Genomic DNA, 72,089 nt, shown 5'->3' on the forward strand with positions numbered 1-72,089 from the left:
CTATTGTTCAGCCTCTGTCTGCTGCTACCTGCTGGGAGTTGGCCTAGCTGTTCAGGAGTCTACATCTGATCCTACAGGTGGTCAACTGCAACTGGGCTCCAAGGATGATTTGGCAGGAATGGGCTTCCCCTCTCCTTTATACAGCGTGGAGTGCAAGCTTGTACAACCACTCTGGAAATCAGTCTGGCGGTTCCTCTGAAAACTGGACATAGTACTACCGGAGGATCCCGCAATACCTCTCCTGGGCATATATACAGTAGATGTCCCAACCGGTAAGAAGGACACATGCTCCACTATGTTTATAGCAGACTTATTTATAATAGCCAGAAGCTGGAAAGAACCCAGATGCCCCTCAACAGAGGAATGGATACAAAAAAATGTGGTACATTTACACAATGGAGTACTACTCAGCTATTGAAAAGAATGAATTTATGAAATTCCTAGGCAAATGGATGGACCTGGAGGGCATCATCCTGAGTGAGGTAACACAATCACAAAGGAACTCTTACAATATGTACTCACTGATAAGTGGATATTAGCCCAGAAACTTAGTATACCCGAGATATAAGATACAAATTTGAAAACACATGAAACTGAAGAAGAACGAAGACCACAGTGTGGACACTTTGCCCCTTCTTAGAATTGGGAACAAAACACCCATGGAAGGAGTTACAGAGACAAAGTTTGGAGCTGAGACAAAAGGGTGGACCATCTAGAGACTGCCATATCCAGGGATCCATCTCATAATTAGCCTCCAAACGATGACACTATTGCATACACTAGCAAGCAGTGGCTGAAAGGACCCTGATATAGCTGTCTCTTGTGAGACTAGGCCAGGACCTATTAAACACATAAGTGGTTGCTCACAGTCAGCTATTGGATGGAGCACAGGGCCCCCAATGGAGGAGCTAGAGAACATTTCCAAGGAGGTAAAGAGATCTGCAACCCTGTAGGTGCAACAACATTTTGAACTAACCAGTACCCCGGAGCTCTTGACTCTAGCAGCATATGTATCAAAAGATGGCCTAGTCGGCCATCACTGGAAAGAGAGGCCCATTGGACACGCAAACTTTATATGTCCCAGTACAGGGGAATGCCAGGGCCAAAAAATGGGAATGGGTGGGAAGGGAAGTGGGGGGGGATGGTATGGGGGACTTTTGGGATAGCATTCTAAATGTAATTGAGGATAATACATAATAATAAAAAATATTTAAAAAAACTTTAAAAAGGAAAAAAAATAAAATGTAAATTAAGGGAAAAAATTGGACATTGTACTACCGGAGATATAAGATACAAAAAAAAAAAAAAAATTGAACATTGATTAGAACACTGTCTTGGTTTCATCTCTCTCTCATCACGTAGCTTCCCTCTCTTTCAGCACCAAACTGTCATTCAGGTGGACCCATCCTTGTGAGCTGCTGGACGGCTTGCAACACTAGAGGACTTCAGATCTGGAACTACAACAGGGCAGGAACATGGAGGCAGAAACTGATGCAGAGGCCTTGAAAGGTGCTGCTTACTGGCTTGCTATACTCAATGCTGCTATTGTTCTTGGGGATATCACATGATAGTGGCAGCTCCAAAACACAGGAGTCTTCTGCTGTGACAAGATTGCACTCTTAGCAATAGGACTTCATAGGCTCTCCTCATGGTCCAAGCTTCATCTTCTCTCCATCAAGCCTACAAACATGTGCCTTCAACTGTCACTGAGGCTTTACCTTCACCAATGTCCTCTCCTGGCTTCTCACAGGGCCAAACTTCAGATGCTCTCCTTTACCCTTCATGCCTTCTAAACCAGTATAGCCTTGATGACTCTTAAACAACAAAGACTGGCTGCCAGTGCAGGAGGTTTAGGCCATGTTTGTGACCTACTACATGGTGATTCTAAGATTACCTAAGATTTGAAATTTATGCCATGTACTTGATGCCCCTTAGTGTGTTCATGAAGACTTCAGAAAACAGGAGTGGTAACACTGGAAACATGCTGAATGCTAACACTTCCCTGGCAGAGTTTCATTTACTTGACACAGATGTGGCTAGTGTTATCTGGGAAGCAGTCTCTATTGAGAAAACGTCTTCCTCAGATTACATGTAGGCAATGCGTCTATGGGGGCATTTTCAGGACTTGGACCTGAAGGCTGTAAGAGGAAAGAATCCTGACTCCTCAAGTTGCTTTTGGTCAGAATGTTTTGTCACACAGCAGAAAACTGGTTAAGACAGCATGTCCCAAAGTTTTCATGTGGGTGATGGGAAATGAGCCCAGTAGTCTGAAAGAGCAGCCTCTTAACCATTGTGTGGTCTCTCCAAAACACCCCCATTTTTAAAAAATTCAAACCCATCCCTAGTGGCAAATATCCCCCAGCAGGATCATAGCTACTGAGACTTCCCAAACAATGCCACCAACTTGAGAGCACGTATTCAGATACCCCTCGGACTAGAAACAGCATCATATACAAACCACCAGAGATTGTTCATTCACAAAACTCAGCATCAGCTCATATTTCATTTTCTTGGATGTTAATTATTGCAAAAAGGAGGGAATAAGGCACTCAGTTGTTGAGTAAAGTCTTTAATAAAATGTAGACTTTCCTAAGAACAAATGAACTAAATAAAGACAGAATATTAAAAGCAGTAAGGGAAAAAAGGTCAAGTAACATATAAAGGCAGGCCTATTAGAATTACTCCAGACTTCTCACCAGAGACTATGAAAGCCTGGAGAGATGTTATACAGATCCTAAGAGAACACAAATGCCAGCCCAGGCTACTACACCCAGCAAAATTCTCAATTACCATAGATGGAAAAACCAAAGTATTCCATGACAAAACCAGATTCACACAGTACATTTAGATAAATCCAGCCCTTCAGAGGATAATAATGGGAAAACACCAACACAAGGATGGAAACTACACCCTAGAAAAAGCAAGAAAGCAATCCTTCTTCTAACCTAAAAGAAGACAGCAGCAAGAACAGAATCCCAACTCTAACAACAAAAATAAAAGGAAGCAACAATTACTTTTCCTTAATATCTCTTAATATCAATGGACTCAATTCCCCAACAAAAAGACATAGAGTAACAGACGGGCTGCACAAATAGGACCCAATTTTTGCTGCTTAGAGGAAACCCACCTCAGGGACAAAGACAGACACTACCTCAGACTAAAAGGCTGAAAAACAATTTTCCAAGCAAATGGTCTGAAGAAAAAAGCTGGAGTAGCCTTTCTAATAAGGAATAAAATTGACGTCCAACCCAAAGATATCAAAAAAGACAAGGAGGGGCACTCCATACACATCAAAGGTAAAGTCTACCAAGATGAGCTCTGAATTCTAAATATCTATGCTCCAACTGCAAGGGCAGCCATTCATTAAAGAAACTTTAGTAAAGCTCAAAGCACACATTGCACCTCACATAATAATAGTGGGAGACTTCAACAATCCATCCCACCAATGAACAGATCCTGGAAATAGATACTAAACAGAGACACACAGATATTAACAGAAGTTATGAAACAAATGGATTTAACAGACATTTATAGAACATTTTATCCTAAAACAAAAGGATATACCTTCTTCTCAGCACCTTATGGTACCTCCTCCAAAACTGACCATATAATCAGAAACAAAACAGGCCTTAACAGATACAAGCATATTAAAATTATCCCATGCATCCTATCAGATCACCATGGACTAAGGATGATCTTCAGTAACAGCATAAATAATAGAAAGCCAACATTCACATGGAAACTGAGCAAAACTCTACTCAATGAAACCTTGGTCAAGGAAGGAATGAAAAAAGAAATTAAAGACTTTTTAGACTTTAATGAAAATGAAGCCACAATATACCCAAACTTATGGGACACAATGAAAGCAGTCCTCAGAGGAAAACTCATAGCCCTGAGTGCCTCCAAAAAGAAACTGGAGAGACCATACTCTAGCAGTCTGACAGCACACACAGAAACTCTAGAACGAAAGGAATCAAATTCACCCAAGAGGAGTAGACAGCAGGAAATAATCAAATTTAGGGCTGAAATCAACCAAGTGGAAACAAAAAGAACTATTCAAAGAATCAACCAAACCATGACCTAGTTCTTTAAGAAAATCAACAAGATAGATAAACCCTTACCCAGACTAACTAGAGGGCACAGGGACAGTATCCTTCTTAACAAAATAAAAAATGAAGAGGAGACATAATAACAGATCCTGAGGAAATCCCAAATATCATCAGATCCTACTACAAAAGGCTATACTCAACAAAACTGGAGAACCTGGATGAAATGAACTACTTCCTAGACAGATATCAGGTACCAAAGTTAAATCAGGATCAGATTCACAATCTTAACAGTTCCATTTTTCCTAAGGAAATAGAAGCAGTCATTAATAGTCTCCCAACCAAAAACAGCCCAGGACCAGATGGGTTTAGTGCAGAGTTCTATCAGACATTCAAAGAAGACCTAATTCCAACTCTCCTCAAACTATTCCACAAAATAGAAATAGAAGGTTCTCTACCCAATTCATTCTATGAAGCCACAATTACTCTGATACCTAAACCACACAAAGATCCAACAAAGAACAAGTACTTCAGACCAATTTCCCTTAGGAATATCGATTCAAAAATATTAAAATCCTCGCAAATGGAATCCCAGAACACATTAAAACAATCATCTATCCTGAACAAGTAGGTTTCATCCCAGGGATGCAGGGATGGTTTAATATATGGAAATCCATCAACATAATCCACTACATAAACAAACTCAAAGACAAAAACCACATGATCATCTTGTTAGATGTTGAGAAAGCATTTGAAAAAATCAAACACCCCTTCATGGTAAAAGTTATAGAAAGATCAGGAATTCAAGTCCCATACCTAAACATAATAAAAGCAATCTGCAGGAAAACAGTAGCCAACATCAAAGTAAATGGTGAGAAGCTAGAAGCAATCCACTAAAATCAGGGTCTAGACAAGGCTACCCACTTTCTCCCTACCTATTCAAGATTGTACTTGAAGTCCTAGCCAGAGCAATTCGACAACAAATGGAGATCAAGGGGATACAAATTGGAAAGGAAGAAGTTAAAATATCACTATTTGCAGATGATATGATAGTATATATAAGTGACCCTAAAGTGATTCCACCAGAGAACTCCTAATCCTGATAAACAGCTTCAGTGCAGTAGATGGATATAAAATTAACTCAAACAAATCAGTGGCCTTTCTCTACACAAAGGATAAATAGGATGAGAAAGAAGTTAGGGAAACAACACCCTTCTCAATAGTCACAAATAATATAAAATACCTTGCTGTGACTCTAACTAAGGAAGTGAAAGATCTGTAGACAAGAACTTCAAGTCTCTGAAGAAATAAATTAAAGAAGATCTCAGAAGATGGAAAGATCTCCTATGCTCATGGATTGGCAGGGGTAATATAGCGAAAATGGGCTATCCTGCTGAAAGAAATCTTCAGATACAATGCAATCCCCATCAAAATTCCAACTCAATTCTTCACGGAGTTAGAAAGGTAAATTTGCAAATTCAAATGGAATAAAAAAAAACCTGGAAGAGCAAAAACTATTCTCAACAATAAAAGAACCTCTGGGGGAATCACCATGCCTGACCTCAAGCTGTATAACAGAGCAATTGTGATATAGCAACAGACTGGTAGATCAATGGAATAGAATTGAAGGCCCAGAAATGAATCCACACACCTACGGATACTTGAACTTTAACAAGGGAGCTAAAACCATCCAGTGGGTAAAAGACAGCATTTTCAACAAATGGTGCTGGTACAACTGGTGGTTATCATGTAGAAGAATGCAAATTGATCTTTCTTATCTCCTTGTACAAAGCTCAAGTCTAAGTGGATCAAAGAACTCCACATAAAACAAGACACAGTAAAATTTATAGAGGAGACTATGCCGGGGCCCAGCAAACACAGAAGTGGATGCTCACAGTCAGCTAATGGATGGATCATAGGGCTCCCAATGGAGGAGCTAGAGAAAGTAGCCAAGGAGCTAAAGGGATCTGCAACCCTATAGGTGGAACAACATTATGAGCTAACCAGTACCCCGGAGCTCTTGACTCTAGCTGCATATATATCAAAAGATGGCCTAGTCGGCCATCACTGGAAAGAGAGGCCCATTGGACTTGCAAACTTTATATGCCCCAGTACAGGGGAATACCAGGGCCAAAAAGGGGGAGTGGGTGGGCAGGGGAGTGGGGGTGGGTATAGCATTGGAAATGTAAATGAGTTAAATACCTAATAAAAAATGGAAAAAAAAAATTTATAGAGGAGAAATTGGAGAAAAGCCAAGAAGATATGGGCACAGGGGAAAAAAATTCTAAACAGAAAAACAATGGCCTGTGCTTTAAGATCAAGAATTGACAAATGGGACCTCATGAAATTGCAAGGCTACTGTAAGGCAAAAGACACTGTCAATAAGACAAAAAGGCCACCAACAGATTGGGAAAGGATTTTTACCAATCCTAAATCTGATAGGGGAGTAATATCCGATATATACAAAGAGGTCAAAAAACTGGACTCCAGAAATTCAAATAAACCCCTTAAAAATGGGGTACAGAGATAAACAAAAAATTCTAAGCTAAGAAATACCAAAGGGCTGAGAAGCACATGAAAAAATGTTCAACATCCTTAATCATCAGGAAAATGCAAATCAAAATAAACCTGAGATTCCACCTCACAACAGTCAGATTGGCTAAGATCAAAAATTCAGGTGACAGCAGATGCTGGTGGGGATATGGAGAAAGAGGAACACTCACCCATTGAAGGTGGTATTGCAAGCTTGTACAACCACTCTGGAAATCAGTCTAGTGGTTCCTCAGACAACTGAACATAGTACTACCAGTAGATCCAGGAATACCTCTCCTGGGCATATACCCAGAAGATGTTCCAACTGGTAATAAGGACACATACTCCACTATGTTCCTATCAGCCTTATTTATAATAGCTAAAAGCTGGAAACAACCCAGATGCCCCTCAACAGAAGAATGGATACAGAAAATATGGTACATTTACACAATGGAGTACTACTCAGCTATCAAAAACAATGAATTTATGAAACTCTTGGGCAAATGGATCTATCTGGAGGATATCATCCTGAGTGACGTAACCCAATCACAAAAGAAGTCACTTGATATGCACTAACTGATAAGTGGATTTTAGCTCAGAAACCTAGGATACCCCAGATACATTTTCCAAAACACAAGAAAATCAAGAAGGAAGACCAACGCATGAATACTTCATTCCTCCCTAGAATAGGGAATAAAATACCCACGGAAGGAGTTGTAGAGACAAAGTTTGGAGCTAAGACAAAGGAAGGATCATCCAGAGACTGCCCCACCCAGAAGTCCATCCCATAATCAGCCACCAAACACAGACAGTATTGCATATGCCAGCAAGTTTTTGCTGAAAGGTCCCTGATATAGCTGTCTCTTGTGAGGCTATGCCAGTACTTGGCAAATACAGAAGTGGATGCTCACAGTCATCTATAGGATGGAACACAGGGTCCCTGATGGAGGATCTAGAGAAAGTACCCAAGGAGCTGAAGCAGTCTGCAACCCTATTGGTGGAACAACATTATGATCTAATCAGTACCCCCAGAACTCGTGTCTCTAGCTACATATGTAGCAGAAGATGGACTAGTCAGCCATCACTGGGAAGAGAGGCCCCTTTTCTAGCAAATTTTATATGCCCCAGTACAGGGGAACGCCAGGGCCAAGAAGTGGGAGTTGTGTGGGTAGGGGAGGAGGGCCGGGGGAGGGTATAGGGGACTTTTGGGATAGCATTTGAAATGTAAATGAAGAAAATATCTAATAAAAGAAAAGAATAAGCCTCAATTTACCCAACCTTCAGCCCTCAGGACTTTTCTAGACATGTGGTTACAATTCTACAGCATCAATTCCTTGGTTCAAACTTATGACTGGCTGTGACCTCAAGACCTCCCACATAAGGCGTTTCAATTGTTAGTAAACTGGCTAACATTCTCTTCCCATCTTATGTCTACAAGTCCAGAAATCCCTGGTTTCGGGGGTTCTTGAGCAGAGATAATACCCTTATTTTAACAACCTCATTCCTGCTACAAGCCCCAATTGAGGTGTGTTATCTTCAGACTGACAACCCCAGTAAGAACTAAGTTGTGGTTTGGAATATCACTTTCCTTCCCTATGACTTCAATTTCTGTGGCTTTTTTGTTGTTTATCCTAGAACCTGGTGTTTCTCCTGCACTTCACAGTTCCCAGAGCTGTGATGCAGTCCACAGGACAGACTCTCTTCTCACCTGCCTGTCTAGCCTAGAAGCTTCTTCCCTGTGACTATCCTGGCAGGGATGAAAGGGGAAGACAGTCTACACCAGTGAGTCTCAATCTTCTTAATGCTGTGACCCTTCAATGTACTTGCTTATGTTGTGGGAACCCCGACCAAAAAAATTATTTCATGGTTACTTTTTAACTGTAATTTTCCATGGTTATGAATTGTAGTATAAGTATCTGATATGCAGGATATTTAATATGGTACATCAAAGGTGTCCTGTCACACAGGTTGAGAAACACTGATTTAGTAGATGCACTGAAGAAAATGGTGCAATTGATATAACTCATTTTAAACTCATTAAAATTTTAGTATCTGATTCTAAAATCTCTTCACCAGAAGGGATTTGTGTCTGCACTGGGTTTTTGGTCACATTCTCCCATATGGCCCTCAGGCAACAATGTTCACCCAGGAGATAAGGAACCAATGCTTCCTTTTGGCATTTCTGCCCTGATAACCAGGGATATTATAAAAACTTTGTTCTAGACCCCTGCCCACCAAATAAATGCTCAGTCAACTCATATCTGCTGTTCTGAAGACTTACTTTTTTTTTTTAGATACTTTCTTTATTTACATTTCAAATGTTATCCCCTTTCCTATTTTCCCCCCAAAAAGACCCCTATCCTCTCCCCCTACATCTGCTTCCCAACCTACCCACTCCCACTTCCTGACCCAGGCATGCCCCTATACTGAGGAATAGAACCTTTACAGGACCAAGGACCTCTCCTCCTATTGATGACCAACTAAGCCATCCTCTGATACATATGCAGCTAGAGCCACAAGTCCCTCAATGTATTTTCTTTGATTGGTGGTTTAGTGCCAGGGGACTCCGGGGTTACTGGTTAGTTTATATTGTTGTTCCTCCTAGGGGACTGCAAACCCCTTCAACTCCTTGGGTCCTTTTTCTAGATCCTTCATTGGGGACACTGTGCTCCTTCTAATGGATGACTGTGAGCATCTACTTCTGTATTAGTTAGGCACTGGCAGAGCCTTGCAGGAGACAGCAATATCAGGCTCCTATCAGCAAGCTCTTGTTGGCATCTGCAATAGTGTATTGGTTTGGTGGTTGTTTATTGGATGGATTCCCAGATACGGTAGTTTCTGGATGGTCATTCCTTCAGTCTCAGCTTTGAACTTTGTCTCCGTAACTCCTTGTTAATTTTCTTCTCCATTCTAAGAAGAAATATCCACACTTTGGTCTTCCTTCTTCTTGAATTTCATGTTTTGCAAATTGTACCTTGGGTATTTTGCCTGCCACTACCTCCCAAGTGCTGGGATTAAAGGCATGTAGTTTCCATCCTTGTTTTCCCATTATTATCCTCTGAAGGGCTGGATTTGTCAAAAGGTATTGTGTGAATCTGGTTTTGGCATGGAATACTTTGGTTTCTCCATCTACGGTAATTGAGAGTTTTGCTGGATGTAGTAGCCTGGGCTGGCATTTGTTTTTTCTTAGTGTCTGCATAACATTTGTCCAAGATCATATGGCTTTCATAGTCTCTGGTGAGAAGTCTGGTGTAATTCTAAGAGGTCTGCCTTTATATGGTACTTGATTGCTTTTAATATTCTTTCTTTGTTTTGTGCATTTGGTGTTTTGATTATTATGTGACAGGAAGAATTTCTTTTCTGGTCCAAAACTATTTGGAGTTCTGTAGGCTTCTTGTATGTTCATGGACATCTCTTATTTAGGGTGGGGAAGTTTTCTTCAACAATTTTGTTGATGATATTTACTGGCCCTTTAAGTTGGAAAACTTCCTTCTCGTCTGTACTTTTTATCCTTAGGATTGATCTTGTCATTGTGTCCTGGATTTCTTGGATGTTTTAGGTTAGGATCTCTTTTGATTTCTCATTTTCTTTGATTGTTGTGTCAATGTTTTCTATGGTATCTTCTGTACTTGAGATTCTCTCTTCTATCTTCTGTATTCTGTTTGTTATGCTTGCATCTATGGCTCCTGACTTCTTTCCTAGGTTTTCTATTTCCAGAGTTGTCTTCTTTTGTGATTTCTTTATTTTTTCTACTTCCATTTTTAGATCCTGGATGGTTTTGTTTAATTTTTTTACCTGTTTGCATGTTGCTCTCCTCTATTTCTTTTTTAAGATTTATTTTATTTATATGAGTACACTGTAGCTGTCTTCAGACATACCAGAACAGGGCATCAGATTGCATTACAGATGGTTGTGAGCCACCATGTGGTTGCTGTGAATTGAACTCACCTCTGGAAGAGCAATCAGTGCTCTTAACTGCTGAGCCATCTCTCCAGCCCTCTCCTGTATTTCTTTAAGGGAGCTATTTATGTACTTATGTATTTATGTACTTCATTTTCATTGTGAGAAGTGGCTTTAGATCCATATATTGCTTTTCTGGTGTGATGGTATATCCAGGACTTATTATGGTGGAAGAGTTGGGTTCTGATGATGACAAGTAACCTTGGTTTCTGTTGCTTCTATTCTTATGCTTGCCTCTTGCCATTTGATTATTTCAAGTGCTCCCTGCCCTCGATTATCTGATTGGAGCCTGTTTTTCCTCTAATCCCAGTTGAGTCAGAACTTCTCAGAGTCCAGCTTTCTTTCTGATCCTGTGACCCTGAGATCCTGATGTGACCAAGCTCCTGAGATCCTGGGTGTTAGAGTGCCTGGAAGTTGTACCTCCTCTGGGGACAGTGGGGCTGTCTGCTGAGTTCAAAACCAATATAGACCACAGCTGACCTGAAGGAACCTGAGACACTGGTCAGTGGGGTTCCTATGTCTGTGCTCCAGCTGGGACCAGGCACTCCCGATTCTCTTTGAACAGATGTTGTGTCCTACTCACCAGTGATCCTAAGATCCTGGGCATGCTAGGGTACCTGGAGTGGGGGTAGAGAATCGGACAGTCGGTAAGACTGTCCACTGAGTTCGGGCCCAAGGTCCTGATGACTTACTTGATAACTGACTTACTGGGGAAGAGTGACCACATCTGACTTTTTAGGTCTATCAAGCCTCAGGCTCTGAACATTAGTAGCTGCAAAAACAAATGCTGTCATCAGAACGCTCACAAGAAACAACTTAAGAGAGAAAGGAGTTTACTTCACCTACTGTTCTTGGGATGCTGCAGCATGGTATTGTGGGAAAGGACTTGTGGAAAGAGGAGAGGCCTGGTCACAGTGTATCCTAACAGGAAGCAGAGAGAATGTGGTGCTCAGCTTGATTTCTCTCTTTAATTTATGTTGCATCTGCTCTCGACCAGAAAGAACTACAGGGCCACCAGTTCTTCTAACAGCAGTTTATTCAGCAAGCTTCAGTCTACATCTCTCTCCCTCTTCATCTCTCTCCCCCAACCCCGGGCCTCTCCCTCTTATATACTCTCAGCCCCCATCCACTCACGGCAGGCTGCATCACCTCACCAGGCACGCAGCTTCAGCCAATTAGGGTGGCAGGGGCACGTCTCCACCAAATATGGACTTGTTTACACCCCCAGCATCATAGTGCATGTGTGCAGTTCTCACGATGGTCATGGCTTATTTTCAGGTGTATGAGAAAGTTAGGTGCAAGTCATAAGACTTAACAGAAGTCCTGGGCACCATCTTGGGACTGCTGCCACACCCACTCCTCACAAATTCAGTTCTGGCCTTTAGTCCATTTATGGTGCCACTCCCATTTAAGTTGGTTCACCTTTCTACTCAGTCACAGGTTTTAGGAAACATTCTCAGGTGGATTTCCATACAGATTCTAAATCCATAAACATGCTTAGCCATCACTTGGAACCTGTAGTGGCTATTACTGGTTGTCAACTTGACTATATTTGGAATGAACTACAATCCAGAATTGGAAGGCTCACCAGTGACCCTAATCTGGAGGCTGGGAGATAGAAATTTCTGATCTGGATGTTGGTATGGATATCTTGAGGCATAGTGGCTATGGATTCCAGAAGATTAAGACAGGGAGATCTCAGAGTTCAAGGTCATCTGGGATTAAAGGTGTGGTGGAACACACCTTTAACCTGGACTACACCTTCTGCTGGAGACCATATAAGGACATTGGAAGAAGGGATTCTCGCTCTCGCTCCTTTGCCTGCTTGCCCTGTGGGACTGAGTAACTGCTAGATCCTTGGACTACCTTTCACAGCGACTACTGAACCACTGTTGGGAATTGGACTGCAGACTGTAAGTCATCAATAAATTCCTTTACTATATAGAGACTATCCATAAGTTCTGTGACTCTTGAGAACCCTGACTAATACAGAACCTAAACACCAAAATTAGATAAGTAGATATTTTGGCATTGGGATGAGGTATAAGGTTTTGGCAAAAGAGATCATCTCTCAACTAGACAGGCTCTAACCACCTAAGAAAGAGGTCTCTGGGAATTCAGGAGAGTTAGTTTCTGAATTGAGTTAAAGTTGAAGGTGTGGTAGTTTGAATGTTTGTTACTAGAAAGCACAACTTGCTCTCACCTTTGAGGTTTCCATTTGCTGACTCGCTAGGGCTCAAAGAGCAAATTCTTGGACATATTTAATGCCTTTAGCCACAGTTTTGTACCTTTTCGCCAACTTCAGTGAAAACTGGTAGTATTCTACTCTGGGTGCTAAGAGCCATTTATGGGGCTGGGCCTGGTGGAGCATACCTTCAACACCAGCATCATAAGGCAGAGAGGTAAAAAGAGCTCTGAGTATTGTAGGGTAACCTTGTCTGCAGGTTTCAAGCACAGCCAAAGCTACACAGAGAAACTGTCCAAAACCAAAACCAATCACACAACAACAGAAAAAAAAAACATTTACATAACGTTTAACTTTGTCACTTTGGTACAGTTTAGACCCATCAAGGAAATATACCTGATGGCGTTGTGTAAAGAGGTTTTTGCAGATGCTCCAATCTGAATGTGGAGGTGCTGTTTCATAGGCTGAGGTCATCATCCCATGTGCTGGTGTCATAAGAGAATAAGAAAGGGAGTGCAAACTGACAATGACTCTCGGCTCCTGACGGTGCACACATCCTAACCACTTGCCTCTCACTCTTGACACAATGTCCTCCTTTCAATGATGGACAGTATTCCCTTGAACTTTGAGACAACGAAGATCCTTTTCCAGGTAAAACTGCTTCCTTTGGGAATTTCTTCACAGCAAGTGTCACTGGTCTTACTAGGAATCAGGCAGAGGTATTGGGTTTCTTAACAGATGTTAAAGGAAAGCTACTTTCTCTTGGGCATAGAATATGAGAGTTGAGTTATACACCTGACCCTGAAAGAACCTGTCATTTTAATCTGCACCAAAGATTGGAACATTACATTATATTATCCCTTTATCTTATGAGTTAATCCCACAAAGGAGACCATCCCACAGGAGGGCTGGTTCACCTGAAGATATTCCAAGAACATAGGAGGAATGATCAACCCCATAATGAGGAGCTGTTCGTACACTTCCCTACTACCAGTTGGTCAGTCATCTTCACTGCAAAACTAGCCTGTTGCCTTGGTTCCAACTCAAAGTTGTAAATGTAGTCTTTCTCCCTCCCAAGACCTGTGTAAATTCTAAACATGCCTGCTGAAATATTCTGGGCCTTTTGCCATTTTCTTCTGTAGACGGCCTTTTTCTATTCTGTTTGCAAACCTCCACTGCTGCCCCTAACTGTAAAGACATGACTCTTCCTCATTATCTCTTTTTTAAAAAAATTATTAGATATTTTCTTCATTTACATTTCAAATACTATCCCAAAAGTCCCCTAAACCTCCCCCGACCCTGCTCCCCTACCCACTCCACTCCCACTTCATTGCCCTGGCGTTCCCCTGTACTGGGGCATATAAAGTTTGCAAGACCAAAGGGCCTCTCTTCCCAATGATGGCTGACTAGTCCATCTTCTGATACATATGCGCTAGAGACACGAGCTCTGGGGATACTGGTTAGTTCATATTGTTGTTCCACCTATAGGGTTGCAGACCTCTTTAACTCCTTGGGTACTTTCTCTAGTTCCTTCATCGGGGGCCCTGTGTTCCATCCTATAGATGACTGTGAGCAACCACTTCTATATTTGCCAGGCACTAGCATAGCCTCAAAAGGGACAGCTATATCAGGGTCTTTTCAGTAAAAACCTGCTGGCATATGCAACAGTGTCTGCATTTGGTAGCTGATTATGGGATGGACTCCTGGGTGGGGCAGTCTCTGGATGGTCCATCCTTTCATATTAGCTCCAAACCTTGTCTCTGCAACTCCTTCCATGGGTATTTTGTTCCCTATTCTAAGGAGGAATGAAGTATCCATGCATTGGACTTACTTCTTATTGATTTTTTTTTTTTTTTTGTATTTTGGCAAATGTATCTTGGGTGTTCTAGGTTTCTGGGCTAATATCCACTTATCAGTGAGTACATATCAAGTGATTTCTTTTGTGATTGGGTTACCTCACTCAGGATGATATCCTCCAGATACATCCATTTGCCCAAGAATTTCATAAATTCATTGTTTTTAATAGCTGAGTAGTACTCCATCGTGTAAATGTAACACATTTTTTATATCTATTCCTCTGTTGAGGGACATCTGGGTTCTTTCCAGCTTCTGGCTATTATAAATAACGCTGCTATGAACATAGTGGAGCATGTGTCCTTATTACCAGTTGGAATATCTTCTGGGTATATGCCCAGGAGAGGTATTGCTGGATCTACTGGGTCTGCAACAAGTACTATGTCCAGTTTTCTGAGGAACTGCCAGACTGGTTTTCATCTTATCTGGTACCTTCTTTGATTTACTGCTGGCTTCTCTTCTTCTCAGACTCTAATAAGATGATATAGACACTTCCTTCTGAATTTCATTTTCAATTCTTTTTAATGTAATTCATCTCAGTAAGAAGGGCCACGAAGGGATTCCCAGGAAGCTGCTGAGTCTTCAGAGGCTGACTGGCTGACTGGCATTCACTGACATAGGGAAGATGGAATGCTTCAGGCAGGAAACTAGACGCAGTAGACTTGGGGAAGCATTAGTATATTAAATAGCCATGCCTTGCTCTCCCAACATGTCCCACTAAACATCCTGTCACTAACAAATAAAACAGGACCTAATACCCTAATAGATTTTTAAAAATCTTATAGTATATTAAATTAAAAACACCAGTCCCACCAATAAAAAACTTTACAATGTTCTCAGATGGCATTTGAGGCTGATATGAGAGATTTTTCAGCTTTTTAAACCATACACAATAACATTTCCAGCAATGTAAATATTTTTTAATTTAGTTTTTAATTAGGTATTTTCTTTATTTACATTTCAAATGCTATCCCAAAAGTTCCCCAGACCCTCCCCCCACTCTCCTCTCCCCCTCCACTCCTACTTCTTGGCCCTGGCATTCTCCCGTACTGAGGCATATAAAGTTTGCAAGACCAAGTGGCCTCTCTTCCCAATGATGGCCAAATAGGCCATCTTCTGCTACATATGCAGCTAGAGATACGAGCTCCAGGGGTACTGGTTAGTTCATATTGTTGTTTCACCTATATGGTTGCAGACCCCTTTAGCTCCTTGGGTACTTTCTCTAGCTCCTGCATTGGGGGCCCTGTGTTCCATCCAATAGCTAAATGTGGGCATCCACTTCTGTGTTTGCCAGGCCCTGGCATAGCCTCACAAGAGACAGCTATATAAGGGTCCTTTTTGTGCTCCACTATGATCATAGCAGCCTTATTTATAATAGCCAGAAGCTGGAAAGAACACAGATGCCCCTTAACAAAGGAATGGATACATAAAATGTGGTACATTTACAGAATGGAGTACTACTCAGCTATAAAAAAGAATGAATTTATGAAATTCCTAGGCAAATGGATGGACCTGGAGGGCATAATCCTGAGTGAGGTAACCCAATCACAAAAGAACTCACATGATATGTACTCACTGATAAGTGGATATTAGCCCAGAAACATAGGGTACCCAGGATATAAGATACAATTTACAAATCATATGAAACTCAAGAAGAATGAAGACCAAAGTGTGGACACTTTGCCCCTTCTTAGAATTAGGAGCAAAACACCCATGGAAGGAGTTACAGAGACAAAGTTTGGAGCTGGGACGAAAGGCTGGACCATCTACAGACTGCCATACCCGGAGATCCATCCAATGTAAATATTTTTAAATTTTTACCGATATATCTAAGAATTGATTTAAGATTTCTTTTTTGAGTTGCTACCGTAAGAACTTCATGAAACTGCTTTTATGTTCAAATATAAAATTTGGTGTAAAGTAAATCTATTTTCAGAACATTGCTACTCCTATTTGGCACCAGAATAAAGTATGTTTTATTCCCTTAGAGATCAGAGCTGGTTTGCCTGGTTTTCATTTGTTTTGTTTTGTTGTTGTTGTTATTGTTTTGTTTGCTTGATATTTTTGGGGGGGGGTTGGTTGTTCTTATTGTTTTCTTATCAACAAGAGGAACTCCACTTCTCCCCTGGATTGATGTGTCAATGTTAACTCTTTGTTCATGACACAAAGAACCTGAGCATTGCATTGTGAGACATTATGGGATCACTTCCAGTAACAATACACATACACAATTACACATACACACATGAACTTATGGGTGTGTGTATAGATGCCTAATATATATAACTACAACCTGCTGAGTCTTATTTACTCTTTACTGTGTATATGTGTTTTCAAGTCCAACCACCTGGAACTGCACAGCAATTAGGAGGCTCAGGTTTTTGTAATAATTACCCCCTCACTCAGCAGCCCTTAGTTAACTGCAATTTTTGAACTAGAGGTGGGGTTCTCTGAGATTTACCCCTTCCCATCGAATCAAATTGTAGCTTGTGGGTGGATCTGTGGTGGCAAAGAGGACAAGTGAGGAGGAAAGTGGCTTTTTGCTCCAGAGGAGTCAGGAAAACTTTCAGAGTTGTAGAACCTAAAACTTCAGCCTGTCCTTGCTTGCAGTAGGAACACTGTCACCTCAGGTAAGTTAAACACCTGCATTCTGCAGCCCACCCTGCCACTCCATGCTGAGGACATTAGGTGGCACAAAGCACTGTAATTTCTGACCCAAGATTTGCAGATTAGAGATTTGTTTCAAACCCAAATTCAGTTTTAGCTTTAACTGAGTGTTTTCTTTGATAATTTGTAAGTCTTTTAATTTTTGAGACAGCATTTTGCTATGTTGCCCAGATTGGCCTGGAACAGACCATGTAGCTAAGAGTGGTTGGAACCTGAAATCCTCCTGTCCCTGTCTCCTGAATACTTGAGTCATTGGCATGTGCCACCAAATCCAGCCTCAGCTCCCAGGGGCTCACATTACAGGCTGTTGTTACTCAAGAATCTTCTGTTTCATTTTAGTGTTTCTGGCTAGTTTGATTACTTAGTTAGTTTTTGCTAAGCTGAAACATGGTCTCCAGGCTACCCCAGAAATATATATGTATCTTAGATTAGTTTGAGCAGCAGAGACTTTCTGCCTCTACCTCCTAAGTGGTGGGACACAAATCCAAGCACCGTATCCTCTTAACAGCGTGTGGTGATGAAGAGTGCTCAAAGCATGCTAGACAAGCCTTCCTGAAACTCACTACATGTCTAGTATCTACATTTAAACTTTTATTTCAATTACTTTTTGTCAGCATTCAGGAAACATAGACTCATTAGAGAAAAGTGAAATTCTCATGGATAAGAGAAATTTATAGAAAAATACATTAAATATCTTGAAGAGGGGTTTTCCTCTGTTGCCAATAAGAGAAAATTCTGTTGGGTTGGAATTTGTGTGTGATTGTGTGTAAGTGTTTAAGTGTGTGTGTGTGTGTGTGTACGGAGAGAGAGAGAGAGAGAGAGAGAGAGAGAGAGAGAGAGAGAGAGAGAGAGAGAGAGAGAGAGAGATGTGTATGTGTTTTGGACAACCTGACAGTGGCTAGAGTCATCTGAGAGGAGGGAATACGCCTCCATAAGACTGTGCTATAGGCAAGCCTGTGGAGCATTTTCTTAATTAGTGATTAATGGGGAAGGGCACAGCCCATTGTGGGTAGTTCCACCCCTGGGCTCATGGACCTGGTTCATCACAGCAAACAATCCCAAAGACATAACCTGGTACTGGCAGAGTGGGCTGTTGTTTTGACACACCTGGTCATGTTTTAGGGAGGATTGTGGAAGGACTTTGGAAATTTGGACTAGAAAATCCATTGAGTGAGGAGATCTCAGTTAGATGTTCTGTAGGATGTTGGGAGGTAAGAGCATTGAGAGCAGTACAGATGATGGAGGCATGGCTTGTGATGTTTCAGAGGGAAGCCAAGACGCTACTGAGTCATTTGAGTTAAGTCTTCATAGTTCAGATTTTAGCTTAAGAATCAGCTCTTGATTAACAAGTCACCAGAACAAGTAAAGTGAAACCTTTGATTTCCTGAAATATCAACAGGTCAGCTGGGGCTGAAGAATCAGCTGAGATAACAGACCAGCATTATTGAGGTGAGGTCATCTGGAAAGTGTTCTCTCAGAATCCAAAGAAGCTTTATTCCAAGGTTGACAGGTGAACTCGGTAGTGAAAGAATCACCCTGGTGGTGCTGGTTTTGAAGTTACGGGAGAACAGGTGAAGCTTGGCACTGGAAAGCAGTGCTGGAGTCTTGGAGTCTTGGGGTCTAGGAAGGCTATGGGTAAAAGTGCTACCCAGTTGAGAGACCCCAGCATTTGGAGATGCAGTACCTAGGCATGAGTAACAAGAACAGCAGATATGGAATGGAGCCAGCCTGAGCCTAGAAAACAAGCTCTGTGTGCTATACAGGACAGAGTGGAGAAGTGATCCAAGCCCTTTGAAGGAACCGAGAAGAGACAGGGTAGTACCCAGACATTGGACATTGAGTACATTATACTCTTGCCATTGAGGTTGGCTCTAATTTGATTGTGACTGTGCCCTGGTTCTCTCCTTTTTTGACATTTGATTTTCACAGGAGCCCAAACTTGAGAGACTTTGAATTTTAAAAGGAGATTTTTGTATTTTAAAAGGGAATGGATTTTTTTTTAGAATATTCTTCTCTAATATATATGACACATCTAAAGCACATTTTCCTCTTCTACTCCTCCCAACTCCCTGTCAACATATACCTCCCTCCCCAGATCCTATCCCCCTTTGTTTTCTCTTCAGAAAAAAAGCAGGTTTCAAAGGGATGAAAGCCAGAGACAACAAAACAAGGCAAGACAAAGGCCCCAAGGCTGTACAAGGGAACCCAATAGGAGAAAAGAGACTAGATGATTTCCATTAATGTATTAATTTATTTATTTTACATCCAGAATGCAGCTTTCCCTCCCTGTCTTCCCAGTCACTCCCTCTCACCTCCCTTCCCTCTACTCCCCTTCATTTCTCCCCAGAGAAGTGGAGGCCTCCAATGGATTTGCCTTGGTATATCAAGTTTCAGTGGACTAGTTGCATCCTTTTCTATTAAGGCAAGAAAAGGCAGCCAAGTTAGGGGAAAGGGATCCAAAGGCAGTTAGCCCCTGGCCCTGCTATTAGGGATCCAATGGAAAGAACAAGGTGCACATCTGTTACATCTGTGTAGGGAGCCTATTTCTATCCTATGGATGCATTCCGGTTGGTAATTCAGTCTCAGTGAGCCCCTATGGGGCAAGGTTGGTTGAATTTGTAGGTTTTCTTGTATCCTTGGCTTATCTGATTCTTCAATCTTACCTCCCCCTCTTCCACAGATTCTTCCAGCTCTGCCTAATGTTTTGCAGTGGGTCTCTGCATCTGTTTCTATGAGGTGCTGGATGAAGCCTCTCAGATGGCATGTATGCTAGGCTCCTGTCTGTAAATATCCACACTATTGTTACTATAACATCAGGGGTGGTGTTTCTCTCATGGCATGGGTCTCACATTGGGCCAGTCATTCATTAGACATTCCCGCAATTTCTGCTGCTTCTTTATCCATGCATATTTATAAGCAGGAAAATTTGTGTGTCAAAAGTTTGTGGGTGAGTTGTTGTCTCCATCAGAAGACTTGCCTAATTACAAGAAGTGACTGGTTCATGTTCCATAGGTCCTATTGCAAGAAGTCATAGCTAGGGTCACTCTCATAGATTCCAGGGAGTTTCCATTGTCCTACTTATCTAGCTCATCTCAGATATTCTCCGCAGTCACAGATTCCACTTCTCTCTCGCTTCATCTTCACCATATGTGACGACTCTGGTTACTGTCCAGAATTTCCCTTACATATAGTTCCCTCCATCCATCTACTCCTAAAGTGTACTTTATTTATGTTCTTAGTTAGATTCAAATATCTTCTACTGGGCCTTTCTTCTTTTATCCTGTACTTTATGGTTACAATAAACTCCTGAGTACATGCCACATTTGTCTTTCTGAGTCTGGGTTTAGCCTGCAAGTTTCATGATGTCATTGTTTTTAACAGCTGAGTAGTATTCTGTTGTGTAAATGTACCATATATTCATTTTCCATTCTTCAGTTGAGGGGCATTTGGGTTGTTTCAAGTTTCTGGCTGTTTCCAATAAAACTGTGCACATAGTTAAAACACTATTCTTGTGGTATGATGCAGCATCTTTTGAGTATATGGCTAGGAGTGGTATAAGCATTTCAGAGATAATTATTTCCAATTATTTGCAAAAGCACTGAATTTATTTTCAGACTGGTTGTACAAGTTTGCACTCCTATCAGCAAAGGAAGAGAGTGTTCCCCATGCTCCACACTCTAGCTAGCATGAACTGTTGCCCTTCTAAAGGGTGTAAAATGAAATCCCAGAGTCATTTTGATTTGGATTTCCCTGATGACTAAGGATGTTGAGCATTTCTGTAAGTGCTTCTTGGCCATTAAATATTCCTCTGTTGAAAATTCTATTTAACTATGTACCCCATTTTTAAAATTTAGGCTATTTGGTTTGTTAGTGTCTACTTTTTTTAGTTCTTTAGGTACTTTGGATATCAGCCCTCTTTCAGATGGAAGGTTGGTGGAGATCTTTTTCCAATCTCTAGGCTACTGTTTTATCCTTTTGACCACTGTCCTTGACAAAATCTCCTTTTCCATACAGGAGATGTTTTAGTTTCATGAGGTTCCATTTATTACTTTTTGATCTTAGTGACTGAGATGTTGGATCTTTCAGGAAGATGTCTCCTGTACTAATGGATTCAAAGCTATTACCCACTTTTTAATTATATTTAATGTATCTAGGTTTAGATTGAGGTTTTTGGTCCGCTTGGACTGGAGTGTTCTGTAGGGTGATAGATATGGACCTATTTGAATTCTTCTACATGCAGACATCCAGTTAGAACAGCACCATTTGTTGAAGATCTTTTCTTTTTTGTTGTATGGTTTTGCCTTCTTTGTCAAAAACCAATGTCAATAATTGTAGTGGTTTATTTCTGGGTCCTCAATTTGGTTCAACCTCTCTGTCTTGTACCAATGATTCAAGGTTTATTACTATTACTCTCTAGAACCACTTGAAGTCAGAGATGGTGATGACTCCAGAACTTTTATTATACAGGATTGTTTTAATTATCTTGTTTATTTTTCCATATGAAGATTATAATAGTTCTTTCCGTGTCTGTAAATAATTGTGTTGGGATTTTGACAGGAATTGCATTGAATCTGTAGATTGCTTTTGGTATTACAGCTATTTTCACTAGATTGAGGCCATGAATCGATGTATGTGGAGATTTTTCCATGTTCTGATATCTTCCTCAATTTCTTTATCCAATTTCTTTCAATTTTCTTTCTTCAAAAACTTGAAGTTCTTGTCATTGGTGTCTTACACTTGCTTGAGTAGAGTTACACCAAGATATTTTGTAAGTATTATAAAGGGTAATGTTTCTATAATTTCTTTCTAAGTCAGTTTATCATTTGTCTAAAAAAGGGTTATTTTTTTTACAGTGAGTTTTGTTATCTAGCCATTTTGCTGAAGGTGTTTATCAGCTGTAGGAATTCTCTGATAGAATTTTGGAGATCTCTTATCTATACTATCATATGATCTGTGACTAGTGATTCTTTTTCTTCGTTTCCAATTTTTGTCCCCTTGAAATCCTTTAGTTTTTGCTCTAGCTAGAATTTCAAGTACTGAGTTGAGTAGATAGGGAGAGAGTGGGAAGACTTGTTGCTGGTTTTACTGAGATTGCTTTAGGTTTCTCTTTTTAATTTGATGTTGCCTATTGGTTTGTTGTATGTTGCTTCTATTATGTTTACATATCCAACATGTATCCTGATAACCTTAAGACTTTTAACATAATAGGCTGTTTTTGTCAAAGGCTTTCTTATCATATAGTGATATAGATGGTCCTGTGATATTTTTAAGTTTGTATTTATGGTGAAATACATTGGTGGATTTTCATATGTTGAACTCTCCTTGCATCCCTGGGATGAAGCCTATTTGATTATGGTGAATTATGTCTTTGATGTGTTCTTGGATTCAGTTTCCTATATTTTATTGAGTATTTTTGTATAAATGTTCATAAGGGATGTTAATCTGAAGTTCTCCTTTATGTTGAGGCTTTATATAAGTTAGGCAGCAGGGAGACTCTGGTCTTAGAATGAGTTTGTCAGTGTTCCTTTTGTTTGTATTATATGGAATAATTTGAGGATTATTGGCATAAGCTCTTCTTTGGAAGTATGGTAAAGTTCTGCACTAAAGCCATCTGACCCTAAGAATTTTTTGGATGAGTGATTTTTAATGACTACTACTATATCCCTAGGGGTTATAGGACTAGACAGTTAACTTGACATTGAGTTTTAACTTTTGTAAGTTGCATTTGCCTTGAAAATCATCCATTTCATTTAGATTTTCCAGTTTTAAGGAGTACAAGTTCTTGAAGTAAAACCTAATGATTTCTTTGGTGCCTGTTGTCATTATTTTCATTTCTGATTTTGTTAATTTGGGTAGTGTCTCTCTGCCTTTTGTTAGTTTGACTAAAGATTTGTCTGTCTTGTTGGTCTTCTCAAAAAACCAACTTGTTTGCTTGATTCTTTGTACTGTTCTTTTTGTTTCTAATTGATTGGTTTCACCTCTATTGTCTACAACTATTGGATGTCTTTGCTTCTTTTCTTTCTAGGGCTTTCAGGTGTAGTATTAAATTGCTAGTATGAGAAATCTAATTCTTTATAAAGATATTTAGTGTTATGAATTTACCTCTGAGAACTGTATTCTCTGTGTCCCATAAGTTTCGATATGTTCAGCCTTCATTTTTACTGAATTATCAAAAGATTTTAATTTAGTTCTTCTTTGATCCAGTGATCATTGAGTAGAGAGTTGTTCAGCTCGTATGAGGTTGTTAGTTTTCTGTTGTTTCTATTGTTATAGTAATTGATAAGACACAGGGATTTATTTCAACTTTCTTATATCTTTTTAGGTTTTCCCTGTAACCAATTACATATTTAATTTGGTGAATGTTCCATGAGGTGCTGAGCAGAAGGCATTTCCTTTGTAATTGGGTGAAAGGGTCTGTAGATATCTGTTATGTCCACTTGAAACATACATCTCTTTCATTATTTCTCTGTTTACTGTTTGTCTCAATGACTTGTCTTTTAGTGAAAGTGGGGTATTGATGTATCACACTATTAATGTGTGATATTCCAGGTTTGAATTTAACTTTAGAAAAGTTTGTTTTATGTTTGTGTGTGCTTTGCATTTGGAGCATAAATGATCATACTTGAAACATTCTCTTAATGGATTTTTTTTTTACTATGAAGTGTCCTACAATAATTTTCATTGAAAATCTGTAAAAATATCAAGATGGCTACACTAACTTGCTTTTTTTGGTTTGTTTGCTTGGAAAAATCTTTTTCGAGACCTTTATTCTAAGGTAATGTCTATCTTTGTTGTTGAAGTCTGTTTATTATATGGAGTAGAATGCAGGATGTTCTTTTCACATCCATTCTGTCTGTGTCTTTTTACTTGAAAATTGAGTCCTTGATGTTGAGAGATATTGATGACTAATGATTGGTAATTCCTATTTTGATGTTGGTGATGGGTGTTTGTGCGTGTGTGTGTGTGTGTGTGTGTGTGTGTGTTCCCATGCTTTTGGTTTTGCTGGTGTGGAATTACTGTATTTGGGTTGGAGTGTTCCTTCTAGTATCTTCTGTAGGGCTGTATTTCGAGATAAATATTGTTTAAATTTTGTTTTCTCATGGAAAGTCTTGTTTTCACCATCGACAGTGATGCAAAGTTTTACCTGGGTATATTTGTCTGGGCCAGCCATTCGCAGTTTCTGCTGTAAGACATTTGCCAAGGACCTTCTGGATATAAAGTCTCTTTTGAGAAGTTGGGTGTAATTTCAATAGATCTCTCTTTATATGTAACATGACCCATGTAGCATCAAGTGGAGGACACTGGGATTCAGAGAAGCAACATACTAAAACTTTGACCCACTTGGACTGAGTATTTTGCAGGGTGATAAATATGGATCTATTTACATTCTTCTACATGCAGGCATTGAGTTAGACAAGTACCATTTGTTAAAGATCCTTTTTTCCATTGTCTGGTTTTGGCTTTGTCAAAAATCAAGGGACCATGGGTGTGTGGATAATCAATTCACTTCCACTGATCAACCTGTTTGTCTCAATACCACCATGCAGTTTATATTACTACTGCTCTGTAGTACCACTTGAAGTAAGGGATGGTGATAACTCCAGAAGTTTTTTTTTTTATTGTTCAGGATTGTTTTAACTATCTTAAGTTTTTTGTTTATTCATATGAAATTGAGAAATGCTCTTTCAAGGTCTGTAAATAATTGTGTTGGAGTTTGATGGGAATTGCATTGAATCTGTAGATTGCTTTTGATAAGGTAGCCATTTTCACTATGTTAATCCTACTGATCTGTAGAAAAATGGTATGACTCCCAGCCTGCTATCTGCAAGGTGACTTAAGGATTTCTGTAAATCTCAGCATACTGGAACATGGGAAAGACATTCTTTCTCAGCAGAGCACCCTGATGTTCAGTCAATTTAGCTGTGTGCCTGAGGAAATAGCCTTCATGGCCATTATTATCTCATTAGAAATGTACTTTGTTTTTAATTAAACTAAGCAACACTTAAAAGAGGTGGGCTGCTGAGAGACTTCTGACTCAGCAAGGAGGTTTGGGTCACCATGAACCTAGATAAGTTATTGCTTGGAATATGGAAGCTGTTGAGAATTAGAAGCTGTAGGAAAACTTTATTCTGCTTGCCTATAAAGATGATTGAATGCTCAATAAACTATGCATTGGCACACTGTTACTATGCATCCCCTGTGTACTGATTAATGCAACTCTACCCTTGGTACCCAATGAGTTAGACATTGATACCAATCTGTGAGCCTGGAAGATCTTTCCACGTTCTGATGTCTTCCTCATTTTCTTTCTTCAAGGACTTGAGTTCTTGTCATACAGGTCTTTCACTTGCTTGGTTATACAAAGATATATTATTTGTGATTGTTGTGAAGGGCATTGTTTGCCTAATTCCTTTTTCAGCCCATTTATCATTTGTATAAAGGCAGGATACTGATTTTTTAAATTAGTTTTCTATCCAGCCACATTACTAAAGATGTTTATCAGCTATCAGATTTCTCTGAAAAAATATTTGGACTCATAAACATATGTTATCATATAATCTGTGAATAGCAATACTTTGGCTTCCACTTTTCCAATTTATATCCTTTTTTTCTATGCCTTGTATCCCTGATCTCTCCAAGTCTTTCAATATAAAATGTTGGATTTTGTCAAAGTCTTTCTCAATAGCATATAATTTTTCCCTTGGTGTGTTTATATGGTAGATTACATTCATGCATTTTTTGGGGGGGGCGTCAAGACAGTGTTTCTCATGTAGCCCTGGAACTCACTCTGTAGACCAGGTTGGCCTCGAACACAGAAAATCTCCTGCCTCTGCCTCCCAAGTGCTAGGACTAAAGGTGTGTGCCACCATGCCTGGCTGCATTTTTGTATTTTAACCCAACCCTGCTTCCTTGGTATGAAGCCTACTTTATCTTAGTGGATTGTGACTTTGATGTCTTCTTGGGTTCTGTTTGCTAATATCATATCGAGTATTTTTGCATCAGTGTTCATAAGGGAAAGGTGTCTGAAATTTTCTTTGTTTGTTGAGGCTTTGTGTTGTTTAGGTATCAGGATGACTCTTCCTTCATAGATTAGGTTTGGCAATGTTCATTCTGTTTCTACATTGTGGAATAGCTTGAGGGGTATTTGTAGCTGTCCAGTTGCCATGGAAGAACTGGGTTGCCTGGAAATGATAAAGGATGGAATGCAAGAGAAGGATGAAGGGAAGATAAAGTTTATGATCAAGGCTCCAAGTTAAATATTCAGCATTTTGTTTATACAGGGAAAGCCCACAGACCCCATTTTTTCTTTCAGCTGGATTATGTTGCAAAGAAAGCACAGAAGTCAGTCTATTCCTCTAAGTTCCTGTAGGAAATTTCAGGTGCAGACAAGTCCACCTAGGTTGTAAAACCCATTGTGGCAAGCACTCAAGATCTGTTTATCCTGCTCAAGGCTGGGGAAAGGGAACACAAGTAATGATATTATCTGCTCTTGGAAAGTCTGGTAAAATTATGCACTAAAAACCATCTGCCCCTGGCCAAGTTTTGGTTGAGGTTGGTATAGAGATTCAGAAGTTCAAACCATTGTCATCAAGGCAGGAGCATGGCAGCATCCAGGCAGAGCTGAGAATTTTACGTCTTTATATGAAGGCTGCAAGTGGAAGACTAGCTTGCAGGATGGTAGGATGAGGGTCTTTAATCCCACAATGATACACCTACTCCAATAAGGCCATACCTACTCCAACAGGGCCACACCTTCTAATAGTGCATGTACAACCCATCAAATTTTTATAGGACTAGATCATTTACCTGACCTTGATTTAATTTTGTAAGTTTTTGTCTGTCTAGAAAATCATCCATTTCATTTAGATTTTCCAATTTTGTGGAATACAGGTTTTTGAGGTAAGAAATAATGATTCTTTAGATTTCCTAAGTATCAAATGTTATGTCTCCCTTTGCATTTCTGATTTTGTTAATTTGGGTACTGTCTCTCTGACTTTTAATTTGGCTAAGGGGTTGTCTATATTGTTGAATTTCACAATGAACAAGCTCTTGGTTTCATTGATTCTTTGTATTCTCTTTGATTCTAATTGATTGATTTCAGCCCTGAATTTGATTATTTCCTGCTGTCTACTCTTCTTAGTTGTGTTTGATTCTTTTTTAATAGAACTTGCAAATGTACTTTAAATTGATAGCATGAGAACTCTCCAATTTTTTTATGAAGGCACTTAGTGCAACAAAATTTCCTCTCAGTACTGTTTAGTACTGCTTTCATTGGGTCCCATAAGTATGTCCTGCCTTCATATTCATTGAATTATAAAAAATCTTTAATCTCATTATTTCTTCCCTGACTCAGGACAATTTAATGGGTTGTTGTTGAGTTTCCATGAGTTTGTAGGCTTTCCATGAGTTTGTAAGCTTCATTATTTCTATCATTGCCCAGCTTTAATCCATTGTGGTCCGGATACAAGGTGTTATTTCACTCTTATCTGTTGAAGCTTGCTCTATAACCCAATTCATGATCAGTTTTGGAATAGGAATTATGAGATGCTGAGAAGTAGATATATTCTATTGCATTTGGATGAAATGTTCTTCAGGTCTGTTAGGTCTGTTTGATTCATAAGATCAATTACATTACTTCTGTTTAGTTTCTATGTGGGTCCATTGGTGAGAGTGGGGTGTTGAAGTCTACAAGAGGTTTGTTGTGTGATTTAAGCTTTCGTAATGTATTATTTATGAATGTGGATCCCCTTGCATCTTGACAAATGTTGAAAATTGAAACATCATCTTGGTAGATTTTTCCTTGAAGAGTATTAAATATTCTTCCTCATCCCTTTTGATTAATGTTGGTTAAAAGTCTTATTAGATGTTACAAAACTATTCCAGCTTCTTTCTTGGGTCCGTTTGCTCAAAAATCTTTTTCCAGGCCTTTACTGAAGTCATGTCTATCATTGTTGCTGGGCTCTATTTCTTATATGCCACAGAAAAATGAATCCTGTTTATGTATCTACTCGGTTAAGCCCCACCTTTTAAAAAGTAAATTGAGTCCATTGATGTTGAGAGACATTAATCACCAGTGAATATTAATTCCTGATATTTTGATGGTGGTGATTGCGTGTGTGTGTGTGTGTTGGTTTTGTTGATGTATAATTATTTATTGGGTGTAATTATCTGTTTAGTGGCAACCCTGGTTAGGTAGAACACAGCTGTCAACTGAAATTGTCCACTGTTTGTGGAGAATCTCCTGGCATAGAGGCATCAGTCAGTTCCACCCTGTAGTTAGTATTACCACAGAGACCTCAGATGTTACTATTAGGAGTAATAGAAAACTTAAACTTTTTTTTAGAATTATTTATTTATAATATGTACAGCATTCTGTCTGCATGTATCCTGCAGGGCAGAAGAGGGCACCAGATCTCATTATAGATGGTTGTAAGCCACCATATGGTTGTGGGGAACTGAACACAGGACCTCTGGTAGAGCAAACAATGCTCTTAACCTCCAAGTCATCTCTGTGGCCCAAACATAAACATTTTAAATGTCATTATCTTAGGGTTTCCATTGCTTTGAAGAGATAGCATGACCAAGGCAAGTCTTTTCATCAATTCAGCTTTTCATTAACCAACCAGGGATAATTGGGGAGCATTTTTACATCACAAAGAAAGACACAGGAGACGGTTAAATACTCTTGACAATGCCTGTGCCTAGACTGTACCCAGTTCTCAGGATACAGAAATCATCATCTGAGTACACAACGCACAAGATCCTCCTCCAAAATCTCCCACCTTTAGTCCAAAAAAAGGCTTTATCCATATAACAAACTATACAATAAGAACAATGATGAAAAAGTTATGAAAACTTATCAGGTAAGAATTAGTCATAATATCCACTCCATTTGTATTAGCCAGCTTTGGAGAATGTACTGTACTATCTATCCTCTCTCATTGAGTTCAGAGTCCTGTACTTAAGTCATTTTCTATCATAGCTTGCAGTTGTCATCCTGAAAAAAAAATCTACCTAGACCTAAAACTATCTTTTTAAAGCATTTTGCTTAATCTAAAATATCTTCAGGTTAATTGTGAGATTAAAAGCATCTAGTGCTCCACCTCATTAGAGATTTGATAAGGAACATAACTTTAGTGTGCTTGCACAATAAGCAACTTCTAAAATTATTGAAAAAAAAAAACAGACAGCAGTCTACATGGAGAACTACCCAAATTTTCTATATAAAATTGGATTATCCAACTTAAGTCTTCTGACCAGTATGATATAAATTTTTGAGAAGCAGGAAGTATGAAGAACTTGCCCCCCTTGGACCTGGTAAAGTTCAGCAATCAACTTACTTTCTCTCTCTCTCTCTCTCTCTCTCTCTCTCTCTCTGGTGTGTTAGAGGTTGTGATTGTGTGTACTTCCCTTATTTTGGTTATTCTGTAATGGAATTATTGTCTGTGTTTTTTTTTAATCTACATGAAATGGATGATTTTATTGTATTTTTTATTATTTTTTTTTTTTATGTATGAGTGCTCTGTTGCATATGCACCGACATGCCAGAAGAGGGCATAAGAGCCCCTTATAGATCATTGTGAACTACCAAGTGGTTGATGGAAATTGAACTCAGAACCTCTGGAAGAGCAGCCAGTGCTCTTAACTGCTGAGCCATCTCTCTAGCCCCCCTGTAGTTTTTTAAGTTGTAGTTAACCCATTGGGCTGAAGTTTTTCATCTAAAATTTTCTGTAGGTCTAGATTTGTTGAATAGATATTTTTAAAATTTGCTTTTGACTTGGAATATCTTTTCCATCTATGGTGATAGAGAGTTCTGCTAGGGATAGTAGTCTACATTGACATCTGTGGTCTCATAAAAGATGCAAGACATCTGTTCAGTTCAGGCCCTTCTATATTTTAGAGTCTCTGTTGAAAAGTCAAATGTAGAGCTCTGCCTGACCAGTGGCACCAGTTCCTTCCAGTCTGGGCCAATGTCCTGAGCAGAGCTTGGGTGTGAACTCCACAGCCAATCCCACAACACCCAGAGAAGATCCACTCTAAGTGCTAACACTCCCGGGATCATAGAGGAGGACACAAAATCTGCCCCAACACCTGAAGTAACTGAGACGAGTGGGACCCGGGAACCCAGGAACTCCATCTGACCAGTGGCATGGATTTCTTCCAATCTGGGCCAGTGTGCCCTGAGCAGACCTTGGGTGTGAACTCAGAAGCCAGCCCCACAATACCCAGAAAAAAATCCACTCCCAGACGCTCTAACATGCCCAGGTCCTCAGGGTCCCAGGAGCTTGGTCACACCATGATCGCATGGTTCCAGAGAGAGCTTGACTTCCAGGAGCTCTGACATACACAGGATCTCAGGAATTCAGGATCCTAGGACTTCAGGAACCCAGAACCACAGGATCACAGAGAAAGCTGAACTCTGAGGAGTTCTGACACAACCAGGATCACAAGAAGAACAAGCTCCAGTAAATAGCAAGGGCAGGTAGCACTAGAGATAATCAGATAGCTGGAGGCTATAAAAACATAAGCAACACAAACCAAAGTTACTTGGCATCATCAGAACCCAATTTTCCCTCCATAGCAAGTCCTGGATATACCATCACATCTGATAGAGCAAGATTCAGATCTAAAATCGCTTCTCATGGTGATGATAGAGAACTTTAAGAAGGACATAAAAACTCTCTTAAATACAGGAGAATACAGGTAAATAGCCAGAAGCCCTTAAAGAGGAAACATACACCCTTTAAAGAAATACAGGAAAACACAATCAAATAGGTGAAGGAAATGAACAAATCCATCCCAGATCTAAAAATGGATATAGAAACAATAAAGAAATCACAAAGGGAGACAACCCTGGCGTTTAAAACCTAGGAAAGAGATCAGGCATCACCAACAGAATACAAGAGATAGAAGAGAGAATCTCAGGTGCAGAAGATACCATAGAAAACATTGACACAACAGTCAAAGAAAGTGCAAAAAGCAGGTTGACAGATTCCAAGTAAGAAGGCCTGTCAAGTTGACAAACTGGGAGACGGTATGGGTGGAGGAAGATAAAAGGAGCTGAGAGACATAGATATTGTTTTTATGACTTTTCTCTACCACAGGCTGCCACAGACCACTACAGCTGGGTAGGAGAGTCCCTGGGATGTGGATTCTCAAAGTCAGGTGGGTAAGGATTTGGTGGTGACAAACAGAAACAAACACAGAGGTAGTTTGAATCTGAGTGTATTCTGTAGCTCTCAATCAATAGAGAAACAGGTGTTACAGCTCTGAAAAGCTGTATTCAGTGAAGAATCAAAATAGAACAGACATAATCATTTACAATAATCATAATCATGTGCAATAATCATTTTATACATCAAAATACAAAGTCATCTAGGGATAGTGGCAAATTTCCAAGAACAAGCTAATGAGTTTTTATGATCAGTTACTATTTAACCTCTAGTTCCTGTTCTTCTGTAATTCTTCAAAACATAAACTGTTTTAATTCTATTTAAGACTTTCTTAAACAAGATTCCAAAACCTACTTCTGATGACACACATGCAGACACATATAATATTATTGTTGGGAAAGTTTAGATTTATCACTACTATCTTATACGTGATTTATAAAGTGAAGTCCTGGTTTTCCAAGAGATGAGGTCATGTTTAGTGATTCCATTTCAAGAGATGGTTTTGTAGCCATAATACTTAAGATCTTGGCCTGGGCAATTAGGAACATCTTGTATATAGGAAAAGGAATAGAAAACATAAAACTGATACGAGAACTACGGCTCATTAATTTTTCTCCTGTGAGGAATTTCACAACTGGTTCCAGGAGGCCTCCCCCTTTTGAAGTCAAACACCTTAGACTGTGGAAATTGTCACACAGATCTTTACTGGAGGTGATGTGGCAAAAGGCCAACCTAGATATCCATATGTGAACTACCTTAGCTGATAACTTTATCCACCTACTCAAGATTTTGAATCCTGGCACATCTGGCATCCATGTGTTCATTTTAACTCATCCCAGAAGGCATTTGTTGCAGAATTCTTCAATTTAGATACTTTATTCTACTTAAACAACAGTAATGTCATCTAAAGAAGGGAACCATGTTTGTTTGCTCTTTCTTTCTTTCTTTCTTTCTTTCTTTCTTTCTTTCTTTCTTTCTTTCTTTCTTGATATTTTCTTTATTTACATTTCAAATGTTACCCCCTTTCCTCCCTGCCATTGAATTCTCCCTATACTGGGACATAGAGCCTTCAGAAGACCAAGGGCCTCTTCTCCTATTGATGCCCAATAATGCCATCTTTGGCTATATATGGTGGAGAGACATGGGTCCCTCCATGTCTTGGTTTGGTAGTTTAGTCCCTTGGAACTCTGGGGGTTCTTGTTGGTTGATATTGCTGTTCTTCCTATGGGATTGTAAAACCCTTCAGATCCTTCAGTCCTTTCCCTAACTCCTCCATTGGGGAGCCTATGCTTAGCCCAATGGTTGGATGTGAGCATCTGGCTCTGTATTTCTCGGGTTCTGGCAGAGCCTCTCAGGAGAGCTATATCAGGTTCCTGTCAGCTCACACTATTTGGCATCCACAATGGTGTCTGGGTTTGGTGACTGTATATGGCATGGATTCCCAGGTGGGGCAGTTTCTAGGTAGACTTTCTTTTAGTCTCTGCCCCATACTTTGTCTCCATATTTGCTCCTGTGAATATTTAGTTCCCCTATCTAAGAAGGGCCAAAGTACCCACACTTTGGTTTTTCTTCTTCTTGAGCTTCATGTAGTCTGTGAATTGTATCTTGGTTATTCCTAGGTTTTGGGCTAATATCAAATCAGTGATTGCGTACCATGTGTGTTCTTTTGTGATTGGGTTACCTCACTCAGGATAAGGCCCTCCAGGTCAAACCATTTGCCTAGGAATTTCATAAATTCATTCTTTTTAAAGGCTGAGTAGTACTCCATTGTGTAAATGTACCACATGTTTTGTATCCATTCCTCTGTTGAAGAACATCAAGGTTATTTCCAGCTTCTGGCTATTATAAATAAGTCTACTATGAACATAGTGGAGAATGTATCCTTATTACATGTTGGAGCATATTCTGAATATATGCCCATGTGTGGTATAGCTGGATACTATGGTAGGACTATGTCAAATTTCCTGAGGAACAGAGAGAGACTTATTTCCAAAATGATTGTACCAGTCTGCAATCCCACCCGGAGTGGAGGGGTGTTCCTCTTTTTCCACATCCTCATCAGCATTTGCTGTCACCTGAGTTTTTGATCTTAGCCATTCTGACTGGTGTGAGGTAGAATATCCACTGTAGTGGATGTCTGGTTTTCAATTTTACTATATCTGAAATGAACTGCAATCCAGAATTGGAAGGCTCACCTGTGATCCTGATCTTGAGGCTGGGAGATACAGGATTCTGCCTTGGATCTTGACATGGAGATCTTGGGGCATAGTGGCTATGAATCTCAGGAGACTAAAGCAAGGAGATCTTTAAATTCAAGGTCATCTGGGGCAATGTAAGTTCCAGATTCGGGTGTGGTGGTACACACCTTTAATCTGGGCCACACCTTCTACTGGAGATTTACACAAAAGTGGAAGAAGAAAGACTCTCTTCTGTGTGCCTGTGGGACTGAGCAACTGCTAGATCCTTGGACTTCCATTCACATCTGCTGCTGACCATTGTTGGGGAGTTGGACTACAGACTGTGAGTGATCATCAGTTCCCTTACTATACAGTGATCACCAGTAAGTTCTCTAACTCTAGAAAACCTGGACAAGTACATCCACGTTAGCTTGTGTTAGATGCTGTGTATCCATTTTTATGTTGAGGTTTTGATCAGTTAGACTTGAGAGTATTGGAGGATGATAAATACAGAGCAGCTTGCTTTCTTATACATGCAGATGTCCAGTTAGACAGGCACAATTGGATAGGGATGATTTCTTTTTTACAATGTCTCTTTAGCATTCTCTGTTAAAAGTCTAGTGTCCATGCTTGATAGCTGTGTTGGTTTATTTCAGGTCTTCAGTTGTATTCCATTGATCAATCTATCTGTTTTACTGCCAATACCACACAGTTTTCGTTATACTATGGGCATGTAATACTACTTCAGATCAGAGATGGCGATACTTCTAGGAATTCACGTGTTGTAGAGGATTGTGGTCCTTGGTCTCAGTCCAATGGTTGCCTGTGAATGCCTGCAATTGTCTTAGGTGCTATTAGAACCTCTCAGAGGACAGCCAAATCAGGCTCCTTTATGTAAGCACATCTTGTCATCAACAATACTATAGGTTTTTGATGTCTGCTGATGGGATGGATCTAAGGATGCCTGTTCCTGGATGGCCCTTTCTTCAGTCTCTGCTCCAGTTTTTGTCCCTGTCTTCCATTAGACAGGAACAAGTCTAGGTTAAAAATTTTGAGATGTGTGAGTGGCACCTTCCCTCAACTGGAAGCCATGCCTAGCCACTGGAGGTGGTCTCTTCAGGTTCTGTCTCCCCTGAATGGCATATTTCATCTTGAATTTTATTCTTTGATTGCTTGGTTATTTATTGTTTGATTGATTTATTCTCCTTTTTGCTCTTGACCTTCTTGGTTAGAATCCTATTCTGAGACACATGGTTGTTCTATTGCTAGGGATAATTTAGAATTGCAACTCAAGAGGGATCCTCTTGCCTTGGCCTTCCTGCTGGAAGGATTATTATGTGAGGCACATCACCTGGTTATGTTTTCCTCATTTGTGACCAGCATGGTTCAGAGGGAAATTCACCTGGGAGCCATAGTCTGTCCTTGAAAATACATGCATGAAACCATAAAATACCATTGTAAGAGGACCTGACAAATACCTTTGTGCAGAACTTTTGGAGAGTCCTTGTAGGAGTTTGGCAGGAATTTGATATTGGCCTAGAACAGAGAAGTAGGCTCAGCTAAGAATATTAACTTTTGCTGGGGGTGGTGGCACAAGGCTTTAATCCCAGCACTCAGGAGGCAGAGGCAGAAAGATTCTGAGTTGGAGGCCAGCCTGGTCTACAAAGTGAGTTCCAGAACAGCCAGGGCTATACAGAGAAACCCTGTCTTGAGCTTCCCCCCCCCCAGGGGAAAAATATTTACTTTTGGGCTAATACAAAGTTCAAGGAAAACTCAGCAGAGGAATGTAGCATTGAGTTTTTCCATGGTCATCGTGATAAGCCCGGAGAACCAGGCAACATGGGACTTTCATTTGTTTGTTTGTATCTTTGTTTCTTTGATGGTTTTTGTCGATAAAATTTTTATTGGATATTTTATTTATTTGCACTTCAAATGTTCTCCACTTTCCCATACCAATTTGCCCTCTGAAAAACCTCTATCCCATCTCCTCCCCCAATCTTACATTTCTATAAACGTGCTCCCATACCCACCCACTACTGACTACCCACCCTGGAATTCCCCTACCCTGGAGCATCTAGCCTTCACAGGATCGAGGGCCTCTCCCCCAACTGATGCCCAACAAAGCCATCTACTGACACATGTGCAGCTAAAGCAATGGGTCCATACATGTGGATACTTTGGTTGGTGGTTCAGTCTCTGGGAGCTCTTGGGTTCTGGTTGGATGATATTGTTGCTCTTCCTATGGAGCTGCAAACCCTTTCAGCACCTCCAGTTCTTTTACTAACATCTCCATTGGGGACCCCTTACTCTGAACTTTGTTTATTGCCTTGTTTGTTCCTTGACCTAAAACTGACTTTATCCTTTGCATGTATTTAGACTGGTATAAAAGCAGACTAAAGAAAAGTGAATCTACTTCAGCCTTAGCACTGGATAGAGTCATGGAATAATGTTGTCTAATCGTCATTCACAACCTTGAGACCCTGTTGCCTGACTGAGCTAGCTTTGTCATACTTTACACAATTATTTTTCCATTCTGGAATAAAGAGGCTCGCTTCATGCTTTGCCAATCTTTAACTGTAGTAGCACTCAGAAAGCTGAGGCAGGATGGCTTCATCCATTTTGCAGGGAATTCTGTGGTGTAACTCCAGTAGTAAATCTTTGCTTGGCATTCATATTTTAGGTTATAAACCACTGTACAATCTAGAAAAATGGGGGCATGCCTGTGTTCCCAGAACATGTGAGTCTGAATAGAGGCTCAGAAATCCAATGGCATCTTTGCTTTAATAGATAGTGTGAGGCAAGCCTGCTCTGTACTAAAATGTTTTCAAAACAAGTTAAAAGGTATGTCAGGGAGGGGCATGCCATCAATGATTCTAAAAAGTTGGAGCAGATTTGAGAAAAGAATCACTGGACATGGAGAGATGATCAGGGTTTACTGGGCAGAGAGAAAATCTCTAGGATTAGGAGATTTTCAGAATACCTGATATTTGCAAAACACATAAATTCAATGCCCAACAAGTGTGGTTGTGTCTTGGAACTACCTTTAGCTTCAGTGTTTCTGGGATCCTCTTCCCTTTCCTAGGCTTAATAAGTAGTATGCTACCATGCAGAAACACACACACACACATGCACACACACACACACACACACACACACACACACACACACACTCTCTCACTCACTCACACAGAGACCTTGGATGATTCAGACCTAAAGGGGAATCTTCATCAAATCCTCCCCTCAAGGCTCAGGGAATCCTGTAGAAGAGAACAAAGAAAGAGGGATAGAGTCAGAGGGAATGGTGGACGTGAAGGAAGCCAGGCCTTCTTAAATACAGGAGAACTAAAACACATATAAACTCAGAGAGACTGAAGTATAATTCTCAGGGCCTGTGTGGATCTATACCACATAGGCTATCAGTGTTGAGAAAGGAAGTAGACACAAGTTCCCATCCCAAACCCAGAAATTATTGAAAACCATTTACAAATGAAAAATTAGTTTTCTCAAATGGACTCTCCTTGAGGGTACAAATCTCATTCATATGGGCAGGTCTACAGGCCAACACAAAGTGAACTCAGAGGCCTCTTTGGAGGTCCTATGTCTCATAATGTTTTGTCAGGCCTCTTGTCTTTTGGGGTTTTTTGGTTTTGCTTTTTAATTTAACTCTTTTTTTTTTAATCTTACAACCCACTAACTGTTCTCAAGGTTACACCCTAGCACACTACTTCTAGGTACCTTCTTATCATGTCCTCTGAGTGGTTGGAGGCTCCCTGGGCATCCCCACATCCTGGTACTTTAAGTATTTTCAAGGCAGGACATATCCTCTCCCTCTGAAGCCAGGCAAAGTAGCTGAGTTAGAAGAACATACCCCACAAACAGGCAATAACTTCTGAAGTGGCTGCACTCCATTTGTTAAGGGACCAATATGAAGACCAAGCTATACATCTCCTACATCTGTGTGGGGAGGCCTACTCCCAGCCCATGTACGTTCTTTGGTTGGAGCTTCAGTCTCTGAGAGCACCAAAGGTCCCAATTAATTGACTCTTACTGGATTTCCTACAGTGTCTTAATAACCTTCTGCTCCTTTGCTCATGTATTATGACTACCAATTTTGGTTTTTATTGGATTCTTGTTTGTGTGAACCTGTCCTGTATCTATATGCATTCCTTGTGGTTTTTTTCATGGGCTATTTTTTCTGTTTCTTTATTTTGTCATATTCCAATATGTAACAGTTACCTAGGTTTTATATTCCATCTATGTCTTCATATATTTCCTGGATCCCAAAAAATGTGTTGGTGGTCTAGAAACCACTAGACCCTAAAGGGTTTCTCTCCTTATACCTGTGGGTCCCATTCTGAATTCAGGCTTGGTAACAAGTACCATTGATCACTGAGCCATCTCACAGTTTACTAAACTCCCTTATAGTTTTTTCTTAGAGCTGGGTGTGGTGGTGCATGCCTTAAATCAAGGCCAGCCTCTGGTCTACAAAGTGAGTTCCAGGACAGCCAGGGCTACACAGAGAAACACTGTCGTCCCCCCCCCCAAAAAAAAAGTTTTTTCTTAGAAAATACACGTTTCATTTTTTGTTTTTAGTTTTCTTCAGACAGGGTTTCTGTTTAACAGGCATGGCAGATCCAGAACTCAATGTGTAGACCAGACTAGCTCAAACTCCCAGACCTACCTACATCTGCCTCCTTAATTCTGGGATTAAAGGCCTATAGTAGCATCTCACACCTAGCTAGATTTTGTTTTTATTTGTTTGGTTCGGTTTGGTTTGGATTGTGAGAGAGTGTTTCTCTATTTTGGAGCCCTCCTTGTCCCACACTTTAATCTGTAGATCAGTCTGGAGTCTAAAGATCCAGCTCCTCCCTCTGCAGCCAGGGTGCTGGGATTAAAGTCTGGTCCTACCCTACCCCACTCTGCCTTAATTGTAAAACAGACCTTAGTCAATAGGCTTCACTGGCTAAGAATTAGCTACTTAGATAAAACTAGCCTTGAACTCACTGTGCCCAGTTTGCCTTTGCCTCCAGAGTGCAGGGATTAAAGGTGTTTGCCACAATTCCTTTTACAAATTTAATTCTCTTAAAGATTTAGCCTGGCAGTGGTGGCACACGCCTTTATTCCCAACTCAACACTTGAAAGGCAAAGGCAGACAGACTTCTTAGTTCAAGGACAGCCTGGTCTTAGCTTGAGTTCCAGGACAGCCAGACCTACACAGAGAAACCCTGTCTCAAAAAAAACAAAACAAAAGCGTTTTCTTCACTGTGTTTTGGTGTTTTTCCTACATGTATGAATGTTCAGCACATGCTTGCCTAGTGTCCAAGAAGGTCAGATGGAGTTTTCAGGTTTCTGGAAACTGGAGTTACAGATCATTTCAAGCCACCATGTAGGTGTTCAGAATAGAGTATTAATAGGTGCTCATTATTGGGGAGCAAACTCTTCAGCACACGGCTCACTCCTGATTTCATCTTGGGCAAGCATGCTGGTCAGATCCTACCTGACACATTATCTGTTTTCTGCAGCCAAAGGCAGCATCTCCCTCAGACCCTCCAATTTCTGTTTCTCTTTAGGTCTATTTAGAAGTAGACCCAAATGTAAGCTCAGGCTGTCCTTCTATTTACAATATGGCTGATGATGGCTTTGAATTTATTCCCCTGCTTCCAACTCTTGAACTGTGAGTTTCCAGGCATAGCCATTATGTCTGCTGCATACAGTGCTGGAGAGAGGAATGGCTGTATGCTGGGTAGCTCCTTACAAACTGAGTGCACACCCAGCACACTTGGACACTGTTAATGGAATCAGACAATGCTCCTTCCTCTAACATTTATGTAGGTGCTACTGCAGTTTATTGAAAAAGCATCCAATTCAGGCCTTGAGCTCCAGAACATACTCCTTTCTATTAAAAACTCTTTGTCCTAGATCCAGTGACAATAATATCGATGAATTATTTTCTGTCTATTATCATCAATAGATTAAACCCTGATCTGAGGCAAATCAGACTGACTTTGTGCACATGAATAAAATTGGCCCAGGTGTGGTGTTTCTCAACATTAATCCTAGCAGCAAGAACTATGCTGAGGCAGGAGGATTGCTAGAACTTAGAGTTTAGAAACAACCCTGGCTTCACAGCAAGACCCAATCCTGTAGCAACCTCAAAACTATGTAATCATAAGGCAAATGAAGGAGAAAATCTACAAATTCAGTGATGTGTTATTAAGTAACAAGTGAAATGTTTGAGGGATATGCTATGGAGGTATTCTCACTGAGAGCTCTAGTGCAATCAATGAAATGGCTGGATGTTACATATAGAATTAAAAGGGCAGAGTTTAACCATCCAATCCAATTCTAGTTTGAGGTTGAATTATATGGCTGCAATAGGAAGGGTTATTCAGAGAGGCTTCAGTGGAGACAGAAAATATTCAGATCTGGAGATTGGATAACTGCCTGGGTTGTCTAGGACTCAGAGACCTATCTGCAGTACTCAGAACTGGTATGTAACTGGTTTCCCTAGGGTTAAGCAGTTTGATTTGAAACCCTTTAGATTCCAGGATAGTACAGGAAATTTCATTTTCTGTTTCTTTAATAAAATACATTGAAGACCTTGGGTTTCATTCCCAATGATGTTTTAGCCTCATCTCCACTATATCTCTAAGATAACTTGTATATTTCATTACTGTGCTTGATATATTTTTTGATACAAGAATTTTCTAAGATGTTGGGCGTGTTGCTCTGGGTTAGCTGAAAATCAGATCATTCTGACTAATGTGGTCTTTCATATTTCCTTTCACTGAAATGATGATTTGTTTTTGTTTTTGTTTTTGTTTTTATTTTTGTTTTTGTGAGACCTTAGCTCATGTAACTTTGATCATCTTTAACTCCTGGTAGCTGGAATTACATTTGTAAGTTACTCAAATGTCTTACCTTAGTCTTTGCTTTAGATCATTTTCACATAGCTGTGGTTTTTGGATAACCTCTGCTTTTGGAACCAAGGTGAGCCTGACAGTCTTGGTAGGAACCCACAGATGTTATCCTCCTTACTGGAAATTCAATATTGTTATACAACACACGAACTTTTTGGTTGTATTATTGTTTCTTTTCTTGTTTTGTTGTTGTTGTTGTTGTTTGATTGCTGGTCTTTTTTTGTTGTTGTTGTTTTGTGTTGTTTGTCCTTTTTTTTTCTTTTTTATTACTAAATTTAATTTCTCTTCAACTAAGTTTTACAGTCCAGTCATTATTCCCTTCCTGGTCTGCCATTTGTTCCTCATCACATTCTTTATTCTCATCACCCCACCCTTTTGATAATTTTACTTATTTACATTTAAAATGTTATCTCTCTTCCAGGCTTCACCTCACAAACCCCCTCCCATGATGTGTTCCCTTTACCTCTAAAACATCACTCCCCCACCTACCCACACACTCCTGCCTCACCCTTCACTATGACTAATAAGCCTCCAAAGGACAAGGGGCCTCCTCTCTGAAATAAGCCATTTGCTACATATGTTATCAGGAACCATAGACCCACTCATGTATGCTCCTTGTTTGGAGACTTAGTCCCAGGGAAATCTGAGAGGTCCACTTAGTTGATGTTGTTTTTCTTCCTATGAGGTTGTAATCCCCTATATTTCCTTAAATCCTTCCCTATGTCTTCCATTGGGGTCCACATGCTCAATGCAAAGGTTGCCTGTGAGTATCTGCAGTTGTCCTTAGACAGGTAGTGGCACAGCCTCTCAGAGGACAGTCATATGTTGACAACAGCAATAGTGTTTAGGTTTGGTGTCTGCTGATTTTATAGATCCCAAGATCCCAGTCTCTCAAGAGCCTAATCTTCAGTCTCTGAACCATCTCTTTTCCCTGTTTTTCCTTTAGTCAGGAACAATTCTAGGTTAAAATTTTTGAGATGGATGAGTGGCCCCTTCCCTCATAAGGGAGCCATGCATATCGACTGGGGTGTCCTCTTCAAGTTCTATCTCCTCTATGTTCCATATTTCAGCTAGGATCATCTGTACTGGGTCCTGGGAATCTCTTCCATTTTGGTTCCTTTCATTCTTTTCTTTGTAAAGAAAGGGAAACACATAAAAATATTTTGACCCCAAAATTATGTGTCCATTAGAGTACTAGAGAGGCTCCCATGATGCCAGTCTGTCTTTACACCACCAGTTTAGGATGCAGAAATAAATTGATGTCTCTAGCACTGTAACTCTAGAGCAGTAATTCAGAAACTAAATAGTTAATGTGGTGGTGAGGAAGTATTATAAAGTTGTCTTGAATATGTATTCTTTTCTAACTACTTCCCCAGGAGCCTTCTTCCTGAAGACCTGAGAGGATGAGTGGTCAGACCCCACCCACACTCCAGAAGCTAGCAAGGCAGACACTGCTGAGAGATGAGGCTTTGGCCATATCCTCTCTGGAGGAGCTGCCAGCTGTGGTCTTCCCACCACTGTTCCAAGAGGCCTTTGCTGGCAGACTCAACAAGCTCATAAAGGCAATGGTGGCAGCCTGGCCTTTCCACGATCTCCCTGTGGGGCCATTGATAAATATGCATAACCTGGAAACCTTGCAAGCTCTGCTAGATGGAGTAGACATGAGACTAACAAGAAAATTTCACCCCTGGTAAGCAATATCCAAGTATTGTATATGGGAGCATAAAGAGTACACAGTAGACATTGCCAGGGAGAATGGCTTTGTCCTAAGTCTATTAGATGCTTCTGATTGCATAAACAAGCAGAGATACAAGGTTTTGGAAATCTACTGTTTACTTGTAGAGAGCACATTTGGATATGGATTAGACTTGAATATGGACTAGAATATACTTAGCCTCACAGTAGAATGAGCCTATCCCTGGCCTTCCCAATAATAATAATAATAATAATAATAATAATAATAATAATAATAATAATAGAAATAATGTGTACCTTAGTGAAAGAAAAGTATTCAAGTGTACAGAAGCCCAGGAAAGCTTTTGTAGCATGCCTGAGTCCACCTTGGATATCAAAGTGCTTAAAAACAAAAACTGTAGCAGGGTCGGGCATGGTAGCACACGCCTTTAATCCCAGCACTTGGGAGGCAGAGGCAGTCAGATTTATGAGTTTGAGGTCTGCCTTGTCTACAGAGTGAGTTCCAGGACAGCCAGGGCTAAACAGATAAACCCTGTATCAAAAACTTTTTTTTTAAATTTAAAAAAAAAAAAGCTTTAGCAGGGAGGAGAGCTGAGTTTAGATATATATAGCAAGATGACTGCTGACATTCATAAGTTTCACCCACAGGAGGCCAAAACTTCAGGTTCTCGACATGAGAAACGTGGACCATGTCTTCTGGAACATATGGAGCGATGCAAATGACAGTGACTCTGATGCAGAGACCTTGGATGAAAAGCAAGTAGTGAAGGCCCCTCGCAGATATGCACTGAGGCAGCGTCTGAAGATCATAGTTGATCTGTCAATCAGTTCTCAGCTCAATGAACAAAAAGCATATTTCTTGAATTGGGCCAAGCAGAGAAAGGGGTCCATAAATTTCTGCTGTACAAAGATGAAGATCTGGGATGCACCAGACGAAGTTATCAGAGAAATCATGAATGTTTTCCATCCAGAGCACATTACAGAATTAGAACTGTATACCGACTGGACTCTGTTGCGGCTGGCACATTTTGCTCCCTACATTGGGCAGATGAAAAATCTTGAAAGAGTCTTCCTGGCACCACTCCACAAGAATACCTCCCCTATTATGAATTTGACAAGGGACTCAAAAGTCAAGTGTATTAAAAAAATTATTTCTCAGTTTTCCAAATTCAACTGTCTCCAACATGTCTTCATGAAACGTGTCCATTTTCTCAGAGACCACCTGCATCAGATACTAGGGTAAGCAAGTATAGAGACCTGGGTCAGCTACCAAAGCAAATCTGTCTCTCTTCTCTTAAGGATTAGTGGTACATAATGCCTGCCACTCACTAGGAACAAAATTTAGATACTCATAACACTCTGAAAGTTATGTCTTGTTTCCATGTATACTGACATATACAAGGGAAATTTTACAAGTTAATTCAGTGTCTCAAATAAGCACTCATGGAGTACAGAAGTGATTTGATGTAAAGAGGAGGTCAGTTCTAGTAAGCATGGGTTGTAATTCTTCGTCAATCATGCCCACTCAATCAAATGGAAAGGGACCAGCAGGGGAGTGTGTAGTAAGGTGTCAGGGTACACCTCAGCTCATTGTGAATGTGAACTATATGCTCAGATCTGTGGGAACAGCCTTCTATCTTTGCCCAGTTCCCCTGGATGAAATGTTTTGAGCCCAAGTAGCACTGAGTGCATGGGACAAGGAGTATAACTTGGACTGAAAATTAGAGCCAGCATGACTGCAGAGGAAATGAAAGAATGGAGATTCAATGAGTTCACAGCAAATATCAAAATCCTGTCAGGGGTTTCTTGGGTTGGTCTTTTGGAGACAGGGTTTCTCTGTGTAGCCCTGGCTGTCCTGGAACTCACTTTGTAGACTAGGCTGGCCTCGAACTCAGAAATCCACCTGCCTCTTTCTCCTGAGTGCTGGCATTAAAGGCATGCACCACCAAGCCCAGCTTCTGTGTGCCTTCTTAGCTTAAGTGATGAACTGGTTTTCAGCTTGAGGGTGAGGCCCAAGGGTGAATTGTGAGATTGGCATGACTGAGCAGTTTCCAACAGGAAGCATCATAGATGTTGTCCTTGATCATTTACTTAAACTGACCTTGGGGCACTTGGTTCATTCTACCACTGTGTACATCCCAGCCAAACCTTTACAACACCACTTGCCAGAACTAACCCTCTGGTCTCCTCTATCCCTAGGTGCCTGAGGACGCCCTTGCAGACCCTCTCCATCACTCACTGCCTAATTTCACAGACAGACTTGGATTCCTTTTCCTGCTGTCACAACCTTTTTAAGTTAAAAAATCTGGAAATCAGAGGAGTGACATTATTTGCTCTCGATCTTATGCCTCTGAGAGGTCTCCTAGGAAAACTGGCAGGTACTCTTGAGTCTCTGGATTTTCAGTGGTGTAGCATGAAGGACTCCCAGCTCATTGTCCTCTTACCTGCCCTCAGTCAATGCTCTCAGCTCAACCAGATCAACTTCTACAGCAATGACTTCTCCATGGCCATCCTGAAGGACCTTTTGCAGCACACAGCCAACTGGAGCAAGATGAATGTGGAACAATACCCTGTCCCTCTGGAGTGCTATGATGCATTGGGTCATGTCTCCAGAGAAAGATTTGTGGAACTTTGTCAGGAGCTCATGGATACCCTCAGGGCCAAAAGAGAGCCTAAGAGCATATCTTTTGCAACAAATGTCTGCCAAAATTGTGGCAAGACCTGTGTCTATGGCCAGGGGGCAAGACTTTGTTCCTGTTTGCAGTAAACATGGATACAGGACTTCTGAATATGAATAAATGACATGCTTGGGACACATCTCTCATCCAGGGTGCTCAGAGACTGTGACTTCAGACACTTCCCATATGGTTAGAAGTAAAGAGATGTGTAGTGACTGGGACCCTGAATGCTTAGATAGAAATGTGGACTATTCCAATAGACTGTTGGACCAGGGACATGATGGAATCAGAAAAACAGTTTGGCATTTATATGTGGCTTCTGCCCAGACAGTATATTTAGATGCTTTTTTGTGTACCTATAACCTCTCTCTCCAGGGTCTTTGACTTTTACCAACCTTACTACCAGGTTCAGGGTCAGGATGATAGAATAGGTCCAGGATTGGAAAGACACTGTTATTTTATGAAGGAAGCAAAGTTCCAGGTGAATATGGCATGTATAAAATAAAAGTTTTCTTGACACATCTTTCCCTGGTCTCTTGCCTGGGCTACATGTATAACACTTTTGTGTGGCTGATCAGTTATGTGCACAAAACATTTACATTAATGTGAGGAAGATAAACACAAATCTTGTGAAGGGGGGATTAAGAGGATCACAGATGGTTAATATCCAGTATGTTGAGACCACAAGGCACCTTGGACCCATCAAAGATGCCTAAAGGTAGGAAGACAACATAGAGCAAAGTAAACAGGCTTTCCATTCTAGCTTTAAATCCTGATCTTTTTGTCATGCCTTAATGAGCTTACTAACCAGAACCTCTATATACAGTCTTTATGCCACATGTCTCTAGAGCTCTATTCCTATGGAGTCCCAAACTCTATGAAGTAACCATAGTGTATAAAAAGGTGCCAACAATTATGCAGGTACCTTTGCTACATAAAGTATTTACTTTCAAAAAGACTTGTATTTTAAATCTTCAGTTGTAATAAAAATAAAAGAAACAAAAATCTCCCTCTGCCTAGTCATTATACCCCTTTCTGTATGGTAAAGTATTATTGTCTGAATTGAATAGCATATCTAAACAGATGCTCTCTGGAGATAAGTCAAAATGTACACATTGGTAGGTTTGGTCTTCTCATTGTGTCCTGGATTTCCTGGATATTTTGAGTTAGGATCTTTTTGCATTTTCCATTTTCTTTGATTGTTGTGCCGATGTTCTCTATGGCATCTTCTGCACCTGAGATTCTCTCTTCCATCTCTTGTATTCTGTTGCTGATGCTCAAATCTATGGTTCCAGATTTCTTTCCTAGGGTTTCTATCTCCAGTGTTGCCTCACTTTGAGTTTTCTTTATTGTTTCTACTTCCCTTTTTAGGTCTAGTATGGTTTTGTTCATTTCCATCACCTGTTTGTATTTTTTTCCTCCTTTTCTGTAAGGACTTCTACCTGTTTGATTGTGTTTTCCTGTTTTTCTTTAAGGACTTGTAACTCTTTAGCAGTGTTCTCCTGTATTTCTTTAAGTGATTTATTAAAGTCCTTCTTGATGTCCTCTACCATCATCATGAGATATGCTTTTAAATCTAGGTCTAGGTTTTCGGGTGTGTTGGGGTACCCTGGACTGGGCGAAGTGGGAGTGCTGGGTTCTGATGATGGTGAGTGGTCTTGGTTCCTGTTAGTAGGATTCCTACGTTTACCTTTCGCCATCTGGTAATCTCTGGAGTTAGTAGTTATAGTTGACTCTGTTTAGAGATTGTTCTTCTGGTGATTCTGTTACCGTCTCTCAGCAGACCTGGGAGACAGATTCTCTCCTCTGAGTTTCAGTGCTCAGAGCACTCTCTGCTGGCAAGCTCTCTTACAGGGAAGGTGCGCAGATATCTTGTTTTTGGACCTCCTCCTGGTCGAAGAAGAAGGCCCAAAACAGGGCCTCTCTCAGAAGCTGTGTTGCTTTGGCAGTTCCCAGAAGCTGTCAGCTTCTGTGGTGCAGACTCTCACCTGTGCAGACAAAATTCCTAAGGGCCAAAAAGGGGGAGTGGGCGGGTAGGGGAGTGGGGGTGGGTGGGTATGGGGGAATTTTGGTATAGCATTGGAAATGTAAATGAGCTAAATACCTAATAAAAAATGGAAAGAAAAAAAAATGTACACATTGATGCCAGGCCTGTCACAATTCAATCTTAGGAAGGTGGGTAAAGTTATCAGCTATGGTGGTACACATGAACATCTAGGCCAGCTTAAGGGATAGAAGAAGACTAAAAAACAACACACCTCTCTCAGGTTCCTTCTTTCTGTCTTTCCCCACAACCTGTCTCCCTGTCTGAATGTTCAGTACTCTGGCCTTGTTCCTTGGGACCAGTGAACTCACCTGAGGTTTGCTCATAATAATGCATTCAAGTTCTTTAAAGAAGCAAGCCATATATGGAGAGATTGCTCACAGCTTAAGGGTACATGCTGATTTTGCATAGGAGCAAAGTTTGATTTCAGTGCTAATAATCAGGTTGCTCTTGGCATGTACTCAGTCTTCAGGTGATAGGACCCTCTTTTCTGGGTTGTGTGGATCCTGGCTTTCACAAGCACAGATCCACATAATATACATGAAGCTACACACCAATCCAAAGAAGTCTTTAAATAAAAAAGTAATGACTCAATTTCACGAAGAAATTAAAAATGGCTCAATTATTTAAAATGGGGATGTTGATTGCATGGCTCAAGAGAGCACGTGGAGTTTGAGGTGTGTGCATTGACCTCAGTTGGTGAGCTCTATAGGGTGCTCTGGACTCCAGAGTTTGAACTACTGTTCCAAGAATGAGGGAGAAGAAATTAGGAGTTTGTCAATGTTCACCATTTTTTCTCTATATATTTTAATGTATATTACTGTTCTATTCCATGTATGCTTACATATCATAAAAGGCACCAGAACCCAGGTAACAAAGTCTTGGCTCTTAGTTAATTGCTAGGTTATTTTCAATATATTTTGTTTAGAAATAGCTGAGATTAGTTAACGGACAACAGTCCAGATTACTTTACATAGATACTTTCAAAGACATCAGAAATCCACAGCATGTGACACTTAATATTTATTCATTTGTTGTTGAGACACATCTGTTCTTGACATCACCCATTTCTAGATTCAAGGAAAACGTGAGCAGCCAGCCAGTGCTCTTAACTGCTCAGCCATATCTTCCTCCCCTTTCCTTTGCTTTTATTTTACTGAAAATATTTTTTCATACATTGTGTTGTGATTATGTCTTCTCCTCCCTCAACTTCTCTGAAATCATCCCTGCCTTCTCTTCATCTCAATCCACACCCCTGGAAACGAAACAGCCACTCTAAGAATGATGAGACAAAACCAGGTGTGATGGTACAGAAGTGTAATCCCAGCACTTGAGAGGAAGACACAGTGAACCCTCCAGCCTGATCTACTAAGTGAGTTATAGAATAGCCAGAGTTACTCAGAGACCCTGTCTTGAAAAACAAAGAAAAGCAAATACAAAAGCCAAAGCAAAAGAAAAACGCAAGTTGGACCAGGACAAAATAAATAAACCAACAGAAAAAAGTCAAGCCAGGCATAGTGGTGCATGCCTTTAATCCCAGCACTTGGGAGGCAGAGGCAGGTGGGTTTCTGAGTTTTAGGCCAGCCTGGTCTACAGAGTGAGCTCCTGGTCAGCCAGGACTACACAGAGAAACTCTGTCTTGAAAATAACAAACAAACAAAAAGAAAGAAAAAAGTTAAATTAAAAAAAATAAAAACAACAATTAAATGCCCTTAGAGATACAGAGCACATTCAACGACAGAGAAATCTAATAAAAATAGGAAATTTTTAGCTATCATATACAACCAAAGGACCTACTATATAAAAGGAAAACTAAATAAATAAAGAAAAGGGCCTGATGCATGCTATTTCAACACAGAGCTGCCTAAATGCACTTGAGTTTGCTTTGTGTTGGCATCTACTGCTGGTCACTCAGCCTCTCCTTAATGTGGAGTCTCTTTCCACATGGAGACTCCATTTGACTGAAGTGGTGTTTCATTTGCAAGTCTTTATGGATTGGAGATAGCTTCTGTGTTAAGAATGGAAATTATGTGACTACTTCTCTCAACATAGTCATGTCATGTGATATAAACTCATACATGCCTCTGCACGCTACTTCAGATTGAGTTTATATGTGCATCAGTTCTGCTGTGTTTTAGAAAGCATGGTGTCTTCAGTTGAGGGGCCGCTGCTATGAACATAGTTGAGCAAGTGTCTTTTTGGTATTGTGAGTCCTCTTTGGGAAAATGTCTAGGAGTGGTAAAGCTGGATCTAGAAGCATTCTCAAATTTCTGAATTACTGCAAGATTGATTTCAAAAGTGGTTGTCCAAATTTTCACTCTCAGAAACAATTGAGGAGTGTTCCCATTGTTGTATAACCTCCCCAACATGAGCTGTCACTCGAGGTTGTGAACTTAGCCATTCTGAAGTGTGTAAGATGGAATCTCAAGAGTCATTGCGATTTGCATTTCTTAGATGATTTGGAATGTTGAACATTTATTTAGGTGCTTCTCAGCCTGTAGAGATTCCTCTGTTGAAATATTCTGTGTAATTTAGTACTTGATTTTTAAGTTGGAGGATTTGGCTTGTGGATAACTAATATTTCGTTGTATTTATAGTTTTTGGATATCATCCTTCTGTCAGATGTAGTGTTAGTGAGGATCTTCTTCCAATCTTTAGGCTGTCGTTTTGGCATGCTGATGCTCTCCTTTGCTGTATAGAAGCTTTTCAGTTTCACCAAGTCCCATTATTAATTGTTGATCTCATGGTCTGAGCTATGGGTTTCTCTTCAGGAAGTTATCTCCTGGGGCAATGTGTTCCAGACTAATCCCCTACTTTCTCTTGTATTAGATGTTGTGCATCCATTTTTACTTTGAGGTCTTTGATCAGTTGGACTTGAGAGTACTGGAAGATGAAAAATATAGAGCAACTAGCTTTCTTCTACATGCAGATATCCAGTTAGACAGCCACCCATTGATGAAGATGCTTTCTTTTTTCCAATGTCTCTTTTGCCTTCTCTGTTAAAAATGAAGTGTTGATGGTTGATAGTTGTATTGGTTTATTTGTGCACATTCAGGGGTATTCCATTGATCAACTTTTCTGTTTTTCAGTCAATACTATGCAGATTTCATTTTACTATGGTTATGTTGTACAACATGAGGTCAGGGATGGTGATACTTTTAGAAGTTCTTTTATTGGAGGGGATTGATTAGCTATCCTATATTTTTTATTTTTAATTTTCCATATGGAATAGAGAATTGAGCCTTCAAGTTCTGTAAGAATTGTGTTGGAATTTAATGGGAATTCCTTTGAATCAGTAAATTACTGTTGGTATGATGACATTTTGTACTACATTAATCACCTGATTGCAGGATCATGAGAGACCTTTGCATCTTCTAATGGCTTCTTCTATTTAATTCTTCAGAAACTTGGAGTTCTCTTCATACAGGTATTTTGCTTGCTCAGATAGTTATACCAGTAAAGTTCGCATGATTTTTCTCTTTTATTGGGTGTTGTTGCCCTAATTTCTTCCTCATCCTGGTTATCTTGACTTAACTCTCTATCTACCACTTTGAAAAAGGCATTTTCCATCTCTAGCATTGCTCTGGAAGAATCTGAAGTGTCTTTCATATATAATATAAATGCATCTGTGAATAGAGATACTGTGACTTCTTCCTTCCCAACCTGTTCCCTTCAATTGGCATCAGTTGTCTTATAGCTCTAGCTAAACCACCAAATTCTATATTGCATATATAGGCAGTTAGTTGACGGCATCATGTTAACCATGTCATTGATTCATTAATGGAACTGCTCCACCTTTCTCTTCCTTAATCCTAGGTCGGTTATCAGCTTGCTGTATATTGCTTTTATTGTGTTTATGTGTATGCCTTTTATCCCTGGGCTCTACAGCACTTTTATCATGAAAGGGTGCTGGATTTTGTCAAAGGATTTTCAGCATCTGATGAGATGACCATTTATCCTTTTACTTTCCACTTGTTTATATGGTGGAAATATGCTGCTGTATTTTCCTAAGATGAACCATTTCTGCATCCCTGGAATAAAGCCTACAGGATCATGATTGATGGTTCTTATCATGTCTTCTTCAGTTTTGATTCCACTTGTGTTATTTAGTATTTGGTATCGATATTCATATGGCAAACTTTGTCTAAATTCTATCAAATTTATTTGTAGAGTCATTGTTGTGTGGTCTGTGTATCAACATGGCTGTGACCTTATAGGATAGATAGATAGATAGATAGATAGATAGATAGATAGATAGATAGATAGATAGATAGATAAATAGTTGGATGGATAGATGGATGCATAGATACCTAGGTAGATGGACAGACAAACAGATAGTCTGACAAACAGTGTCCTAATACAAACCCCTTGTATACTTTTACTCATCCATGTTGCAGGCCTCAAACTGGACGCCAAAGCAATCAAGGCTATGCTCACTAACTGAGATCAATGAACACACCTGATACTCCACATCCTCTCTTCATTGTGTGGCATTAGGGAACAACACTGGAGCCACACCAAAGTCAGACAACCTCGCTGCTGCTTAACATCTCCATTTCAATAAATTAGTTAATTTTATTTAGATTTTTATTAGATATTTACTTTATTTACATTTCAAATGTTGTCCCCTTTTCAGGTTTCCCCTACAAAAACCCACTATCCCCTCCCTCCTCCCCATGCTCACCATCCCACCCACATGTGCGTCCTGGCCCTTGCATTCCCTACACTGGAGAATACAGCACTTACAGAACCAAGGGCCTCTCCTCCCATTGATGACTGACTAGGCCATCCTCTGCTACATATGCACCTTGAGCCATGAGTCCCACCATATGTGCTCTTTGGTTGGTTATTTAGTCCCTGGGAGCTCTGGGGTTAATGGTTAGTTCATATTGTTGTTCCTCCTATGTGGTTGCCACCCCCTTCAGTTCCTTGGGTTCTTTCTCTAGCTCCTTCATTGGGGATCCTCTGCTCAGTACAATGGTAGGTTTTGAGGATCCATGTCTGTATTTGTCAGGCACTGGTGGAGCCTCTCTGGAGACAGCTATAACAGCCTCTGTCAGGAAGCACTTGTTGGCATCCACAAAAGTATCTGGGTTTGGTGATAGAATATGGGATGGATTCCCAGGTGGGGGAGTCTCTGGATAGACATTCCTTCAGTTTCTGCTCCACACTTTGTCTCTGTTACTCCATTCATGGGTATTTTGTTCCCCCTTCTAAGAAGGATTGAAGTATCCACACTTTGGTCTTCCTTCTTCTTGGTGATTTGTGAATTATATTTTGGGTATTCCAAGCTTCTGGGTTAATATCCACTTATCAGTAAGTACATACCATGTGTGCTCTTTTGTGATTGTGTTATCTCACTCAGGATAGTATTTCCTAATCCATCCATTTGCCTATATCATAAATTGCCTATTCCATAAATGTGTTGGTTTTAATAGCTGAGTAGTACTCCGTTGTGTAAATATACAACATTTTCTGAATCCACTACTCTGCTGAGGGATATCAATGTTCTTTCTAGCACCTGGCTATTATAAATAAGGCTGCTATATGCATCAGAAGATGACCTAGTCGGCCATCAGTGGAAAGAGAAGCCCATTGGTCGTGCAAACTTTATCTTCCTCAGTACAGGGGAACGCCAGGGCCAAGAAGTAGGAGTGGGTCAGGGAGTATGTGGGAGACTTTTGGGATAGCATTGGAAGTGTAAATGAAATAAATACCTAATTAAAAAATAAAATAAAGCCGGGCGTGGAGGCACACGCCTTTAATCCCAGCACTCGGGAGGCAGAGGCAGGTGGATTTCTGAGTTCGAGGCCAGCCTGGTCTACAAAGTGAGTTCCAGTACAGCCAGGGCTATACAGAGAAACTCTGTCTTGAAAAACCAAAAATTAAAAAAATAAAATAAAATAAAATTTAAAAATAAGTAAATAAATAAGTAAGGCTGCCATGAACATAGTGGAGCATGTGTCCTAATTACTTGTTGGAACATCTTCTGGGTATATGCCCAAAGTGGTATTACTAGGTCCTCAAGTAGTATTATGTCCAATTTTGGGAGGAACCACCAAACTGATTTTCAGAGTAGTTGTAACAGCTTGCAATCCCACCATCAATGGAGGAGTGTTCCTCTTTCTCCACATCCTTGCCAGGATCTGCTGTCACCTGAGTTTGTGATCTAAGCCATTCTGACCTGTGTGAGGTAGAATCTCAGAGTTGTTTTAATTTGCACTTCCCTGATAACTAAGGATGTTGAACATTTTTTTTTTAGGTGCTTCTCAGCCATTTGTTATTCTTCAGTTGAGAATTCTTTGTTTAGTTCTGTATCCCATTATTTGGTTCTCAGGAGTCTAGCTTCTTGAGTTCTTTGTATATATTAGATATTAGCCCTCTATCAGATGTAGGATTGGTAAAGATCTTTTCACAATCTGTTCGTTGCCTTTTTGGCTTATTGACTGTGTCCTTGGCCTTACAGAAGCTTTGTAGTTTTATGAGGTCCCATTTGTAGATTCTTTTTTGGTTTGTTTGTTTTTGTTTGTTTTTTGGTTTTTGTTTTTGTTTTTGTTTTTGTTTTTTTTCGAGACAGGATTTCTCTGTGGAGCCCTGGCTGTCCTGGAACTCACTCTGTAGACCAGTCTGGCCTTGAACTCAGAAATTCACCTGCCTCTGCCTCTCAAGTGCTGGGATTAAAGGTGTGCACCACCATGCCCAGCCTCCCATTTGTAGATTCTTGATCTTACAGCACAAGCCATTGATGTTTGTTCAGGAATTTTTACCTGGGCCCATATGTTCAAGGCTGTTCCGTACTTTCTCCTCCATAAATTTCAGTGTATTTTGGAATTGAGCTTTGTACAAGGAGATAAGAATGGATCAATTTGCATTCTTCTCCATTCTAACCTCCAGTTGAGCCAGAACCACTTGTTGAAAATGCTATCATTTTTCCACTGGATGATTATAGATCCTTTGTGAAAGATCAAGTGACCATAGGAGTGTGGGAGTATTACTGACTCTTCGATTCTCTTCTATTCATCTACCTGCCTGTCAGTGTACCAATACCATCAAGTCGTTTTGTTTTGTTTTGTTTTGTTCTGTTTTGTTTTTGTTTTGTTTTTATCACAATTGCTATTAGTACAGATTGAGGTCAGAAATAGTGATTCCACCACAAGTTCTTTTATTGTTGAGAATAATTTTTGCTATCCTAGATTTTTTGTTATTCCAGATGAATATGCAAAATGCTCTTTCTAACTCTGTGAAGAATTAAGTTGGAATTTTGATGGGGATTGTACTGAATCTTTAGATTGCTTTTGGCCAGATGGCCATTTTTACTATATTAATCCTGCCAATCCATGAGCATGGGAGATCTTACCATCTTCTGAGATCTTCTTCTATTTCTTTCTTCAGAGACTTGAAGTTCATATCATGAAGATCTTTCACTTGCTTATTAGTGTCACACCAAGAAACTTTAAATTATTTGTGACTAATGTGAAGGGGATTGTTTCCCTAACTTCTTTTTCACCCTGCTTATCCTTTGTGTAGAGGAAGGCCACTGATTTCTCTGAATTAATTTTCTTTATATGAAAACATTGAAGATGTCTTTAGACACACCAGAAGAGGGCTTCAGAGCCTATTACAGATTTGAGTTAATTTTATATCCATCTACTTTGCTGAAGTTGTTTATCAGGTTTAGGAGTTCTCTGGTAGAATTTTGGGAGTCTCTTAATTATACTATCAAATCATCTGCAAATAGTTTTGGTTTGACTTCTTCCTTTCTAATTTGTATCACTTTGATTTCTTTTGTTGTCTAATTGCTCTGACTAGGGCTTAGAGTACTATCTTGAATAGGTAGGGAGAGAGGGGGCAGCCTTGTCTAGTCCTTGATTTTATTTTTTTTTCCATTTTTTATTAGGTATTTAGCTCATTTACATTTCCAATGCTATACCAGAAGTCCCCCATACCCACCCACCCCACTCCCCTACCCATCCACACCCCCTTTTTGGCCCTGGCGTTCCCCTGTACTGGGGCATATAAAGTTTGCGTTTCCAATGGGCCTCTCTTTCCAGTGATGGCCGACTAGGCCATCTTTTGATACATATGCAGCTAGAGTCAAGAGCTCCGGGGTACTGGTTAGTTCATAATGTTTTTCCACCTATAGGGTTGCAGATCCCTTTAGCTCCTTGGGTTCTTTCTCTAGCTCCTCCATTGGGAGCCCTATGATCCATCCATTAGCTGACTGTGAGCATCCACTTCTGTGTTTGCTAGGCCCCGGCATAGTCTCACAAGAGATAGCTACATCTGGGTCCTTTCAATAAAATCTTGCTAGGGTATGCAATGGTGTCAGCGTTTGGATGCTGATTATGGGGTGGATCCCTGGATATGGCAGTCTCTACATGGTCCATCCTTTCATCTCAGCTCCAAACTTTGTCTCTGTAACTCCTTCCATGGGTGTTTTGTTCCCAATTCTAAGGAGGGGCATAGTGTCCACACTTCAGTCTTCATTCTTCTTGAGTTTCATGTGTTTAGCAAATTGTACCTTATATCTTGGAAATCCTAGGTTTGGGGCTAATATCCACTTATCAGTGAGTACATATTGTCTGAGTTCCTTTGTGAATGTGTTACCTCACTCAGGATGATGCCCTCCAGGTCCATCCATTTGCCTAGGAATTTCATAAATTCATTCTTTTTAATAGCTGAGTAGTACTCCATTGTGTAGATGTACCACATTTTCTGTATCCATTCCTCTGTTGAGGGGCATCTGGGTTCTTTCCAGCTTCTGGCTATTATAAATAAGGCTGCTATGAACATAGTGGAGCATGTGTCCTTCTTACCAGTTGGGGCATCTTCTGGATAAATGCCCAGGAGAGGTATTGCTGGATCCTCCGGTAGTACTATGTCCAATTTTCTGAGGAACCGCCAGACTGATTTCCAGAGTGGTTGTACAAGCCTGCAATCCCACCAACAATGGAGGAGTGTTCCTCTTTCTCCACATCCTCACCAGCATCTGCTGTCACCTGAGTTTTTGATCTTAGCCATTCTGACTGGTGTGAGGTGGAATCTCAGGGTTGTTTTGATTTGCATTTCCCTGATGATTAAGGATGTTGAACATTTTTTCAGGTGCTTCTCTGCCATTCGGTATTCCTCAGGTAAGAATTCTTTGTTCAGTTCTGAGCCCCATTTTTTAATGGGGTTGTTCGATTTTCTGAAGTCCACCTTCTTGAGTTCTTTATATATGTTGGATATTAGCCCCCTATCTGATTTAGAATAGGTAAAGATCCTTTCCCAATCTGTTGGTGGTCTTTTTGTCTTATTGACGGTGTCTTTTGCCTTGCAGAAACTTTGGAGTTTCATTAGGTCCCATTTGTCAATTCTCGATCTTACAGCACATGCCATTGCTGTTCTGTTCAGAAATTTTTCCCCTGTGCCCATATCTTCAAGGCTTTTCCCCACTTTCTCCTCTATAAGTTTCAGTGTCTCTGGTTTTATGTGAAGTTCCTTGATCCACTTAGATTTGACCTTAGTACAAGGAGATAAGTATGGATCGATTCGCATTCTTCTACATGATAACAACCAGTTGTGCCAGCACCAATTGTTGAAAATGCTGTCTTTCTTCCACTGGATGGTTTTAGCTCCCTTGTCGAAGATCAAGTGACCATAGGTGTGTGGGTTCATTTCTGGGTCTTCAATTCTATTCCATTGGTCTACTTGTCTGTTTCTATACCAGTACCATGCAGTTTTTATCACAATTGCTCTGTAGTAAAGCTTTAGGTCAGGCATGGTGATTCCACCAGAGGTTCTTTTATCCTTGAGAATAGTTTTTAATAGTTTTTGCTATCCTAGGTTTTTTGTTATTCCAGACGAATTTGCAAATTGCTCCTTCTAATTCCTTGAAGAAGTGAGTTGGAATTTTGATGGGGATTGCATTGAATCTGTAGATTGCTTTTGGCAAGATAGCCATTTTTACAATGTTGATCCTGCCAATCCATGAGCATGGGAGATCTTTCCATCTTCTGAGATCTTCTTTAATTTCTTTCTTCAGAGATTTGAAGTTTTTATCATACAGATCTTTCACCTCCTTAGTTAGAGTTACGCCAAGATATTTTATACTATTTGTGACTATTGAGAAGGGTGTTGTTTCCCTAATTTCTTTCTCAGCCTGTTTATTCTTTGTATAGAGAAAGGCCATTGACTTGTTTGAGTTTATTTTATATCCAGCTACTTCACTGAAGCTGCTTATCATGTTTAGGAGTTCTCTGGTAGAATTTTTAGGGTCACTTATATATACTATCATATCATCTGCAAAAAGTGATATTTTGACTTCCTCTTTCCCAATTTGTATCCCCTTGATCTCCTTTTGTTGTCGAATTGCTCTGGCTAATACCTCAAGTACTATGTTGAAAAGGTAGGGAGAAAGTGGGCAGCCTTGTCTAGTCCCTGATTTTAGTGGGATTGCTTCCAGCTTCTCTCAATTTACTTTGATGTTGGCTACTGGTTTGCTGTAGATTGCTTTTATCATGTTTAGGTATGGGCCTTGAATTCCTGATCTTTCCAAAACTTTTATCATGAATGGGTGTTGAATCTTGTCAAATGCTTTTTCTGCATCTAACGAGATGATCATGTGGTTTTTGTCTTTGAGTTTGTTTATATAATGGATTACATTGATGGATTTTCGTATATTAAACCATCCCTGCATTCCTGGAATAAAACCTACTTGGTCAGGATGGATGATTGCTTTAATATGTTCTTGGATTCGGTTAGCAAGAATTTTATTGAGGATTTTTGCATCGATATTCATAAGAGAAATTGGTCTGAAGTTCTCTATCTTTGTTGAATCTTTCTGTGGTTTAGGTATCAGAGTAATAGTGGCTTCATAAAATGAGTTGGGTAGAGTACCTTCTACTTCTATTTTGTGAAATAGTTTGTGCAGAACTGGAATTAGATCTTCGTTGAAGGTCTGATAGAACTCTGCACTAAACCCGTCTGCTCCTGGGCTTTTTTTGGCTGGGAGACTATTAATAACTGCTTCTATTTCTTTCGGTGATATGGGACTGTTTAGATGGTCAACTTGATCCTGACTCAACTTTGGTACCTGGTATCTGTCCAGAAATTTGTCCATTTCGTCCAGGTTTTCCAGTTTTGTTGAGTATAACCTTTTGTAGAAGGATCTGATGGTGTTTTGGATTTCTTCAGGATCTGTTATTATGTCTCCCTTTTCATTTCTGATTTTGTTAATTAGGATTTTGTCCCTGTGCCCTTTAGTAAGTCTAGCTAAGGGTTTATCTATCTTGTTGATTTTCTCAAAGAACCAACTCCTCGTTTGGTTAATTCTTTGAATAGTTCTTCTTGTTTCCACTTGGTTGATTTCACCCCTGAGTTTGATTATTTCCTGCCATCTACTCCTCTTGGGTGAATTTGCTTCCTTTTTTTCTAGAGCTTTTAGATGTGTTGTCAAGCTGCTAGTATGTGCTCTCTCCCGTTTCTTCTTGGAGGCACTCAGAGCTATGAGTTTCCCTCTTAGAAATGCTTTCATTGTGTCCCATAGGTTTGGGTACGTTGTGGCTTCATTTTCATTAAACTCTAAAAAGTCTTTAATTTCTTTCTTTATTCCTTCCTTGACCAAGGTATCATTGAGAAGAGTGTTGTTCAGTTTCCACGTGAATGTTGGCTTTCCATTATTTATGTTGTTATTGAAGATCAGTCTTAGGCCATGGTGGTCTGATAGGATACATGGGACAATTTCAATATTTTTGTATCTGTTGAGGCCTGTTTTGTGACCAATTATATGGTCAATTTTGGAGAAGGTCCCGTGAGGTGCTGAGAAGAAGGTATATCCTTTTGTTTTAGGATAAAATGTTCTGTAGATATCTGTTAGGTCCATTTGTTTCATAACTTCTGTTAGTTTCACTGTGTCCCTGTTTAGTTTCTGTTTCCACGATCTGTCCCTTGATGAAAGTGGTGTGTTGAAGTCTCCCACTATTATTGTGTGAGGTGCAATGTGTGCTTTGAGCTTTACTAAAATGTCTTTAATGAATGTGGCTGCCCTTGCATTTGGAGCATAGATATTCAGAATTGAGAGTTCCTCTTGGAGGATTTTACCTTTGATGAGTATGAAGTGTCCCTCCTTGTCTTTTTTGATAACTTTGGGTTGGAAGTCGATTTTATCCGATATTAGAATGGCTACTCCAGCTTGTTTCTTCAGACCATTTGCTTGGAAAATTGTTTTCCAGCCTTTCACTCTGAGGTAGTGTCTGTCTTTTTCCCTGAGATGGGTTTCCTGTAAGCAGCAGAATGTTGGGTCCTGTTTGTGTAGCCAGTCTGTTAGTCTATGTCTTTTTATTGGGGAATTGAGTCCATTAATATTAAGAGATATTAAGGAAAAGTAATTGTTGCTTCCTTTTATTTTTGTTGTTAGAGTTGGCATTCTGTTCTTGTGGCTGTCTTCTTTTTGGTTTGTTGAGGGATTACTTTCTTGTTTGTTCTAGGGCGTGATTTCCGTCCTTGTATTGCTTCTTTTCTGTCATTATCCTTTGAAGGGCTGGATTTGTGGAAAGATATTGTGTGAATTTGTTTTTGTCGTGGAATACTTTGGTTTCTCCATCTATGGTAATTGAGAGTTTGGCCGGGTATAGTAGCCTGGGCTGGCATTTGTGTTCTCTTAGTGTCTGTATAACATCTGTCCAGGCTCTTCTGGCTTTCATAGTCTCTGGTGAAAAGTCTGGTGTAATTCTGATAGGCCTTCCTTTATATGTTACTTGACCTTTCTCCCTTACTGCTTTTAATATTCTATCTTTATTTAGTGCATTTGTTGTTCTGATTATTATGTGTCGGGAGGAATTTCTTTTCTGGTCCAGTCTATTTGGAGTTCTGTAGGCTTCTTGTATGATCATGGGCATCTCTTTCTTTATGTTTGGGAAGTTTTCTTCAATTATTTTGTTGAAGATGTTTGCTGGTCCATTGAGTTGAAAATCTTCATTCTCATCCACTCCTATTATGCGTAGGTTTGGTCTTCTCATTGTGTCCTGGATTTCCTGGATGTTTTGAGTTAGGATCCTTTTGCATTTTGTATTTTCTTTGACTGTTGTGTCGATGTTCTCTATGGAATCTTCTGCATCTGAGATTCTCTCTTCCATTTCTTGTATTCTGTTGCTGATGTTCGCATCTATGGTTCCAGATCTCTTTCCTAGGGTTTCTATCTACAGCGTTGCCTCGCTTTGGGTTTTCTTTACTGTGTCTACTTCCCTTTTTAGTTCTAGTATGGTTTTGTTCATTTCCATCACCTGTTTAGATGTGTTTTCCTGTTTTTCTTTAAGGACTTCTACCTGTTTGGCTGTGTTTTCCTGCTTTTCTTTAAGGGCCTGTAACTCTTTAGCAGTGCTCTCCTGTAATTCTTTAAGTGACTTATGAAAGTCCTTCTTGATGTCCTCTATCATCATCATGAGAAATGCTTTTAAATCTGGGTCTAGATTTTCGGTTGTGTTGGGGTGCCCAGGACTAGGTGGGGTGGGAGTGCTGCATTCTGATGATGGTGAGTGGTCTTGATTTCTGTTAGTAGGATTCTTACGTTTGCCTTTCGCCATCTGGTAATCTCTGAAGCTAGCTGTTATAGTTGTCTCTGTTAAGAGCTTGTACTTCAGGTGACTCTGTTAGCCTCTATAAGCAGATCTGGGAGGGTAGCACTCTCCTTGGTTTCAGTGGGTAGAGTATTCTCTGCAGGAAAGCTCTCTTCTTGCAGGGAAGGTACCCAGATATCTGGTGTTCGAACCGGACTCCTGGCAGAAGTTGTGTTCCACTCACTAGAGGTCTTAGGATCCCGTGGGGAATCCTGTGTGGGCCCTTGCGGGTGTCAGGCGACTCTGCTGGCCAGGAAGCCCGGGGCTCGAGTTAGTCCTTGATTTTAGTGGGATTGCTTCAAGTTTCTCTCCATTTAGCTTGATGTTGCTTACAGATTTACTGTATATTGCTTTTACTATTTTTAGGTAGGGGTCTTGAATTCCAAGACTTTTATCTTGAAAGTGTGTTGGATATTGTCAAATGCTTTCTAAGCATCTGATAAGATGATTGTCCTTTTTTATTTCCTTTGAGTTTGTTTATATAGTGAATTACAATGATGGATTTCCATATATTAAGCCACCCCTACATTTCTGGGATGAAGCCTACTTAATCATGATGTGTTCTTGGATTGGGTTTGAAAGATTTTTATGGAGTATTTTTGTATTGATATTCATAAGGGAAGTTGTTCTGAAGTTCTCTTTCTTTGTTGGGTCTTTTTGTGGTTCAGGTATCAGAGTAATTGTGGCTTCATAGAATGAATTTTGCAGAGGACTTTCTGTTTCTATTTTTGTGGAAAAGTTTGAGGAGTATTGATAATAGGTCCTCTTTGGATGCCTGAGATTCTCTCTTCCATCTCTTGTATTCTGTTGCTGATACTTGCATCTATGTTTCCTGATTTCTTTCCTAGGATTTCTTTCTCCAGAGTTGCCTCCATTGGGTTTTCTTTATTGTTTCCACTTCCATTTTTAGATCTTGGATGATTTTGTTCAATTCCATCACCTGTTTGGTTGTGTTTTCCTGTATTTCTTTAAGGGATTTTTGTGTTTCCTCCCTAAGGACTTCTACCTGTATAGCCGTGGTCTCCTGTATTTCTTTTGTTGTTGTTTTGTTTTTGTTTTTGTTTTTGTTTTTTGAGACAGGGTTTTTCGGTATGGCCCTGGCTGTCCTGGAACTCACTTTGTAGACCAGGCTTGCCTCGAACTCAAAAATGTGCCCACCTCTGCCTCCCAAGTGCTATATTTTTTAAGTGAGTTATTTTTTTAAAGATTTATTTATTTATTATATATGACTGTAGACACTCCAGAAGGGAGTTAGATCTTATTACAGATGGTTGAGAGCCACCATGTGGTTGCTGGGATTTTAACTCAGGACCTTTGGAAGAGCAGTCCATGCTCTTAACCACTGAGTAATCTTAACCGCCCTTTAAGTGAGTTATTAATACCCTTCTTAAAATCCTCTACCAGCGCTCAGCGATTTTCGGTGCAATCTCAGCAGAGGGCCCTAAGGTCCCCAGAGGACTCTCCATGCTGCAGGCACCCTAGCACAACCAGGTCCTTGAGATCACTGGTAAGTGGAATGCAACATCAGTTCCAAAAAACCCAGAGGGTCTTATGCTAGCAGCAACAGGGTCAAAGGACAAAGGCAGGCCCTAGCACACCCAGAATCTTGGTATCACTGACAACAGACTATACAGAAGAGCCTGTGTACAGCTGAAGCAACAGAGCTTCTTGGACAGGGTCCCTTTGGGCCTTCATCCTTACACAGGAGACAGAGCTGAGACCCAGACCCCTGAACACCTTCCCTGCCAGTGGCAAGTCAGCCTCCAGGTAGGGCTCTGACCCCAGGATTTAAGAGGGGGATATAAGCTCGACACTTCTGTGTACCTTTCTTGCTGAGGAGCTTTTGCCCGCAGAGAGTGTTCTGACCACTGGGACACAAAAGAGAGTTGGACTCCCAGGAGTGCTGACAGAGGCTGAAGAATCACAGGAGGAACAAGCTCCAGCCAGAGACACCTGGAACATCTAACACCAGAGATTACCAGATGGCAAGAGGCAAATCTTAGTAACAAAAACCAGGACACTGGGCATTATCAGAATCTAGTATGCCCTCCACAGTGAGTCCTGGATACCCCTACACACACAAAAAGCAAGATTCAGATTTAAAATCATATCTCATGATGCTGGTAGAGGAATTTAAGAAGGAAATTAATAACTAACTTAAAGAAATACAGGAGACCACTGCTAAACAGGTAGAAACCCTTAAAGAGGAAAAACAAAAATCCATGATGGAAATACAGGAAAAAAACTGCTAAACAGGTAAAAGACCTTAAAGATCAAAAAAAAACAAAAAACAAAAAAAAAACCAAACAAACAAAAACAAACAAACAAACAAAAAAAACCTTAAAATATTACAGGAAAACACAACCAAACAGGTGATGGAATTGAACAAAACCATCCAAGATCTAAAAATGGAAGAAGAAACAATGAGGAAAACCCAAAGGGAGACAGCACTGGAGAGAGAAACACTAGAAAGTAAATCAGGAACCATAGATGCGAGCATCAGCAAAGGAATACAAGAGATGGAAGAGAGAATCTCAGATGCAGAAGATTCCATAGATAACATGGACACAACAATCAAAGAAAATACAAAATGCAAAAAGATCCTAACCCAAAATATCCAGGAAATCCAGGATGTGTCCAATGAGAAGACCAAACCTATGGTTATAGGTATAGATGAGAATGAAGATTTTCAAATTAAAGGGTCAGTAAATATCTTCACCAAAATTATAGAAGAAAACTTCCCTAACCTAAAGAAAGAGATACCCATGAACATACAAGAAGTTCTGTGGAACTCCAAATAGACTGAACCAGAAAAGAAATTCCTCCCAACACATAATAATCAGAACAACAAATGCACTAATTAAAGATAGAATATTAAAAGCAGTAAGGAAAAAAGGTCAAGTACCATATAAAATCAGACCTATTAGAATTACACCAGACTTCTCACCAGAGACTATGAAAGCCAGACAATCCTGGACAGATGTTATACAGACCCTAAGAGAACACAAATGCCAGCCCAGGCTACTATACCCAGTAAAACTCTCAATTACCATAGATGGAGAAACCAAAGTATTCCATGCCAAAACCAGATTCACATAATACCTGTCCACGAATCCAGCCCTTCAGAGGATAATGGTGGAAAACACTAACACAATGATGGAAATTACACCCTAGAAAAAGCAAAAAAATAATACTTCAACAAACCTAAAAGAAGACAGCAGCAAGAACAGAATCCCAACTCTAACAACAAAAATAACAGGAAGCAAAAATTACTTTTCCTTAATATCTATTAATATCAATTGACTCAATTCCCCAACAAAAAGACATAGACTAACAGACTGGCTAAACCAACAGGACCCAATTTTTGCTGCTTACAGGAAACCCACCTGAGGGAAAAAGACAGACACTACCTCAGGGTAAAAGGGTGGAAGACAATTTTTCAAACAAATGATCTGAAGAAATGAGCTGGAGTAGCCATTCTAATATCGAATAAAATTGACTTCCAACCCAAAGTTATCCAAAAGGACAAGGAGGGACACTTCATACTCATCAAAGGTAAAATCTTCCAAGATGAACTCTCAATTCCAAATATCTAGCTCCAAATGCAAGGGCATCCACATTCATTAAAGAAACTATAGTAAAGCTCAAAGCACATATTACACCTCACACAATAGTAGTGGGAGACTTCAACACACCACTTTCACCAGTGGACAGACCCTGGAAACAGAAACTAAGCAGACACAGTGAAACTAACAGAGGATATGAAACAAATGGATTTAACAGATATCTACAGAACATTTTATCCTAAAACAAAAGGATATGCCTTCTTCTCAGCACCTCATGGCACCTTCTCCAAAATCAAAAATATAATTGTCAACAAAACAGGCCTCAACAGATACAAAAATATTGAAATTGTCCCATGCATCCTTTCAGATAACCACGGACTAAGGCTGATCTTCAATAACAGCATAAATAATAGAAAGCCAACATTCACATGGAAGCTTAACAACACTCTATTCAATGATACCTCTGGTCAAGGAAGGAATGAAGAAATTAAAGACTTTTTAGAGTTTAATGAAAATGAAGCCACAACATACCCAAAATTATGGAACACAATGAAAGGATTCCTAAGAGGAAAACTCATAGCTCTGAGTGCCTCCAAAAAGAAACTAGAGAAAGCATACACTAGCAGCTTGACAGCATACCTAAAAGCTCTAGAACAAAAGGGAGCAAATTTACCCAAGAGGAGTAAAAGCCAGGAAATAACAAAACTCAGGGGCAGAATCAACCAGGTGGAACCAAAAAGAACTATTAAAGAATCAACCAAACCACTAGCTGGTTCTTTGAGAAAATCAACAAGATAGATAAACCCTTAGCCAGGCTCACTACAGGCCTCTGGGACGGTATCCTAATTATCAAAATCAGAAATGAAAAGGGAGACATAACAAGAGAACCTGAGGAAATTCAAAACACCATCAGATCCTACTACAAAAAGCTATACTTAACACAGCCGGAAAACCTGGATGAAATGGACAAATTTCTAGGGAGATACCAGGTACCAAAGTTAAATCAGGATCAGGTTAATGACCTAAACAGTCCCATAACCCCCAAAGAAGTAGAAGCATTCATTGACAGTCTCCCAACCAAAAAAAGCCCAGAACCAGATGGGTTTGGTGCAGAATTCTATCAGAAGTTCAAAGAAAACCTAATTCTGACTCTCCTTAAACTATTACACAATACAGAAACAGAAGATACTCTACCCAATTCATTCTATGAAGCCACAATTACTCTGATACCTAAACCACATAAAAACCCAACAAAGAGACAGGACTTCAGACCAATTTCCCTTATGAATATCAGTGCAAAAATACTCAATAAAATCCTCACTAACTGAATTCAAGAATACATCAAAACAATCATCCATTATGATCAACTAGGTTTCATTGTAGGGACGCATGCAGGGATGGTTTAATATATGGAAATCCATCAACGTAATCCACTATATAAACAAACTCAAAGACAAAAAACACATGATCATCTCGTTAGATGCTGAGAAAGCATTTGACAAAATCCAACACCCCTTCATGATAAAAGTCTTGGAAAGATCAGGAATTCAAGGCCCATACCTAAACATAATAGAAGCAATCTACAGCAAACTAGTAGCCATCATCAACCTAAATGGAGCAATCCCACTAAAATCAGGGACTAGACAAGGCTTTCCACTCTCGCCCTACCTATTCAGTATAGTACTCAAAGTCCTCCCCAGAGCAATTAGACAACAAAAGTAGGTCAATGGGATACCAATTAAAAAGGAAGAAGTAAATATACCGCTATTTGCAGATGATATGATAGTGTGTGTGTATATATATATATATATATATATATATATATATATATAATCCTAATGATTCCACCAGAGAATTCCTAAACCTGATAAGCAGCCTCAGTGCGAAGGCTGGATATAAAATTAACTCAAACAAATCAATGGCCTTTTTCTACACAAAGGATAAATAGGATGAGAAAGAAATTAGGGAAAAACACCCTTCACAATAGTCACAAGTAATATAAAATACCTTGGTGTGACTCTAACTAAGGAAGTGAAAGATCTGTATGATAAGAACTTCAAGTCTCTGAAGAAACAAAATGAGGAAGATCTCAGAAGATGGAAAGATCTTCCATGCTCATGAACTGGCAGGATCAATACAGTAAAAATGACTATCTTGCCAAAAGCTATCTACAGATTCAATTCAATCTCCATCAACTTTCAACTCAATTCTTCAACGAATTAGAAAGGGCAATCTGCAAATTCATCTGGAATAACAAAAAACCTAGGACAGCAAAATCTCTTCTCAATGATAAAAGAAGCTCTGGTGGAATCACCATACCATGCCTTAACTAAAGCTGTACTACAGAGCAATTGTGATAAAAATTTTATGGTACTGGTACAGTGACAGACAGGTAGATCTGTCATGTACCAGTACATATATCACCCAGATATAAATCCACACACCTATGGTCACTTGATCTTTGACAAGGGAAATAAAACCATCCGGTGGGAAAAAAAGACAGCATTTTCAACAAATAGTGCTGGCACAACTGGCGGTATCATGTAGAAGAATGGGAATTGATCCATTCTTATCTCCTTGTACAAAGCTCAAGTCTAAGTGGATCATAGGCCTCCACATAAGACCAGAGACACTAAAATTAATAGAGGAGAAAGTGGGGAAAAGGCTCAAAGATATGGGCACGGGGGAAAAAATCCTAAACAGAACAGCAATGGCTTGTGCTGTAAGATCAAGACTTGACAAATGGGACCTCATAAAATTGCAAAGCTTCTGTAAGGCAAAAGACATTGTCAATAAGAAAAAATAGGCCACCAACAGATTGGGAAAGAATTTTTACCAATCCTAAATCTGATAGGGGACAAATATTCAATATATACAAAGAGCTCAAGAAGCTGGACTCCAGAAAATCAAATAACCCCATTTAAAAATGGGGTTCAGAGCAAAGCAAAGAATTCTTAACTGAGGAATACAGAATGGCTGAGAAGCCCCTGAAAAAATGTTCAACATCCTTAATCATCAGGGACATGCAAATCAAAACAACCTTGAGATTCCACCTCACACCAGTCAGAATGGCTAAAATCAAAAATTCAGGTGACAGCAGATGCTGGCGAGGATGTGGAGAAAGAGGAACACTAACCAGGCGTGGTGGCATACGCCTTTAATCCCAGCACTTGGGAGGCAGAGGCAGGTGGATTTCTGAGTTTGAGGCCAGCCTGGTCTACAAAGTGAGTTCCAGGATAGCCAGGGCTATACAGAGAAACCCTGTCTCAAAAATAATAAAAAAATAAAATAAAAAAAGAGGAACACTCCTCCACTGCTGGTGGAACTGCAATCTTGTACAACCACTCTGGAAGTCAGTCTGAAGGTTCCTTGAAAAATTGGACATTCTACCGGAAGATCCAGCAATACCTCTCCTGGGCATATACCCAGAAGTTCCAACTGGTAATAAGAACACATGTTCCACTATGTTCAGAGCAGCTTTATTTATAATCGCCAGAAGCTAGAAAGAACCCAGATGTCCCTCAACAGAAGAATGGATACAGAAATTGTGGTACATTTACACAATGGAGTACTACTCAGCTATTAAAAACAATGAATTTATGAAATTCTCGGACAAATGGATGTATCTGGAGGTTATCATCCTTAGTGAGATATCCCAATCACAAAAGAAGTCATTAGATATGCACTCACTGATAAGTGGATATTAGCCTAGAAACATAGAACACCCAAGATACAATTTGCAAAACACAAGAAAATCAAGAAGAGGGAAGACCAATGGGTGGATACTTTATTCCTCCTTAGTATAGGGAATAAAATACCCATGAAAGGAGTTACAGAGACAAAGTTTGGAGCCATGATGAAAGGATGGACTATCCAGAGACTACCCCACCAAGGGATCCATCCCATTATCAGCCACCAAACCCAGACACTATTGCATATGCCAGAAAGATTTTGCTGAAGGGACCCTGAAATAGCTGCCTCGTGTGAGTCTCTGCCAGTGCCTGGCAAATACAGAAGTGGATGCTCACAGTCATCTATAAGACGGAACACAGGGCCCCCAGTGGAGAAGCTAGAGAAAGCACCCAAGGAGGTGAAGGGGTCTGCAACCCTATAGGTGGAACAACAATATGAACTAACCAGTACCCCCAGAGCTCATATCTCTAGCTGCATATGTAGCAGAAGATGGCCTAGTCGGTCATCACTGGGGACAGAGGACCCTTGGTATTGCAAACTGTTTTTTTTTTCTTTTTTTGATTTTTCGAGACAGGGTTTCTCTGTGTAGCCCCGGCTGTCCTGGAACTCACTCTGTAGACCAGGCTGGCCTATAACTCAGAAATCTGCCTGCCTCTGCCTCCCAAGTGCTGGGATTAAAGGCTTCACCATCATGCCCGGCTGGTATTGCAAACTTTATATGCCCAGTACAGGAGAATGCCAGGGCCAAGAAGTGGGAGTGGGTGGGTAGGGGAGCAGGGTGGAGGGAGGGTGTAGGGAACTTTCGGGATAGCATTTGAAATGTATATAAAGAAAATATCTAAGAAAAAACGAAAAAAGAAAACAACCTGTTCTTAAGACTAAAGCTCCCTTTAAGGAGACAATGGCCTTCTCCATGTTCCTGGTTCTCTCATAATCCAGGGAACTACAGCTCCCTACTTCCAAGCTTCTAGAATTGTACTCTCTCTCTTATCAAGTCTAAATATTGAAAACCTTTCCTGTATTGAACCCCAGCACCCATTCTTTATGGTTGTCTCTGTGAAACTGTTTCCATCTATAACCCAGGCTACACTCAAACTAAAGAAGATCTTGTCTCTACCTCCATGTGTAGTATGATCCTTTAGCTTGGCTAGCTCGAGTGGCATCATGTGTACACAATGTCCAAAGTTGTCCCTTCTTGAGGTTTCCCTAGTACGGGCTGAAGAAATGGTTCAGGAGTTAAGAGCACTAGGGATACAGCACACACAAGTTGCCATGTGAATGTTGGGAAATAAACCAGAGCTGTGTGTCAGAGCAGCCAGTGCTGCTAAGTGCTCAGAGATAGCTCCAGACCCCTTTCTTTGCTTTTCCTTTACTCAAAGTATTTTTTGATACAGTGTGTTATTATTAAGGCTTCTCCTCCACCAACTCCTCTGACATCTTCTCTAACTTCTCTTCCATCTCAATCCACACCCTTTGTGCCAATCCTAAGAAAAGAAACAGTCACTTACAGAATCCTGAGACAAAGCCAGGTGCAGTAGAACACAAGTGTAATCCCAGCACTTGGGAGGAGGCAAGAAAACCTCCAGCCTGGTCTACTATGCGAGTTACAGAACAGTCAGACTTACAATGAGATCATGACTTGGAAAAAACAAAACAAAACAAAACAAAACAAAAACAAAAACAAAAAATAAGCAAATAAACAAAACAGAAATCAAAGACAAAAGAAAAACACACTAGTTGAAACAGGACAAAATAAACCAACAGGAAAAAAAAGAGAGAGACCCAAAAAGAAGAAAGAAAGAATCAAACAAACAAACAAACAAAATAATTAAAAACAACAACTAAAACTATCCCTTACAGATAAAGAGCACAATCAAAGACAGAGGAATCTACAGGAAATTTGCAGCCTCCCTATAAAAACAAAAGGAACTGTAATTTAAAAGCAAAACAAAATAAATAAACGAAGGGGCCTGATACATTCTTCTCAGACAAAAGCTTTAAAATGCCTTTGAGTTTCTTTGTTTTGGAACCAACTGCTGGACATTCAGCCTCTCCTTAATAGTGGGATTTGCTTCCACCTGGAGACTCCAATTGACTGGAGCAGAGTTTCATCTGCAAGTCTTCATGGATTGGAGATAGCTTCTGTGTTGGGAATGGGAACGTGTATCTACTTCTTCTCTCAAGGCTGTCACGAGATGTGGTACAAGCTTGTGCAAGCCATATGCATGCTGCTTCAGCCTCTCTGAGTTCATATGAGCATCAGAAGGCCTGGTGTCTTCAGTTGAGGGAGAGTTGCTATGAACAGAGTTGAGCAAGTGTCTTTTTGGTACTGTGGGTCCTCTTTGGTTATATGTCTAGGAGTGGTAAAACTGGTCTAGAAGGTAGGCAGTTTCTCACATTTCTGAGAAAGTGTCAGATTTATTTCACAAGTGGTTGTCCAAGTTTGTACTCTCACCAGCAATGGGAAAGTGTTCCCCTCTTTCCATAACCTCCCCAACATGAACTGTCAGTGGTGGTTTTGATCCTAGCCATAATGATATATGCATAATGGAATCTCACAGTCATTGGGATTTGCATCTGTCAGATGATTTGGAATGTTGAACATTTATTTAGGTGCTTCTCAGCATGTAAAGAATCCTCTGTTGAAATATTCTGTATAATTCTATAGTACCCCATTTTTAAATTGAGGTATTTGGTTTGTGGATATCTAATGCTTTGTGTATTTATAGGGTTATCACCATTTATAGTGACATCACCCCTCTGTCAGATGTGGGTTGGTAAGGATGTTCTTCCAATCTTTAGGCTGCAATTTTGGTCTGCTGATAAACTCCTTTGCCATATAGAACCTTTTCAGTTTCATCAAGTGCCATTATTCATTGCTGATCTTATGGCCTGAGCTATGGGTTTCTGTTCAGAAAGTTATCTCCTGTGTCAGTGTGTTCAAGGCTAATCCCCCACTGTAGTGGATATTTCTGGTTTTCAAGTTGACTATATCTGGAATGATCTGCCATCCAGAATTGGAAGGCTCACCTGTGATCCTGATCTTGAGGCTGAGAGATACAAGATTCTGCCCTGGATCTTGGCATGGAGATCTTGAGGCATAGTGGCTATGAATCTCAGGAGACTAAAGCAAGGAGATCTATAAATTCAAGGTCATCTGGGGCAAAGTAAGTTCCAGATTTAGGTGTGGTGGTACACACCTTTAATCTGGGCCACACCTTCTACTGGAGACTTACACAACAGTGGAAGAAGAAAGACTCTCCTCTGTGTGCCTGTGGGACTGAGCAACTGCTAGATCCTTGGACTTCCATTCACATCTGCTGCTGACCATTGTTGGGGAGTTGGACTACAGACTGTGAGTCATCATCAGTTCCCTTACTATACAGTGATCACCAGTAAGTTCTCTAACTCTAGAAAACCTGGACAAGTATATCCACTTTCGCTTCTCTTAGATGCTAGGTATCCATTTTTATGTTGAGGTGTTGGATTAGTTAGACTTGAGAGTATTGGAGGATGATAAATACAGAGCAGCTTGCTTTCTTATACATCCAGTTAGACAGGCACAATTAGATAGGGATGATTTCTTTTTTACAATGTCTCTTTAGCATTCCCTGTTAAAAGTCTAGTGTCCATGCTTGATAGCTGTGTGGGTTTATTTCTGGGTCTTCAGTTAAATTCCATTGATCAATCTATCTGTTTTACTGCCAATACCACACAGTTTTCGTTATACTATGGGCATGTAATACTACTTCAGATCAGAGAAGGTGATACTTCTAGGAATTCATTTGTTGCTGAGGATTGTGGTCCTTGGTCTCAGTCCAATGGTTGCCTGTGAATGTCTGCAATTGTCTTAGGTGCTATTAGAACCTCTCAGAGGACAGCCACAGCAGGCTCCTTTATGTAAGCACATCTTGTCATCAACAATACTATAGGTTTTTGATGTCTGCTGATGGGATGGATCTAAGGATGTCTGTTCCTGGATGGCCCTTTCTTCAGTCTCTGCTCCAGTTTTTGTCCCTGTTCTTCCTTTAGACAGGAACAAGTCTAGGTTAAAATTTTTGAGATCGGTAGCTGGGCGGTGGTGGTGCAAACCTTTAATCTCAGGTCTTGGGATGTAGAGACAATCTGATTCCTGAGTTCAAGGCCAGCCTGGTATACAAAGTGGGTTCCAGAACAGACAGGGTTACACAGAGCAACCCTGTCTCAAAAAAAAAAAATTTTTTTTTAGATGGGTGTGTGGTACCTTCCCTCAACTGGAAGCCATGCCTAGCCACTGGAGGTGGTCTCTTAAGGTTCTGTCTCC

General features: G+C 40.1%; 2 protein-coding genes across 6 annotated transcripts in view; both read left to right on the forward strand.

Annotated features, from left to right (window-relative positions):
- Positions 1-17,111: 17,111 nt before the first annotated feature.
- Positions 17,112-45,895, forward strand: Pramel48 (PRAME like 48). Of its 2 annotated transcripts, none has more exons than NM_177187.4 (4): positions 17,112-17,207; positions 41,892-42,205; positions 42,859-43,449; positions 44,410-45,895. In NM_177187.4, the coding sequence occupies exons 2-4, from the start codon at positions 41,919-41,921 to the stop codon at positions 44,975-44,977; spliced, it is 1,446 nt and encodes a 481-aa protein (NP_796161.3). In that variant the 5' UTR covers positions 17,112-17,207; positions 41,892-41,918; the 3' UTR covers positions 44,978-45,895. The 2 variants fall into 2 exon arrangements, with proteins under 2 accessions (NP_796161.3, NP_001346946.1); NM_001360017.1 differs by lacking the exon at positions 17,112-17,207 and adding an exon at positions 33,859-33,938.
- Positions 45,896-71,047: 25,152 nt separating this feature from the next.
- Positions 71,048-72,089, forward strand: part of Gm3286 (predicted gene 3286) — an 11,661-nt gene continuing 10,619 nt past the window's right edge. For 2 of the 4 annotated variants that reach the window (XM_017320570.1, NM_001167793.1), the window contains exon 1: positions 71,048-71,181. The gene's annotated coding sequence lies outside the window, so the exon portion shown is untranslated. The remainder of the gene's footprint in view (positions 71,182-72,089) is intronic. The other 2 variants (NM_001122678.2, NM_001167792.1) reach the window with 1 other exon arrangement.

This window comes from Mus musculus, chromosome 5 (assembly GCF_000001635.26).
Source record: "Mus musculus strain C57BL/6J chromosome 5, GRCm38.p6 C57BL/6J".
Taxonomy (NCBI): domain Eukaryota; kingdom Metazoa; phylum Chordata; class Mammalia; order Rodentia; family Muridae; genus Mus; species Mus musculus.

What these genes read in the sequence shown, in the direction of transcription:
- Pramel48 (NM_177187.4), top strand. Translation starts at nt 41,919, where the DNA reads ATGAGTGGTCAGACCCCACCCACACTCCAGAAGCTAGCAAGGCAGACA. An exon ending in ACAAGAAAATTTCACCCCTG is followed by an intron (nt 42,206 to 42,858) that starts GTAAGCAATATC and finishes TTTCACCCACAG; the next exon opens with GAGGCCAAAACTTCAGGTTC. An exon ending in CACCTGCATCAGATACTAGG is followed by an intron (nt 43,450 to 44,409) that starts GTAAGCAAGTAT and finishes CTCTATCCCTAG; the next exon opens with GTGCCTGAGGACGCCCTTGC.